At 37.9% G+C, this 72,089-nt stretch overlaps 1 protein-coding gene across 2 annotated transcripts; it reads right to left on the bottom strand.

Annotated features, from left to right (window-relative positions):
• Positions 1 to 35,041: 35,041 nt before the first annotated feature.
• On the bottom strand, positions 35,042 to 65,438 carry TASL (TLR adaptor interacting with endolysosomal SLC15A4). Of its 2 annotated transcripts, none has more exons than XM_036742981.1 (2): positions 65,269 to 65,438; positions 35,042 to 37,255 (listed from the first exon to the last, which is right to left on the bottom strand). In XM_036742981.1, exon 2 carries the CDS (start codon positions 37,238 to 37,240, stop codon positions 36,341 to 36,343), a length of 900 nt encoding a protein of 299 aa, XP_036598876.1. In that variant the 5' UTR covers positions 37,241 to 37,255; positions 65,269 to 65,438; the 3' UTR covers positions 35,042 to 36,340. The 2 variants fall into 2 exon arrangements, with proteins under 2 accessions (XP_036598876.1, XP_036598877.1); XM_036742982.1 differs by having other exon boundaries at positions 35,042 to 37,252.
• Positions 65,439 to 72,089: the final 6,651 nt, after the last annotated feature.

Here is a 72,089-nt window from a genome sequence, read left to right as displayed (position 1 = left end):
TGACAATAATCATGTATAATGTTCTCCTGGTTCTGCTCCCCTCACTCAGCATCAGATCATGTAGGTCTTTCCAGGTTATTATGAAGTCCATCTGTTCCCCATTTCTTATAGCACAATAGTATTCCATTACATTCATATACCAAACTTGCTTAGCCATTCCACAATTGATGGGCATCCCCTTGATTTCCAATTCTTTGCCACCACAAAAAGAGCCACTATAAATATTTTTGGAATACAGTCCTAGAAGTGGTATTGCTAGGTCAAAGGGTATGCACATTTTTATGACCCTTTGGGCATAGTTCCAAATTGCTCTCCAGAATGGCTGGATCAGTTCACAACTCTACCAACAATGTAACAGTGTTCCAATTTTACCACATCCTCTCCAGCATTTATGATTTTCCTGTTTTGTCATGTTGGCCAATCTGACAGGAGAGATGTGGTACCTTAGAGTTGTTTTGATTTACATTTCTGTAATAAACAGTGATTTAGAGCATTTTTTCATATGACTGTAGATATCTTTAATTTCTTCCTCTGAAAACTGCCTGTTCATATCCTTTGACCATTTGTCAATTGGGGAATGACTTGTATTCCTATAAATTTGACTCAGTTCCCTGTATATTTTAGAGATGAGGCCTTTGTCAGAGAGACTGGTTGTAAAAATTCTTTCCCAATTTTCTGCATCCCTCCTAATCTTAGCTGCATTGGCTTTGTTTGTACAAAAACTTTTCAATGTGACATAATCAAAATTATCCATCTTGCATTTCATAATTTTCTCTATCTCTTGTTTGGTCATAAATTCTTCCCTTCTCCATAAATCTGACAGGTAAACTATTCCTTACTCTCTATCAGTGTGTTTTTAATTGACAAATCCATAAGTTTTTTTTTTTCTCAGTTTTCATCCGCCTAACTTTTCTTTAACTTTTCTCAACAGGAAGACTATATCCAGAAATAAGTGATGTAAAAACTAAAGCCACAAATAAAACATTATCTAAAAGTCATTAAAATTTGAAACACATGAGGGGGGAAAACATAACTTTTACCTGAAGGATCAGGAAAAGCTTCAAAGATAAGGTAGCCACTGCGCCAAACCTTGAAAGAAGGTGAGGCTTTAGTCTGGCATCTATGAGGAGGAAGTATGGTTCAGGTGTGGGGAATGACTTGCAAGAATGCCGGGCTATGACAATGCCAGACTAGAGGCAACCAGGTGGTGCAGGGCATGCAGCACTGGCCCTGGAGTCAGGAGGACCTGTGTTCAAATTCAGTCTCAGACACTTACTAGCTGTGTGACTCTGGGCAAGTCACTTAACCCTAATTGCCACCAACCCCCCCTCCAAAAAAAAAAAAAAGAAAGTGCAGGACTAGGTTAAGGGGAAGTTAATAGTCCAGTTTGTCTGGAATTTATGGTGTAAAAAACAAAATAAGGTGAAATAGGACACTACAGGAAGATAGTAATCCTCTATCTCCATCATTAAAGTCAAGCTCTGGGGAGAATTCTTCAGGAAGAGTTTTCCTAATCTCCCCCCAGGTAAAACTGAGAAAAGTTTCAAACAACTTGTACTTTATCTCAACTTCTCCCTTGCATTTGTCAAAAGAATATAAACTCCTTGAGGGCAGGGACCGGTTCGTTTTTCTCTTTGTCATGGTATCCCAAGCCCCTAACACAGTGCCTAGAATATAAGTGATGCTTAATGAATGTTTGTCGATTGGTTGAGTTTCGGGATTCACAGTACACATCCTTGTATGTGTACTCATCTCTCCCTTTCTTAAGTATTGCTAAGTAGATCATATATGTCTAAGTGAGCAGCTGCAGGGAAGCGGATAGAGTCAGAACCAGGAAGACTTAGGTTCAAGTCCTGCCACTACCGCATAATGGCCTTGGCCTTGGCCTAGGCCAATCACGGACTTTCTCAAGGACTGGGCCTAAGTGACTTGCCCAGGGTCACACAGAACTCATGGCAACTCTTGGAGGCTATAAGCCACATGGATAGAGGGAATTTCCTCATTTAAGAGTTACCAGTATCAATTAAATCACAAGTCTAGTGCCTATCCATAAGCAGAACACAAACTTCTTGAGGGCATGGACTGGATCATATTTCATTTTGTACAATCATAATAATTGACATTTATGTAGCACTTTAAGGTTTGCAAAGCACTGTTTGTGTGTGTGTGTGTGTGTGTGTGTGTGTGTGTGTGTGTGTGTGTGTATACACATAATCTTGTTTGATTTTCACAACAACCTTGTAAAGTGAATAATAAAAATAATTATTGGACTTAGCATAGTGCTTTCTACTAGGTATATAACCATCTATCGATGGTTGAATAAATGCTTATCAGTCGACAGGGGACATGGCATGATCTTAAACAGAAGATCTCTCATCACAGGACTGTTAACCCATATAACCACATGATTTAAAAAAGTACTAAAAATTAAGGTCAGTGAGGTGGGAATCTCTTGAGGCCCTGAGTGAGGTGAAAGTTGAGGTGAAATTTCTTGAGGTCAATCCCCTCCCAAGGGAGCTGCCTTCAGGGCCTACTGCTTGTTGATTCAATGGAGTCAGCCTGGAGGTATCTATACTTCATTCAGGCCAAACATCAGGTAAAAAAGAAATTGAGAAAGTGAGAACTTTATTATATATTTAAAGGTAATAGCAAGTTGTACGTAATAGATTTGGAGTTTCATGTTCATGTGCAATCGTCTTTTGTATCATGTTATCAAAATGCTTGTTTTATTCCATAAATTAAAAATAAAATAATTTTTTAAAAGAATTGTTTTATTAAAATAAATAATTAGGAAATTTCTTATTCAAATTGTATATATGAAAATCCAGCAATTAGGACTCCATCCTTTATTTTTAGAATTTCATAACATTTTGTGCTGGACAATCAATACACGTTAACGTAACACTTCTCAAGTCCAAGGGTAACCAAAAGACAAGGAAAGGAGTGAGTGCCTTGATATTCATCTGCACAATATATACAAGAAGTAAAAGACAAGAACACAGGGTATGTTTAACACCCTGGGTATGTTAAATCAATCATAGGAAAGTTTCAATCCTTGGAAACCATTTTACGTCGAGGCAATTTATTCCAATGTGATGGCAAAGAGATGGTCAAAAGCCTGTTTTCTGGTGGCATGTTGAAAATTACAAAATAAATCTTCAGTAGTATTCACCTGAGCTCCTGGACAACAAACGAGTCAAATATACTTGCTATGGCTTATGACTAATAGTATATATTATATACCAAGCAACGTTAGTATTTTGTTCCTCTTAAGGTAATCCATAGCCAAACCAATTACAGCAAAACATAATGATGCATAAATTTAGCCTCTTGGGTCATAAATTTGTAGAGCTTATTTAAAAGTCATTAAACTAAAGAAATCGGATTTATCTGTACTGCGCTTTAGAGCAATAAATGACTTTTGTTTAATCATCTTATCCTTTAAAAAAAATCTAGTACCCAGTTACCTAAACTCCATACTTTTCCTAGGTCATTCATGACTGCAAAATCACATTAGGCCTATAAATGAACAAAGTGTTCTTTGAATTACAAATATGTGTGTATATATATATATATATATATGTATATATATATGTATATGTGTATATATATATATATGTGTATATATATACGTGTGTGTGTACACTATATATATATACACATACACACATGTGTATGTGTATATACACATATATACATACATATATATGTTTGATAGATATATCATTTTATAATCTCTAAAAGCACATTTGAGAAAGATGTTTGTGGATTGGGAAAACAGGATGCAGGGTCAGTATGACAGCCTATGAGCAAGATAATAGTTACTAATCGGAATCTCAAAAAATGGTCACTTAACAGAGACAGCTAGAGTATGGGAAACTGCATAAGCTGTTAGAATTCCATATCTAAAGATAAAAGGTAACTCAGAGGCCATATAACCCAAAAACTTAATTTTGTAGTTGGGGAAGTTGAGAGGCAGGGAGGGCTGTGAATTATGTAAGGTCATACACCTTAGAGGCAGGATTTGAACTTAGTGGAACTTGGTGCAAATCCTGGCAAATGTGGTGGTCAGATTGCTCCTAAGAAACTTGCTAGCTGTGTGACACTGGAAAAGTCACTTAACATCTCTTAACCTCAGTTTTCTCATCCATAAACTGGGGATGATAGTAGGTAGTAACAGGATTGTTGTAAGGATCCAATGAGGTAACATTCAAAGTGCTGTATAAATGGTAGCCATTGTTATCATCACCTAATCCCTCTTGGATCTCTAGTATCCTCATCTGTAAAATGGGGGAATTGAACTAGATATTTCCAAAAGTTTTAATCATCTCTAGATTCTATAATCCAGTCTACCAGACTATTAGGTCTTACCAGTCCAAAAGTGATAGATACTTAAGCTTCCTACAGCTTTTGGAGATCGAGATCTAGACACTTTAACCTCCACGTAGATTATGGACACCATTAGAGTTTGTCTTCCATGGTTTCTTCTACAAGCACCTCTTTTTCCAATACTTCTACCCTTTCATTCATTCCTTCTTCATCTCTTCAGAAATTAATTTACACTTTGATCCATTCCTTCTCTTTGCTGCATTTCAAGGGCCATCTGAATATAATCTGAAGCCATCTGAAAATAATAATAATCAGTGATAGGATGTTAGTGGTTGTTAATAATTTTCCATTACCCTCCCAGGGTTATTTGCATTTTGTAGGGTAAATGCATCTTGGAAATACAAAGCCCTGACCCAAAAGTCTGAAGAATTAACTGGAGGATTTCCAGACAATGACCTTCAAATTACACAAAGCAAGTAACTTCCCTAGCTTCCTTCAGGGCCCGGTTAATATCCCACGTTGTACAGAAAGGCCTTCCCAACCCCTCTTAATTCTAGTGCTTTCCCTCTCAATTATTTCTAATTTATCCTGAATATAAGATATATTCAGGAGGGGGAGAGGGAGAGGGAGGCTTTTTGCCTCCCCTGCTAGATAACAAACTCCTTGAGGGCAGGGACTGTTTTTTGCCTTTCTTCGTATCCCCTACATTTAGCACACGGCCTGACACAAAGTAAACACTTAATAAATGCTTACTGACAGACAATTCTACCTGGGCATAATTATTCTAAACCCAGTACCTATATGAGCAGAGGGGCAAAAGAAATGTCACCTGATCAAAAATATGCTTCGCCACCAGTCAGCTATAGTTCCTCAGACGTGATTATTGAGGAGTCATTCCTGGGTTAAGGCATTATCTTCCCTAGAAGTTCTCTTTGAAACTGAAAATACCACTTAAAGTAATAAATCATTCATTTAATGCTAACTGAGCATGAATTGTCTTCTCAGAAATTATCAGATCAGTCTTTAGTGGGGCTGGGGGCCATAAGATGAATCTTTTGTTGGAGACAGGTCAAAAAGATCTGGAGGATGGAGACCTTAATGATCTAGGGAGGACAGAACAGAAATGTGTTCCGTATTGGGGAAACTTCAAGAACTGGTTGGAGTGAGGGAGTATACTGAAAAAAGGGAAAAGAAAGAAAGAGAGGTGAACAAGATAATAACAAGAATAATCAAAATTTATTTAATACTTTAAGGAGTCCAAATGGAAATGCAAATTAAGACAACTCTGAGGTACCATGTCACACCTATCAGATTGGCTAACATGACAAAGCAGGAAAATGATAAATGTTGGAGAAGATGTGGGAAAATTGGAGCAGTAATGCATTATTGGTGGAGTTGTGAACTGATCCAACAATTCTGGAGAAAAATTTGGAATTGTGCCCAAAGGGCTATAAAAATGTGCATATCCTTTCATCCAGCAATACAATTTCTAGGTCTATATCCCAAAGAAATCATAAAAATGGAAAAAGGACCCACATATACAAAAATATTCATAACAGCTCTTTTTGTGGTGGCAAAGAATTGGGAATTGAGGGGATGCTCATCAATTGGGGAATGGCTGAACAAGTTGTGGTATATGAATGTAATGGAATGCTATTGTTCCATAAGACATAACGAGCAGGTGGACTTCAGAAAAACTTGGAGAGATTTACGTCAACCGATGCTGAGTGAAGTGAGCAGAACCAGGAGAACATTGTACACAGTAACAGCAACATTGTGTGATGACCAACTTTGATAGACTTTGCTCTTCTCAGTAATACAAGGCTCTAAGACAATTCCAAAAGAAAATGCTAACCAAATCCAGAGAAAGAACCATGCAGTCTGTGCAGATTGAAGCAGACTATTTTCTCTCTCTCCCTCTCTCTCTCCCCCCCTTTTGTTTCTTCTTTCTCATGGTTTTTCCTTTTGGTTCTAATTCTTCTTTACATGACTAATGTAGAAATATGTTCAATATGATTGTACATGTATAGCCTATATCAGATTACATGCCAAGTGAATCTTGAAAACTAAAAACAAATAAATAAAATTTTAAAATATATTGCAAATGCTTGACATTCATTATCTCAGTTCATCTGCAAAGAGCTGTCATATGGATAAATGAGATACCAAGATGTTAATATCCTCCTTTTATAAACGAGAAAACTGAGGTTCAGGAAGGAAAGGTATTTACCCAGGGTCATACAACTAAGTAAGTATTCCAACTCAGCCCTGGTCTGCCTCTGGCAGGAAATCCAAATCATCAGGATTGCTTTGGCATGAACTCTTTTAAAGAGGCTACCTTTTTTCCGTGGGTATCGGAAGAAGAGTTTTGGAAATCCATGTCATTAGAATGGAGCTACGTATGTTTTTTTGGATTCATAATAGGTACATAATAAATGTGTGTTAACTCCTCTTTGTTCATCAAACTTAATGAATGCTGACTAAACACATAGAACTCTATTAAGCACCATAGGATGGTCTATCACGATTGAACTCAGTATTTTTAAAGCAAGTACAATGAGGTCCCATACTAAGACTCTATCCTATTCTGATGCTCTACTATGGTATAGGGCTTTCTCAAAAGCAGAGAAAAAGCAGTTTTACAGGTCTTCTGACAACCCAGAGCCAACAAAGCTAAGTTTAGAGATGCTCAGCAAATTCCTTCATATGACAAAGGCAAGAAGAAGAATGAGAGGCTATGTGGTGCAGCAGAAAGCAATCTAGATTTGGAGTCAGGAGACCTAGGTTTTACCACATACTACCTTGTGACCTTGGGTAAATCACTAAACCTTTCTTGGCCTCAGCCTTCTCATCTATAAAACAACAAAGTTGGACTTGATGACTGCTTAGCCTACATTTCTGATGCTGTGAGAGTTGGTTGGCAGGTAGTGAATTATTTTGGCACCAGCACCTGATAGAAATTGCCTGCAAAGGCACATGATGGGCTGTGATCATAACCAGCAGAGAAACACCTATACTAGTGAGATCTCCCTGAAGAATTATTAAATGCACCAGGCACTGTGGCATCAGGGAAGGTCAGTGATCTCAATGCATAAATAGTCTATAATATATGGGATTTTTTTACTCACAGAATTGAGCCCAAGTGGCTTCTTGGTGGAGTTTTTAAATGAAGACAGTTGAAAGGTACAAGAATTAAAGAAAGATTAATAGTTTTCTTCCCAGCGAATTTAGTAAGTAGCACGTCTTCCATGTACTGAAAATTGGAGGTCTCTAGTTCTTTTTTTTGAGGGAGGAAGTCAGGGCAATTGGGGTTAAGTGACTTGCCCAAGGTCACACAGCTAGTAAGTGTGTCAAGTGTCTGAGGCCGCATTTGAACTCAGGTCCTCCTGACTCCAGGGCCAGTGCTCTACTCACTGCACCACCTAGCTGCCCCTCTAGTTCTTCTTAAGGCTGTATATCAAAGACTCCAGATTCTTCCAACATTTGAGTATTTTCTAATTGTCATGGTGCTTGGCACTGGATGAGGATGTTGACACTCACCTCTATGAAAAAAGAGTGAAAAGATCTCTTTTCACAAAGGTAAGCCATTCAGCATCTGGCAGAGATGAACAGTGAGTCCTGTCATACTCAATCCTGAATGTATAAGTCTGAGCACCATGTCAGCATTATGTGCCACTGAAATTCATTGTGGAAATAGCCGCTGCTCTTCTGGGATGGTTAAGCAGAAAAAATTCAGATGATTTTAAGTCTTAAATTTTTAAACACCGTGACGAAGGTCTACGTGTCACTTTGTTGGAGGGGAACATCATAAATTCAACACAAAGAAAAGCACAATTTTGTATGGGCACTGGAACAGCATATTGGGTTATGTACCTCCTTGATCCTAGGCAATATCCTAGGCTCAGATTTTACACACATCAAGTTCAACCTTAGGAGAATTCCCCCCTCCCACCAAATTATGTCTCTTGGGCTCATTTGGTACCCACTCAGAGTTTCCCTGGTAAATCTCAGAAGAGATCTCAAATATAGTTTATGTCTAGGTATCTATAGATACAAATAAAAAAGATCACTTTTCCATGTGAGGACTCAAGGGAACAATGCAAAATGGGTTCAGGACAGCTTCTGTTTTACCCCACCAACTGAATGCTGAAAGCAAAGGACTCACAGCAGCTCCTAAACAATAAATTTTTCCAATGAGTTTGACCTTCACCCCACGGACGTATTGAAACCTCCAAACTTAAGGTATTGTCCTAAGATTTTGGACTTCCCGTGGAAAGGAAATAATTGTGGGGTTGCTAAAGAGCCAGACCTCCAACGTTCCTGTGAGTCTCTTCATCATCACAAGGACCCACACAGGTCTCTTGGCTTATGGTACTAGACTAATGACTTGGGTCCTCCCCATCTCCCCAACTCCCCAGAATGAAAACAAATTTGATGTTACTAGGGAGGCAACCCTCTTTCTTTTTAGACAATTCAAATAACTCGCAGGAGTTGTTTAGTCATTCACCTGTGTATAACGCTTCATGACCCCATGGATCATAGCATGCCAGGCCCTTCTGTCCTCCACTATGTCCCAAAGTCTGTCCAAGTTCATGTTCATTGCTTTGATGGCACTATCTATCCATCCCATCCTCTCCTGTCCCTTTCTCCTTCCACCATCAGTCTTTCCCAGCATCAATGTCTTTTCCAATGAGTCCTATCTTCTCATTATGTGGTCAAATTATTTAAGCTTCAGCCTCGGTATTTATCCTTCCAATGCACAGTCATAGTTAATTTCTTTGAGCATTCACTGATTTGATCCCCTTTCTGTCCAAGCAACTCTCAAAAGTCTTCTCCAGCATCACAATTCAGTAGATTTGGTGTCATTATTTATGTATATATATATGTATATATGTGTATATATATATATACACGCGCACACACGTGTGTGTATACAGTATATACACATATATACGTACATATACACACATGTATATTATATGTCTACGTGTGTATGATTGCATACACATAACATTTTATATGTATACGTAACACACACTCACAGGAGTAACATAGGACAAAATCCAGGTCTTTTACTCCCTCTTCAATTCATGGTTAGCCCCATTGCTACTTTTCTGGCTGCGGGGCCACATGCATGATCCTCTCTTCCCTAAGAGGTTGTTATTACCCAGGAATTCTCACCATTCCCCACTTTCTCTCTGTTGAGATTAGGTTCTAGGACTATCCAGTAACTTGCATATATCTAAGAAATCCTATGTCATTTATCCAGGAGACTAGGTCCCTGAACTTTTGAGGCCCAGTACAAAGGGGCCACTCTGCCACACAACAGTCAAAGCCAACTTAAGATGTCCTCATCCTCAGAGGTGCCATTAAAAGGACGATGGAATCGAGGTCTTAAAGTTTCACCCCTATAACCTCATCTAGCTGAGCGGAGAACTCCCCCAATCAACATCCTATGGGGAAAAATATGCATATATGAAAATCAAACATAAAAATGAATTTCCAAATTGAAATGAGAAAGTCTGCTGTAAGAAGCAAGATTACTCTGTGACTCAGAAAAAAATAGGCTGTCTAGAAAACTGTTCTAACCTCCATAAGCCTTTCATGCACATGGGTATGTGTGTATTTGCATTTGTATATACATATTTATACTCATACATGTGGGTACACGAAATGGGGACAAAATGTTAATGACCTCCTTCAAACTGGCCCCCTGATCTCCTGAATGATTACCTCCTGAGAAAAATAAGTTTATTCCTAACCCTCTACAGGCTTGCCCACCTACCTTTATTCCCAGCTTTTGCCAGTCAAAGTAGCATTCAGGCCTCTTAGAACTGGGAGCATTTTTTCAATCCAGACTCTGCATATGAATTGTCATTCCACCTTTGTAACTTAGAGGATTTTTTTATGTAAACAGATATTGGGATGGATTTATTCATTAATAAGAAACAGACCTAGGAAAAATCTTGAGAAAGACAGTGAGTCATCAGGCATTGTGAAGGAATTGAAAATTAAAATAAAGGCCAGTACATAAGACCTGGTTCTATTTTTAGCTGTCCCAACCACATGACCTTAGCCAAGTCAACTCCCTTCATAGGACCTCAGTTTCCTCCTCCATAAATTGAGGGAATTGGCCTGACGATTTCTACCTTCCTTTTCGACTCCAGGATTCAACCCCAGACATTCTAGGTTGTTTATGAAAAGCCACCAAGTCCCTTTTTAAACATAGAAGTGCAGGGCCAGCCAACACAAACGGAATGCAGAGAACTCCTTATTTCCTCTGTTGCAGAAATGAAAATGTGACCTAATATGTCAAAACTTTCTGAGCATTTTTATGTCCTGCCTAGTAGACCAGTGGAAGTCATTAGAGAGAGTATTTTGATTAACATTAATTTCTACATCAGAAAAAATAAATGATTCTCCATTTCTCTGCCTCCCTTTGTTCTCACCTTCAGGTTGTTAAGGTCTTTGGAAAGAATAAAAGATGACACTCGAACAGCTCACAAATCAGGTTTAACTGTTCCCATGTCAGTTTGAGTTTAAAGTAGATTCCTTTCCTCTAACGACCCTCTCAGAGATGGTGCTATGGACCAGTTCTGGGTCATCTCTTAGAATGATTTATGCAGCATCTCTCTGAATTTTAAAATATTGGAAAATCCTACCTCCTACCTAGCTTTGTGCTGCCAGAGCAATTTTGAACAGTATATCCTCCGGCATTTCAGCAGCCCAAGAAAAGAAGGAAGTAAATATTATCCTTTTTCCTAACTTTTTGCCAATCCCCCTACCGGATTGTAAACTCCATGAAGGCACAGGCTGTAGGTAGTTCAGTACTTAGAGCAATGTTCTGAACAAAAGGCACTTAATAAATAAATGCTCATTGAATGACAGGTTTAAGGAAATTACCTTGCAACAGAATAGGAATCAGAGTAAAGAGACAGAAAATACTTGACTTACCTAGAGAAATATGGTGCAGTGGATAGAGCACTAGGCCTGGAGTCAGGAAGACCTGATTCCAAACAGCCATCAGTACATACCTGTTGATAAAAACGGCCAGACTTGGTCCAGTCTTCTTGTCAGTGGCCCTTCTCTCCATAGCCCCTCCTTCTAGCCAGATCCAACCTGACGGGACACAGGTCTCTGAACTTCTCAAATTTCCAGGATCACCTCCAATTCTAGATGTGTCCATCTTAAGGAAAAGAGAAAAAAAAAACAACTAATATCAAGAAAAAAACAAACACCAAAAAATGAACATAAAGGTGCCAAAGCAAACCCAGTCATAGACTTTTCTACAAAGGACAGGACAAGGGCTTATGCATCTTGAAATAGCTCTGCAGGATCAGAAGGGAGAAAGGAAGCAAGAGTAATGAGATAGGCCATTTCCTTTTATACATCTACCCAATGTGCTATAGTTGCATACTTTTTACAAAGGTACTTCTCCTTCCTATTTGTGTACTATACTCGAGACACATTCAATTAGTGTATGCCTTCCCTATACCAAACAAAATGAATTGCTTTGGCTGTGGATGGAGGACACATAAAAAGGACTGATCACCTGATCAAGAGATATTTACATCAACAACAACAACAAAAAAAGCAGACAAGAGAATACTGTCCATATAGATTCTCCAAGCCAGAAAGCTTGAGGTCTCTGGATGAGCAGTTTGTGCTGGGTACTAGTGAATCTTCTCAGTTCTTATTTGAAATTATTTATGCGTTTGTCGTTTGGTGGCCTTTAATCTTTCAACACTTCTTTCTAGGAGACATCTTCACTCAAAGTCATTTTCTGATGATGATTATTATAATATGTTTTAAATTAGCATAATTGTTGCAGTAATTGTGAAATCATGAGTACAGAGGCTAGCAGGACTATATAAGAAGAATAATACCAAAGGAAAGGAACAGAGATTCATATGAGCCAGTATCCTAAAATGAATTCACTCATGAAACCAATGACTTCAGAAGTCTTTTTTAAATTAAATTAAATTTGCAATTCCAAATTCTCTCCCTCCCAACTTCCACCCATTAAGAAGACAAGAAATATGATACCCATTATACATATGATGATTTCAGAAGTTTCTGTCCAAGTACATGTAGTATGAATAATAAATGCTGAACTAGATCTTAGTGCAAAGAATCAAATATGATCCCATAGGTATTAGTGAGATTTGGTAGGCTGGAGGTCATACTTAGAATATGTTTGTGGGAAGGTATGCATATAGGTATACAGACATTATTGAAAAGGAAGAGAATAGATGAAAGGGGCAGTAGAATAGAATTGTTCATTAAAAGGATATACACTGGTGGAATAAATCAAGCAGGCCATCTTTTGCCTCAATTCTTATCTAGCCTTTAGTCACCGAATGGGCATTGCCTCAGACAAACTGAGACCTGGGAAAGACCTTAGCTTAAAAAAGCCAGTGTCTCCCACTGCATCCAGGGCCATCCCCAGGCATCCTAAACTATGTTTTATCACTGGACTCTGATGACTCTGGAGGAGAGAGTGAGGCTGATGACTTTGCCCAGCCCTGCCTCACTTAAATCCAATTCACTTGCAAGTCAAGACATCACCCTTCTGATGCTTTCTGGCACTGATTTTGAAAAATGAGGACGTTAAAGTTCCAATAATGGAAACCTTGGGAGCAAGGAATAACTCTAAAAAATCTTGAGTTTTCTAGATAACTTCATTTGATTAAATGTGTTTTTAGCTGGGTAAAGCAGCCTGAAACTTTGTCTACATGACCCCAAATATTCAAATAGCAATGGAACAATGTAGATGTTTCCAAATACCTGATTCTTCCTAAATATCTGAACTTTGTGCAGAGCTACTAGGTTTAAAAATTCTTGGTCAGAAGGGTTTGTATCATTTAGCAATAGGCTGAGTGGTAGAGAGGCATGTCTGATTACTTTTAGTGGCAGGCTATTAGATCATGGAAAACAGGTTGTATCCTATTCTTCATCTTCTATTATTTGTTGTTCTGAATTAATCAGAAGATGAGATGGCAACCTATGTGGGCTTTTTTACTGTGTAATGAGGTCTTTATCCCCACAAAGCTTGAGGTCTGTGAATTAGCGGTTTGTGCTGGGTACTAGTAGATCTTCTCAGTTCATGCATTTGCCATTATGTGGCCTTTAATCTTTCACCACTTCTTTCCATAAGACACTTTCATTCAAAGTAATTTTATTATGATTATTATTATAATGTATTTTAAATTAGCATAATTATTGCAATAATTGTGCAATCATGAATATCAAGTGCCCTCCTCCCCTTCGTCTTCTCTGTGCTTTGAACTCCCTAGATGTCAAGGTGTCTATGGCATCTGTTGTGACGAAGTTCTGTTATTGCTTCAGTCTGATTTTATCTCTGTGTATGTTTGCATATAAGTAAATTCACGTGAACTAAAACCAAGTGTGATTACTCATTCAGCATTAAAGAGCCCTGTGGTTTCAGTCAGATTTAAATGGATATTTTTTTTTCTTTTTTTTTTTTAATGCAATTTATTTATTTAACATATTTGGTTTTCAGCATTGATTTTCACAACAGTTTGGATTACAAATTTTCTCCCCATTTCTACCCTCCCCCCCCACTCCAAGATGGCTTATATTCTGGTTGCCCTGTTCCCCAGTCAGCCCTCCCCTCTATCACCCCCCTCCCCTCTCATCCCCTTTTCCCTTCCTTTCTTGTAGGGCAAGATAAATTTCTACGCCCCATTGCCTGTGTATCTTATTTTTTAGTTGCATACAAAAAGTTTTTTTGTTTTTGAACATCTGATTTTAAAACTTTGAGTTCCAAATTCCCTTCCCTCTTCCCTTCCCACCCACCCTCCCTAAGAAGTTGAGCAATTCAACCTAGGCCACACATGTATTATTATGTATAACCCTTCCACAATATTCATGTTGTGAAAGGCTAACTACATTTTGCTCCTTCCCAACCCATCCCGCTTTATTGAATTTTCTTCCTTGACCCTGTCCCCTTTCCAAAGTGTTTGTTTTGATTACCTCCACCCCCATCTGCCCTCCCCTCCATCATCCTCCTGCCTTTTATTTTTTTTTTTTAATCTTCCTCCCTCTTCTTTCCTGTGGGGTAAGATACCCAACTGAGTATGTATGGTATTCCCCCTCAGGCCAAATCTGATGAGAGCAAGGTTCACTCATTCCCCCCTCACCTGCCCACTCCCCTCCTCTCCTAGAACTGCTTCCTCTTGCCACCTTTATGGGAGATAATCCACCCCATTCTATCTCTCCCTATCTCCCTCTCTCAGTAAGTTACTCTCTCATCCCTTAATTTCATTTTATTTCTTTTAGCTATCTTCCCTTCATCCTCAACTCACCCTGTGTCTGCTCTCTCTCTTTTACATATATATATATATATACACATACATACACATACATACATATACACATAGATACATGCATACATACACATTCACTTATATATATACATAAACATATATATATGCATATATATATGCATATTCCCTTCAACTACCCTAATACTGAGGTCTCATGAATCATACTCATCATCTTTCCATGTAGGAATGTAAACAAAACAGTTCAACTTTAGTAAGTCCCTTGCAATTTCCGTTTCTTGATTACCTTTTCATGCTTCTCTTGATTCTTGTGTTTGGAAGTCAAATTTTCTATTCAGTTCTGGTCTTTTCACTGAGAAAGCTTGAAAGTCCTCCATTTTATTGAAAGTCCATATTTTGCCTTGGAACATGATACTTAGTTTTGCTGGGTAGGTGATTCTAGGTTTTAATCCTAGCTCCATTGACCTCCGGAATATCGCATTCCAAGCCCTTCGATCTCTTAATGTAGAAGCTGCCAGATCTTGGGTTATTCTGATTGGGTTTCCACAATATTCAAATTGTTTCTTTCTGGCTGCTTGCAGTATTTTCTCCTTGATCTGGGAGCTCTGGAATTTGGCAACAATATTCCTAGGAGATTTCTTTTTGGGATCTATTTGCGGAGGCGATCGATGGATTCTTTCAATTTCTATTTTGCCCTGTGGCTCTAGAATATCAGGGCAGTTCTCCTTGATAATTTCCTGAAAGATGGTATCTAGGCTCTTTTTTTGATCATGGCTTTCAGGTAGTCCAATAATTTTTAAATTATCTCTCCTGGATCTATTTTCCAGGTCAGTGGTTTTTCCAAGGAGATATTTCACATTGTCTTCCATTTTTTCATTCCTCTGGTTCTGTTTTATAATATCCTGATTTCTCATAAAGTCACTAGCTTCCACTTGCTCCAATCTAATTTTTAAAGTAGTATTTTCTTCAGTGGTCTTTTGGACCTCCTTTTCCATTTGGCTAATTCTGCCTTTCAAGGAATTCTTCTCCTCATTGGCTTTTTGGAGCTCTTTTGCCATTTGAGTTAGTCTATTTTGTAAGGTGTTGTTTTCTTCAGTGTATTTTTCAGTATTTTTTTGGGTCTCCTTTAGCAAGTCATTGACTTGTTTTTCATGGTTTTCTCACATCCTTCTTATTTCTCTTCCCAATTTTTCCTCTACTTCTCTAACTTGCTTTTCCAAATCCTTTTTGAGTTCTTCTATGGTCTGGGGCCAGTTCATGTTTTTCTTGGAGGCTTTGGTTGTAGGCTCTATGACTTTGCTGTCTTCTTTAGGCTGTATGTTTTGGTCTTCTTTGTCACCAAAGAAAGAATCCAAAGTCTGAGACTGAATCTGGGCGCGTTTTCGCGTCCTGGCCATATTCCCAACCAACTAACTTGACCCTTGAGTTTTTCAGTGGGGTATGACTGCTTGTAGATTACAGAGTTCTATGTTCTACGTTTGGGGGGGAGGTGCCAGCTCTGTCAGAGCCGCACTCCTCCTTCCCCAAGGACCCCCAGTCCAGACTGGGCTCAGATCTTCGGCAGGCTGTGCACCCCTGCTGTGATCCGCCACTTAATTCCCCCCACCAGGTGGGCCTGGAGCCAGAAGTAACAACAGCTGTAGCTGCCCCACCTCCGCTGCCCCTGGGGCTGGAAGCCGAACCGCGAACTCCTTCCACTCCCGCAGCTTTTCCCACTAACCTTCTCCGCAGTCTTTGGTGTTTGTGGGTCGAGGGGTCTGGTAACTGCTCACGTATTCAGGGCGCTAGGGCCCCCTCCGCCCGGCTTCTGGACTGGATCGTCCACGCCGCTCAGGCTGGGCTCTGCTCCACTCCGTTCCCAGCTCCCAGCTCCCAGCTCCCAGCTCCGTGTGGAATAGAGCTCACCCAGAGACTATCCGGGCTGTCCTGGGCTGGAGCCCTGCTTCCCTCTGCTGTTCTGTGGGTTCTGCCGTTCTAGAATTGGTTCAGAGCCATTTTTATAGGTTTTTGGAGGGACTCGGGTACGGAGCTCACTCTAGTCCGTGCTTACCAGCCGCCATCTTGGCTCCGCCCCCCTAAATGGATATTTTAACAGACTCCTATCTATTCCTTAGTGCTCAAAATTTGACTGATTTATACACTTAAATATTTATAATTTAAAAACATGTCCTATCTTTCTTCTATAAACTTACAACTTCATTTCATTCCCAAAATTTCTTTAGCTTTTGTCATGGTTATTTTTTGCTTTTGCATCACCTTCACTTCTAAATATGTCCTTCTTTGTCGTGACCCAGCAAATTATCCTTACGACAAAGGATTTTTTAAAAAATCAGTTTACCAAACCAACAAACAGAACAACCAAATTTGACAAACTGAAGAGAGCTAAAGATATGCCTACCTGAGAGTACGAGATAAGTACCAAAGAACAAATTAGTTTGAACAGTGTGAAGAATGTAGGTTACCATACTCAAAGAGGCCTATTGGCACAGGCTATTACAAAGGCAGAAGGGGGTGATTTGAACACCCAGTTAGGATAATACAGCTCTAGGAATTTGCTTCAGTTTAAGCAGTTGTAATGGAAAGATAGGACATAGTGGCTGAGATAGGAGAAATTGAATAAATTATTAACAAATGCTATCGTTAAAAAAAAATAAAAACAACCACAAGGACCCGATGGACTTCTAAAAGAATTATATCAGGACTTTAGGCAAATCAAACACAGAGGCAATATAAATTGTTTCCAAAAGCAGAGAAAGATAGCTCTCTCTTGAGTTCTTTGTATGAGGAAAGTATTTTCCTGATCCAGAGAACCATAGATATATTATGTGTGGATACTGAAATAATGTATTAAATAAATGTTGACAAATACAAGAACATATAAAAGTTATAATCATCAAGTGAGATAACAATTGCCATCATTTATGAAGCACCTAATGGCTTGCAAAGTTTAAAGGTAATTTTCTCAGTTGATTCTCACAGTCTTATTCCCCTTTTAAAGATGAGGAAACTGAGGCTGAGAGAGGTTAAGTGATTTGCTCAGGTTACATAGCTAGTCAATGTCTAAGGAAGGATTTAAACTCATTCCTTCCTGACTCAAAGGCACTTTATCCACTCTATAGCTGATTTACCTCAAGAATGCAGGGCTGATTCAATATTAGGGAAATTATTAGCATAAGTCATAATATTGACAATAAAATAACAAAGAACATTTGATTATATCAAAAGATACAGGAAAAAAAATCTGTGATATAAAAGTACATTTGTGGGGGAAAAAAAAGCTAAAAAGAATGGGAATGTTAAGGATTTGTCCTTAACATAACAGAAAGCATTTATCTGAACAAAGATATAGTCTTATGAAATATGCAGTAAAGTCAATTGTGAATTACTTTTTACATAAATAAAGGAAGAATTAAATAATTGAAATGATATTTAATGTTCAAGGAAGTTGTTGTTCAGTTGTATCCAACTCTGTGTGAGCCTGTATGTGGTTTTCTTGGCAAAAATATTGAGTGGTTTGCCATTTCCTTTTCTAGTGGATTAGGCGAACAGAAGTTAAGTGGCTTTCCCAAAGTCACCCGGCTAGTGAGTGTCTGAAGCTGCATTTGAACTCAGGTCTTTCTGACTCAGCACTCTATCCACTAAGTCTCCCATATTCATGGATAGGTTGAGTTAACAAAGAAAAGGTGATGATACTTCCTGCAGCAACTAGGTGGCACTAGTGACCAAGGAATCCACTGAGAGCTATTGTGCATGCTCCTACAACTTATTCCCTCACCTTTATTATTCACTTGGCTCCTCTAGTAAACACTCCCCTTCAGAGACATGGCTTTCCATTTCAAGACTAGCATAGCCTTTCAGGAAAAAAGAGGGGAAAATGACTGTCACTTTGCTTGCTTACTCATTCCTGTAGCTGTCAGCTTGAATGTGTGAAGAGAATCTTGTCCCAAGGACTGACTCCTCTCTTTCTCCCTTAAATAAAATGTCAGCTCTCTTAATTCTGAGCTTCTTGAACTCCCAGTCAGAATCTCACTCCAGCAAGGTTAACTTAGATTTTGTAGAAGTAAACCCCAATATTTTAGGTCTTCTTTAGAAATTCCTCTCTTCTGGGCTTTTTCTCTCTATTCCCAGTCCCTTGGATGCATTCAGATAAGCACAAGTAACATACACAAGGGAGTAAGCTTTTTAATGCAGTTCTCAAAAGGACATCAAAAGCCAAAGAGGTACTATTAAAAGTAATGAGGAGACCATAGTGCTTACAGTACATCCAGAAGAGGAAAGGGAAGAAGTGACTGTGGCTAGCCATTCGTCTCCATCTTGCTCTGCTTTCTGAGGATAGATGAAGGCAGAAAGTATACTTGGGCAGGTAACAGAGGGGAGGGATCCTTTCTTGGAGGAAGCATGGGAAAATCTCTAGTGGCAGTCTCACCACAGCCACCAAATTGTCTCTGACCCAATCTGTGTCAGCAGACCTTGGACTGTGCCAAGTTGGGCATCACATATTTTGTGCTGTCTGACAGGACTCTTAAAAGTTAAGGGGATAAGAAGAAGCTCTTGGTGTGAACTCATTCCCCACCCCACCCCCCACACTGAGTTTTCAAAGTCCCACTTCTATGCAAAGCAATAAATATTCCCTAACAGTTTCAACCACATAGGATTTTTGTAATCATATGAGCATTTTTAATTGCATCTCTTGCTTTGTCCATTTCCAAGGAAAAATAGGAAAAGTTGCATTTTTCTGTTAATTGATTACAAAGATCTTAAGACCAATCTTCAGACCCAAAGTATTATCTAAAAGTGGAACCATTCAAAGTTATTTTGCATATAAGATGCCAAGCGCTGGTAGCACATTTTCAATTAAGCGAGACTTTTTACATTTAGTAAATCTGCAAGCAACTTCTTACAATGCAAATTACAAACCTTTTTGATGGTTCAGACTTGGTTTTGAAAAAAAGTTTGTTTTGAGGTTTCTTGCTGGCTTTAATAAAAGCATTCATACAAAATGAACATACTGGTATTTTCTCTCCATTGATCACAGTACTTATAATCCATAAGAATCCAACAGAGTACACCACATTTTCTGGATTTTGGCTTTTTTACTTTGTGTTTCTCTATCTCTGCTATCTAAATTTTTAGCCTCTTTTGTTTTGACTTGTATTCATCTGAACTAGTCCGGAGGATTTTATATTCAAATTATACGTTTATCTATCACTTAAAAAATTTTAAACAAATTTTAAGAGAATTTAAATATAATTGTTTTAAAATTTAAATGTTTACCTATAGCCATTCCCATTGTTTCAATGCTTTAAAAGCTGCAGTTTTTTTTAAAAACAGCTAATAATATTGTACTTACTAGATTAATGACATTGAATTCTTCTGCTTTAGTAGCTGTGAGGATGCCAGAAAGCAGCTGCATTGAGATTCAACCTGAGCTGACTAATTACCTTCTTTGCATTTGCAATAATAAATAATCACTTCATTCCTCCACTATCATTTGGAATAAATTTGCCATGCTAGTCTCACTTTTGTTTATTAAAATTTAAATTTTGTTTTCATTTATAAAATGAAACGCCATAATTATATGCTTCACGTAAAATGAAGCTGCCTTTGTAGAGGTAGCTAGATGATAAAGTGGATAGAGTGCTGGGCCTAGAGTCAGGAAGACTTCAGGCACTTACAAGTTGTGTGACCCTGGGCAAGCCACTTAACTTATGTTTGACTCAGTTTCCTTAATTGTAAAAAAAAAGGATAATAATAGCACCTACTTCACAGGGTTATTATGTGGATCAAATGAGATAATATATAAAAAGAACTTAACACAGTACTTGGCTACATAGTAGGTGCCATAGAAATGCTAGCTATTATCATTATTATTTGGAAAAGTAGATGCTTTGGAAGTTGTACTCAAAATTATCCAATAATTATGGCCATTGATTTTTTTTTTGCCCCTGCCACTTATCCCTGAGCCCCCTTCATCATCACCACTTAGTAATATTCTTTAAAGTATAAAGAATACTTTATTTGTAGTTTGCTAATGTATTTAATACCTATTTGTTAAATATGTAGTATAGTAGGTTAAGTACTTATATATATTTATATTCTTTATTTAGGTGTTTATTTTTGCCTATAATTATTAATGCTATAATAAAGTATTTTAAAGTCAAAACTATATTTTAAAAGGTTGTCTAAGTTCTTCACAACATTGGCACCTTTAACAAAAAGGCAACATATACATAAATATAAATTCAAATGTGTACACATATACAAATATGTATGCATATAAATTTAAATTCATAGTCCAAATTTTGAAAGGCAAAATATGCTGTTTTCTTTTCCATCACTCCAACTTCCCATACTCTCACCCAATTGGAATAATTTACTTTCATAGGCCTCTTCAACTTTTCCTGAAATCTCAGCAGAGCTCTTTTTCATTTGCTGTCCCCCATGCCTGGAATTCTTTCTGTCCTCACTTCCACTTCCTGGATTTCCTGGCTTCCTTCAAGACTCAGCCAAATCCCACCTCGTATCTACAGGAGCCTCTCCAGCTACTAGTGAATTTCCTTCTCAATGTGCCTTCTATCGACTCTCCATAAACCTTGTATGTACCTAGCTATTTATATGTTGTATCAGAAAAAAAATTAATTCAAATATGGCCTCAGACATTTACTAGCTGTGTGACCCCAGACAAATTGTTTAACCTCTGTCTGTCTCAGTTTCCTGAACTGTAAAGTCGGGGTAATAATAGCATTTATCTCACAAGGTTATTGTGAGGATCAAATGAGACGATATTTGTAAAATGCTCAGAACAGTGCCTGGTATATAGTAGATGTCTAATAAGTGCTTATTTCCTTCCTTCCCTCCTTTTTCACTTCTTTCCTTCCCCTTTAGAATGTAAGCTTCTGGAGAACAAAGACTGCCTTCCTGCCTTCCAGGGTTTAGCACAGTTACTGTAACATAATAAGCTTAATTAATGCTTGTTGACAAAGATTAACTGACAACCCAGTATCACACAGATAGTTGATTGGTTGTTGTCCTTCATTCTCAAAATGACATCACTAGGCTTGAGTCAAGATTCAATGTGTCTGACTGTGGCTGATCAGGCCAATACGAACTCAGAATGCTCTACCACAGGTCAGGCACAAATAGTCCATGTGAACATTTGGAGTGAACACTCTAACTTTGTGCATCCTGTGTTTCCTTTGAGCTGTTTCAATTCTGCTTTGCTCATAGAGCACAGCACCTTCTGTTATGTGGGCACACCATGTTGAGTGGTCCTGTGCCAATGTCTCCCATGTCACACAATCAATTCCAAAGTTCTTGAGAGCTTCCTTGTATTGCTTCTTCTGACCACCAAGTGAATGCTTGGCCCATGTGAGTTCTCCATAAAATAGTCTTTTTGGCAAGCGTACATTTTGCATTTGAACAATGTGGCCAGCCCATTGAAGTTGCTCTCTCTGAAGCAGATTTTGAATGCTTGGCAGTTTAGTTTGAGTAAGGACCTCAGTTTCTGGTACCTTCTCCTGCCAGGTGATCTTCAGAATCTTCCTAAGACAATTCAAATGGAAGCAATTCAGTTTCCTGGCATGGCACTGGTAGACTGTCCCAGTTTCACAGGCATACAACAATGAGGTCAGTATTATGGCTCTGTAGACTTTCAGTTTGGTAATCAGTCTAATACCTCTTCTCTTCCATACTTTCCTTTGGAGCCTCCCAAACACTGAGCTAGCTCTGCTGATGTGTGGGTCAACCTCATCAATGTGTACATCACTAGAAAGTACACTACCAAGGTAAGTGAACTATCCACAGCATTCAAGACTTCTCTATTTGCTGTAACTGATAGTTCCACCATCAGTTATCAGGAGGTTTTGAATGCTGTTAGGCTCCTTTCATGTGGCAAAGCACCTGGTACAGATTCTATTCCAGCTGAGATTTACACACCAATAGCAGACCGAAAGAGATAGAGAAGGCATCTATTATTCCATTGTTAGAAGGAATGTCTGAATGAGGACACTCCCTCTACTAAAGCACCTCCTCTGCCTCTTACAATCTTAGTGATTGCTTGGAGGACACTTTTTTGACCCTTGATTGTTGTTTGTGTTTCTTTCTAGAAGAGGACCAGGACCTCAGGAAGGTGTTGCCATGGCATGCAAGTGAATTGGATTGAAGTGAGAGAGAGCTGTGCAAAGTCACCAGTCTCACTCTCTCCTCCAGAGCCATCTGGGTCCAGTGGCCAGATACAGATCAGGACGAGTGGAGATGGCCCTGGATGCAGTGGAGGACCTTGGCCTTTTTAAACTAAGATCTTTATCGGGGTTCCATTTGAATGTGGCAATGCCCATTCAGTGATTAAGGCTTAGTAAGAAATGAGGCAGGAAATGGCTTCTTGCTATTTGCGTTCATTCTGAGCCAATCAGGACCCAAACAATGACCAAGCTGGGCTTGGCCTATTGTAGGCTAATCAATGAAAGCCAGAGTGATTTGGGTTGACTGGTCTTTAAGAAAGAAAAAAAAACGTTTCAGAGATTAAAATTCACATTCCCTTTGGTCAGAGCACCCACAGATAAGGGTGTGATAATTGCTTTAGAGCACACTTTTTTGACCCTATCCTTCACTGCAAAAAAGGCTTGGGTAAAATTCACACTTTTCCAATGAGGGCTTTGGACTTTAGAAGGAGTGCATGGGAAAGCTAGGATTTAAACTGAGGTCTTTGGATTCCAAATCCAGTGCTCTTTGCAATAAATAAGATTTCCTTTCAATCACTTCTAAATCTCATTGCTATCAGAGAAACATGATGAGTTTTAAGAAAGTTTTTGAGTGTTCAGAGATGGGCTAGCATTCACAGCAGGAAGTCTTGTTTTTCTCCATTACCTGAGCAGTAAAGACCTGGCCATGCTATCTTCAAATAGTTTATTAAACGTAGCTCTTTGGTTCTGTGTTATTGATGAGGGTTTGGGGTGAGAGGTGCTCGACACCCCAAAGTACCGAAACACCGGGTCCTGCCGAAAGAATTCAACTCAAGCTTTCTCAGCCAAGGGAAAAGATAAAGTTTATTGAGAGTTAGCCACATAGGCCTGCCCCCAAGACTTCCCACCCCTTGCATCGCCTGTAAGGAAAGCGGGCCAGACCAATCTGAGCTAGATTGGATCTGACCACCTTCATGGAGGCCAGATGGAGATTATATACACAAAGGTTGTGGGAGGGATTGAGGGGTGGTCTGGGGTGGCCAGAGGAGGGGTCTAGGGAAGGACTTAAGGAGGAGTCTAAGGAGGAGCCTGAAAGGACTGGGATCAGGTCAGACTCCCAGGTGGGGGAAATAGCTGAAGGCTATATGGAAATGACAACCCATAAAGGGCTGGGGTAGCCGAGCTAGGGTATAGATATTTTGATCAGGTTTAAGGATGGGAAACAGGATTAAGGGCAGGAGGTCGTTGGGAAGACAAGATTAAGGGTAGGAAACAGTTGGACAATAGAGGACTGGGCAAGGTAGGCATTTGGGGTTAATGGTTATAGCCTCAGGCCAAGGCCAGGTAGAGTGGGAAGATTCAAGGAGAGTTCAAGGGTTCAAGGGGTTCCCAGAGACTGTGCCCTCATCATTATGACTTGATTCCTGGAAAATGTGTTCTGTCTCCTCTGGATACTATTATCCCTGCTGTGTGTCTACATATGTTCTACAAACTTCAAGTACTAAAATTATCATGCGCCTCTTTGTTTGGGGGTTTTCTACTTTTCAATTGTATCTTCAAGTGCAAAAGAATAACTCATCACTGATGCAAGCTGTTGTTCAGACTATGGAATAAGCAACAACTAACGCTGAAAATATGAATCTTTCCTCCCTGTGAAATTTACTTTTTCATGTATATCTATTCATATCATTATATTGCCTCTAAATCTGTTGATTGCCGGTTATAAAGAACAAAAGTTTAATAAAGTCATATCCAATTAGAACACGGTGCATTTTTCAGAATACCTGAGCAAAGAGAATGACCATTCACTGGGAGAAGTTCCCAAAATAATATTTCCTATAAGACTTTGTGCCTGTGATATGGAGTAATTGTGTCATAAAAAGATCAGACTTTGTACCTTGTGTCACAGTGATTGTGATTGTGTCACAAAAAGATCATAGGAGGAGTATTCTGGGACAAAGAGAGAAGACAAAGAAGGTAGATTTAGAAAAGGGGAACATCCAAGACTACAATGGTGATACCCCAAAAGCCACATATCCAAGTGAACAATGAGACAAAGCTACCACAAGCTGGAGCAGCATTATGCCAGAAGACACAGTCTCCAAGTAAGGAGTCTATGCTGACGGGGTCTACCCACCTCATTATTCTGAATCTTGAGAGGAAGAGGAGCCTTTCCCTATTTTGGATTTTCGAGTCTCTGAGAAACTATCTTTCCCAGGCTACTGTCTTAGAAAATAGAGATGAGGTTGTATTCTTTCAAGAATGAAGTCACTTGGGAATATTTTTCTTTTGCCTTGTTTTGTAGTACTTTCTCATATAAATACTTTATTATATCAATATATAGTTTCTGTCTGTTTGTAAGGTACATGTAGAATTCAAATGATATTTAAAAGTTTCCTAGTAATTGGGGGATGGTTTCAAGGAAGATGGCATAAATCATCATCATAATAATAAAATTGAATCCACATGAATGCAGAGTTGATTGGAAAATAGGTTAAAATAATTTAAATATTTCTGTATTTCAATTTTCTTTCAATTTTAAAAATATCACTTGGCTATTTTTCAGAGTTCATATTTGCCTAAGTAACACCAGCTAGGAACTTGGGACATGAATTCCTTTCCCAAGGACAGTGTCAGAACTAAAAATAGACCTCTCTATTCATGACTGTTCCTATTTAGTCATCTGTCTGGTGCTCTATTTATCTCTATATTCATCTATAATATGTTCATTTTTCTCCATTATTCAGATTCTCAAGAGGTTATATTTCATAGAGAATGGAACGTGAAGATTCTCTGACTTGATCTTGAAAAAGTCATAGAACTTTCAAAGCTTCAGCTTCTCTTGTATTGAAAAGTAATTAATGAAGGAGGTTTGCTAATTGATGGGATTGTTCACAATGCTTTCATCCCATGTGACTCCATAAGATCTGACCTTAAATGTTCCCAAAGAAGGGGGTGGATTGATAGGGATAAGGAGGGAGAGAGAGAAGAGTGATACTTTGTAGAAATTAATTTAAATATGAAAAGGTGATTTTGAGGGATGCTTATTTGATAGGTCTTATGCAATCATTAAGTTTCTGCTCTAAACTAGTCATCTAATGATTTCAGATTCTCCATGAGAACTTACTCTATCGTTTTGCTTAGAAGCACAGAAAAGCCTGGAGCAGAACCCAGATAGTCACACACAGATAAGGGACTCTTGAAAATTCGGATAAGTCAATCAGAAACTGGGAAGAGTGAATTCTACTAACTGGAAATCCCCCTGCAATTAAATCCATTGAATTTGGTCTCAGTTCGATGAATGACATGCAGGATTGTTTGAGCACTTTCCAAATGAGAAAATAAATATTAGACCTCCTAAGCTAAAGGGAAGATTTATATTTCTTCTCTAAATCCACAACTTGATTACTCTTGAAGACAAAGTAACATAGTGAGTAGTATACTAGACTGAATTCAGGAAGACCATCTTCAAATCTTCCCTCTGCCACTTACCAGCTGTGTGACAATGGTAATAGTAATCATATGTTATTATTATATCACATTGTATCATGTTATATCATTTTATATTATACGTATGTATGTATGTATATATATAATTTTGTTATTATTACTAGCATTTATGTAGCACTTTAAGGTTTGCTAAGTGCTATGCATTTGTTATCTCCTTTGAGCCTCATAACATCCTTGTAACAACCCTGCTAGGTATTTTCCCCATTTTCCAGATGACGTTAACTGAGGCAGTTAAATTACTTGTCCAGCGTCATACAGATAATAAATGTCTGATGCTGGATTTGAACTCAGGTTCCTGATTCTAGGTCCAGAACTCTACCCAATGCGCCACTTAGATGCCTCAGAAGCTTTGAGGGGAAGTGAATGAGAATGATCACATGAGAGAGGGAGTGAAGGGACAATGGTCCTAGCCACCCATGTGTGTCATTTTGTTCTTCTTTTCCTCAACGGCCCCTAGCCTGCCATATCTTGTTATACTTTTTGCATCATTCCATCGTTTATTTAACCAAGAGAAAGGAGTTAGATTTTTCTGAGCCTTGGATTCTCCATTTGCAATATCTCTGTATTTTAGATCAAATGTAGCTTTTTAAACATAATATTTCCAACTCTAAATTTGGTTTCTTGAATATGACAATGGCCATACGAGGAGATGAAATACCAGTATATGTGTTCGGAATATTATACCTTTTTCTGTCCTCATTAAATGTGTGCAACCAATGGCAATTGTATTTTCCCATTTTAAACTCTATAGGGCTTTTTTCCCCAAAATCATTCCATTTAAAACTTCATTTATGATAAGAAAACAAGACTTCATTGGAAACATCTTTTTATGATTTAACTCCCATTGGAAGACCATGAAGCTATCCCTGACACCTACACAACCACCTCGGTACAAGTTCCTTCCTCTGGTCTCATACTTCTTGGTGTGTGCCACTAATAAAAATGAGAGCTAGTATCTATACAGTACTTTGTGGTGTGCAAAATGTCGCACATGTTATCTCATTTGATCTGTACTATAGCCCTGGGAAGTAGGGGCTATTATTATCACCTGTTTACAGGTGAAGAAACTGAGGCTGAGAGAGGTTAAGTGAATTGCCCAGGGTCACAAAGCTAGTGAGTGTCTGAGGTAAGATATGAACTCAGATCTTCTTGACTCCAAGGCCAACACACAATCTGCTGTGTCCCCTAGTTGCATTTACAGCCAGCTTGATATAGTACCTAGAGTAGTAGACCTAAAGAAGCAAGACACAGATTCCAAACTTATCTCTGAAACTGACTAGCTTTGTAACTTTGAACAAATCACTTAATATTTGTGAGATTTGGGTTCCCCATGTGTAAATGGGAATTCAGCATTCAGCACTTGGCTGGTGAAAGACTCAAGTGAGAAAACGCATGTATTTTTCACCTTGAAGAACTAAACACTTTTCAATTATTAGTCTCATGTTTGGCATCATATAGCTGTTATTTGTACATTGTAAATTTCTTAGGGGCATGGAGAAGACTATGTCTTATATACTTTTAACAGGCCACATGCCTCGAGGCCAGAGGTTCCCCACCCATGCTTTAGAGCCTGCACACCTAGAATACATAAAGCCTTGCACATTATAGACACTCAATAAGTATTTCTTGAACAGATCAATATGAGATTTAAATTAATTGGGAATTCTGATTTAATGATGGGAGCCTAAATTTCATCTTCCAGACTTTCACAGAAAGATAAATAGTTTATATGTTTTTTTAAGTGTGTATGCATAAGTACCATCCTATGCATAATATGTGCACAATGCTCATCTCAACTGCAGTGAGAGTAATAGTTAATTCTAATAAAATCCTAACCAATAACAAAAATAAATTCTCCTGTACACATCAACAGTTTAAAAATTCTTAATATAATCCCCTATTTAGGAAAATTGTCTTACTATCCAGTCAACAAACATTTATTAGACACTTACTATGTGTCAGGAAGACCTGAGTTCAAATCCAGCCTCAGACACTTCTTAGCTGGGTGACCCTGGACAAGTCATTTAACCTTCGTTTGCCTCAATCCACTGGAAAAAGAAATGGCAAACTACTCCACCATCTTTGCCAAGAAAACCCCAAGGACAGTACTGGCATGCTATGGTCCATGGGGTTATGAAAGAGTAGAACATGACTGAACAACTGCACTACAACGATGTACCAGATGCCGGGCTAACTGTTGTGATTCCAAAGACAGCTTTTTGGGGAGCTTGCGTTCTAATGGGGTACAATATGCAAGTAGCTATATAGATACAAAATACATACAGGTATAAATGGAAGGTAACCTCTTGGGGAAAGGCCTCATGCAGAAATCCCAATTTGAGCAAAGGCTTGAAGGAAACCAGGAGTCAGAGATGATGGAAGAGAGCACTCCAGGGATAGGGAACAATCAGCCAGCGCAAAAGCATGAGATGGGAGATGAGCAGTAGTTTATCAGGAACAGCAAGTAGGCCGGTGTATCCAGATCATAGAGTGTGTGGAGAGAAGCAAAGTATAATTTTACTGGAAAAGTAAGAAAGGGACAGATAAGATTTTAATGGGTTTTAAATGCCAAAAGACTTCATATTCCATCCTAAAGTCCATAAGGAATCACTGAAATTTCTTGAGTAGGGAGGGTGATGAGTGCAGGCGTACTTAGGAAAAAATCACTTTGACAGGTGAATGGAAGATAGATTAGAGTGCGGAAAATTGAGGCAGGGTGACTAATTAGAAGGTATGGCAGAAAAAAGTCTTTAACAAAGCATAATATTCATTTGTCTTTTAAAAAACATACAAGTATAGAATAGGGGGATTTTTAAAATATCATTGTGGTTGAGTCATGTCTGGCTTCGTGACCCCAGTTTGGGGTTTTCTTGGCAAAGATGCTGGGGTGGTTTGCCGTTTCCTTCTCCAGCTCATTTTACAGATGAGGAAAGTGAGGTAAACAGGGTTAAGTGGCTTCCCAGGGTCACACAGCTAGTAAGTGTTTGAGGCCAAACTCAGGAAGATGAGTCTTCCTGACTCCAGGCCTAGAACTCTAACCACTGCGCCACCTAGCCACCCTTAATATCATAATAAGTATCAATTGAAAAACCAACAAAAAATATCACATGCATTAGTGACACACTAGAATCTTTCCCAGTAAATACAGGAATAAAGCAGATCCTGTTCCTACACATATATACCAAAGAGGTCAGTGATAAAAAGAAAGTCTATATGTACCAACATATTTATAGCAGCCCTATTTGTGGCAGCAAACTACTGGAAACAAAGTAGGTATCTACACCATCAATTAGGGAATGGCTAAAGAAATTGCAGTACGTGGCTATAACAAAATAAAATTATGCAAAATGAAGAAATCGATCAGTACCAGAAGCACAGAATGATGTAGATGCAACAATGCAGAGGGAAGTAAACAGGGCCAAGAACATAACACACATGATGGCTACAACAATGTAAGTGTAGCTGTGTGGCCTTGGGCAAATCACTTAACCCCAATGGCCCTGCTTTCCCCCCTGCAAAAAATAAAAAAAAAAACAATGTAAATGAAAAGAACAGCCATCAAAAAATTAATGTTGCATGATTACAAAGAAAATAATTGGCTCCGAAGAAGTGACGTGAGAAGACACCTTCCTTCCTTCATTTGCAGAAGTGGGAAGTACATCATGTGGGCTTTTCTTTTCTCTTCTTCCTTCCGTCCTTTTGAAATATTTCTTAAATGGGATGGCTCTCTGGAAGGAGGAAGAGAGAGGGATTCATGGGAAATTTTAAATAAAAATATAATTTTTTAAAAGAAGGCTTTTAGATCTCAAGTAGTAACTCTGTAAGAGGAAAGGAACCTGAAATAGATATGATGTCAAGGTACAAATTATAAGCTTTAACAATAAATTGGATATGAATGGTTTGTGAGTCTCCAGTTGACTTTTAATATTTTCTTCAAAAGTCCTTCATTTTGCTGTTGTTTGTCTGAGATCATGATTGCTGCCCTTGCTTTTTTTAATTCACCTTAGTCATAGTAGATTTTGCTCTACCAATTTATTTTAACCTTCTATTATTCTTTATGTTTCCTGTAAACAACATATTGCTGGATTCTGCTTTATAATCCATTCTGCCATTTTGTGGGTATTTATCATGTTCACAATCACAGTTATGATCATTGTGTATTACCCTACACCCTATTCTCTTGTATTTTTTCCTTTCTTTATTACACTCCCACCTCAGCCTTTCCCCCTTTCCCTATTCCTTCCTTTTTCGAAGCTGAATAAATTGTGTCTACAGTGTACTTTGACCTTTGACTGAATCCAAACTTCACAGAACAAATCCTCTTAATGTTCTGTAAGACTTGGACTCAGTCAAAAGACTGGACTCAGTCAAAAGGCCGCGCCCAAGGGCCTAGAGGCTGCATGTGGCCTGCAGGCCTCAGGTTCCCCACTCCTGAATTCTACAACAAACTTTTTAGGTATATGTGAGTATATTCTACCCTCCTTTTACCAGTTAAATAAAAATGAGGTTCAGGTGACACCTGTTCCCACTCTTTCCTTGTTTCCTACTTCAAGTTTGTGACCTTGTACTAAGAAAGTTGACTTCTATGGTGTCTCCTTAGATTTCTTATCACTACTGCATCTGGGCTTATATGAAATCTTTTTCAGAATAGTTGTTGGGAAAGATGCACTGGACTGTTTGCTGGAGCGTTACTCTTTGATATTAAATCCACACAACAAACTGCTGACCCTGCCCAGAGTGTGAAAGAACTTTCCAATTTCCAAAATTTTACTTGGACCACCAGAGGCTAGGTGGACTTTTGCAAAGATGTATCTTAATTAATTTATTTTCTTAAAAAAAAACATTTTGTTAATGCTTCTTTGTTTATGTTACTATCAATTTCCAGTGCCCTTTCTTCTCAAAATCTTCCTTTATAGGAAAGAGAAACTGTTAAAGCAAACTAAGAACAATATGCGAGAGTGGGTAGCTTTCCACATCTGTGGTCCACCACCAAAGTGATGCTTAAGAAAGGTGGGGCATACGTTTCATTATTAGTCCTCTGGAATCCAAATATGCACTTCTATTTATACCAGGCCTGCACAACATACGGCCCCTGGGCTGCTTGCGGCCCATCAAAGGATTTCAGGCAGCCAATGAAAAATATAGAAAATGTAAAAGAAAGATGTAATGAGTGCTTTGTCTGTGCCCCTTGCCCATCATATAACTTGGTGGGTAGGTTGCTGCTTTCTACTCTCTCCTGTTTGTCACATGACCTGAGGCAACCAGCCATCTTTTAGTCTGAGAGGAGGGAGAGTTGTATCTTTTCACTGTTTTTGGTCATTACTGGCATTGAACAGGAACAAAGTGATTGCAACCACATGCCAACGCTGCTGATGCCCTCTATGCAATGAGTGGCAACAATGCAAGGGCTTCTTCCCCTCCCTCACTGTGTGGCGTGCTCCAGGTTACTTGAGTGCCTGGCACTCTCTCCAAGATCAGACACTCAGTTTGGTATTTCTTTGTATATGATCAGTTGCTGTTGAGATTTTTTGGTTCTAACATTAAAGTTTTGGAGATGACTTTGTAAAATGGGTGATAAAACAGAAGGTTGAATCAGAACATAGAGTATTGTTTTATCCAGAATGGACAAATAGATACTTGTTTACTTACATGAGAGATAAAATATTGTGCCTTGTCTGCTGAGAAGTAATGGCCATTCTGAAGGAATACAATCTTTGTCGCCATTTCAATTCAAAACATCCTGACTTAAGCAAATTCGACACCAATGAAAAATAGATTAAAGCATCCAAATTGTTGAAAAATCTCAATGGGCAGCAATGGTTTTTCAAAAAAGTAAACTCAAAAAATGAGGCAGCTCCTAAGGTGAGTTTTCAAATTTCTAAAGAAGTCAATTCCAAACATGATTCTAGAGTAGGATAAACTGACTGCTGACAAGAAGTGTAATACATCCCATTAACTAAATGCAAACAGTAAGGAAACCTGAAAAATGTCTTAAAAGTTGTACTGCTTAGCAAAATTTTTTAAATATTAATTTGATTTCATGATAAATAAAAATCTTAAGCAATATGTGTAATTAATTGAAATTAACTGAAATTAACTTTTTTAAAAAATATGATTTATTTGCAAAATAGTTTAATCATTAATTATACCTTTATTTGGAAAGCGAGTTGCTTAAAAATGTATCTGTGGCCTGAAGAAGTTTAGCCTTTTAAAATTTTGGCCCCTACCTACTGCCAAGTTGTGCGGGTCTGATTTATGCAGCAGGTGTTTGCATGAAAAGTTATGTGGCACAACTCTAAATTAATTATTTAAAACCAAATCCTATTTCAAATGGAACTGGCTAGACAGAGAGCTCTTGTGAGAGATCACAACTTTGATATTGGTATAGGGACTACAAACTATACTAATCCCATCCATAGGGGCAGAATATTACAGTGGAAACAGCTCTAGATTCAGAGTGAGATTTGCTTTTGCAGCTCGGGTCTGTCATTTATTAGTTGCATAATCTTGAGTAAGTCTCCAGGTCTCAATGTCTTTACCTACAAAATGAGGACCTTAAACAAGATGACCTTTGAAGTCACTTCTGATTCTAGATCTATTATCTTAGATGCCTCTAGAATACCTATGCTATTCTTCACAAGAATGGAACATCAGTGGCTCACTGCTAATTACACCCTTCTCACCTCCACTTCTTAAATCTCCAGCCTCAAGTACTACCTCTTACTTAAGGCCTTTCCTGATCCCCCTAACTGCTGGTGCTAGTAATAAAAAAATTACTTTCTAAATTCACTCCACATACTTTCCATATATACTTAGGTATGTGCATGTTGTTTTCCGTAATTGAGTTTAAACTCCTTGAGGGCAGGAGCTATTTTTATTTTGTTCGTTGTGTCCCCAGGGTCTAGCACATAAGAGATGAGTGATAAATGCTTGCTGTTTATTTGTTTGATTTTTGACTAATCACAATTACTAAATAAACTCAAAATATATACCTTTCCTGAGGGTAGGTCTTTAACATCTTCTTTGCACACTTAGGATATTTGACATTGTTGGTGCATAATTATTCAGATAGCTGTCATCGATAGGGAGCGAGCCTAGCCTCAGAGTCGCCAGGGGGTGGGATGGAGGGGCAGCTAGGTGGTGGAAAGACAGACTCTCACATAGATAATATCTATCTATGCACACACATATATGTATGTATATATGCATGTGTGTGTAAATATTTATATCATATACATATATATAACATTTGTTGTTGAGTTGTTTCAGTCATTTCTGACTCTTTGTGACCCCACTGAGGGGTCAAAGATACTTGGTTCATAATAAATCTTTATTCATTGACTGAATGATTGATTGGGGCTAGATTAGAAGTAGCACTTAGATATATGTGTATGTACATATACTATATATATTTAAAAATATTATATATTTTATATGTTATATAATCATTTACTTTAGGGTCAATCTGTTATTTCCCTGATGTGAGTATTCCTTCCACTGATTTAGATCCCAGCTTCTCCACACCTTACTATAGGGGTCTTGATTAATTTAGTGGCTGAAAAAATTCATCATCATGTGGCCTGATCATGATCTCTTCCAACCTTACCTAAGCTGTCACTGGGCCACAGCCATATATTACTGTTGCCACCCTGCTGCAGTCACAAACACTGTTTTGTTCCAGGAAGATTAAGAAGCTGGGGGGAGGGAATAATTACCTGCTCCAAGGTTGGGACTTTGAGTATAAAAAAAAAAAAAGGATGACATGGCAGGGGGGGCGGGTTGGGGACAAGCAAAATGGCAGTGTCCCTGAAACCTTTAAGTATGTAGTGTATCTTGTAAATTTTATTATAGCCGTATGACTCTCACTTTGGTGACCCCTTGGAGTGGCTAGAATACTAGGGGAGTTATCACCAAATACCCTTGGTCCATTAGGAGATTCCTCATTTGCTATGGATTTTAATGTCTTTTCCCTTTTGGTTCTGTAGTCCTTTATTTACAATGTTTACCCCCACTCTTCTAAGTCATCCCTGAGGCAGTGGCAGAGGCATCAGGGACTGTCCAAGCAATTTTCTCCTTCCTTGATGTCCTCAGTCACCTACATACAACTCAGCGTTAGCCATAGAATTCTTACAGATGTGAGAGTTACAGCTTTCTTCTTAAGTTACTTGCCCCAGAAGTCCCTGAGATGAACATGACTTCCTAATGATAGTTCAGAATTTGAGCCAGGTTGCCTTGGATCAACCAGGGAGCCAGGAATATCATATAGATGCCCGAGTATCTTTTATAGGTTTCTCTTCACTTTCTTGAAGTAGCCTTGATATGTACTCCCCTGAACTTAAGACAAGACTATTTGACATTACTGTTGCAGGGTCACCAGACCCAACTCTGTGGCTCCCACTAGGGAAGTGCAATTTTAAGTGAATTTTGTTCAACATTACAATTTGTTTTATGTAGCTGTCAGGTGACTTGACAATCATGCTTTAGATTTTTTTCAAATAGCTTTATAAATATTTCTCGCTAGGAGGTCTGATCCCTCAACATCCTTAACTACACTGACTGTTTTCTGGTACACTATAAAATAAACCACAGCTCTTGCAAAGCTCTCCTCAAAAGGAGAGTTGTGTGTGTAAAACAAATGCTTCTCACATGATTTTCGAGCATACGGTGTCACTAAAAGTTCTGAAACTGTTATTAAAATACACAAAGTCAATATTGTTGCACATGGAAAAGTTACAGATACTCCATATTTAATATCTCAGACATAGATTTCAATTCAAAGCATCGTTGTCATTATACAAAATTGTATGTTTGTTTAAAAAAATTAGCAATTACATATTACAGGGTAAGGCTGACACCAGCTGGGATATCACTTCATTTTAGAACTTTACAAAGAAGAGTAGTTTGGCAGATCTATTCTTGGCTCGTGTGTGTGTGCGTGTGCACACGCACATGCACTGGAGGCTTTCAGGGGTACAAAAATGAGAAATAGAATCAGTTATTGGTACATGGAAAGAATATAGGATCTGAAGTCAAAGGGTCAGGGTTTGAATCCAAATGCTGCCACTGTGTGTGAGTGACCTTAGCCAAGTCTCTGAACCTCTCCAGGCCTCAGTTACCTCATCTCTGAAATTAGAGAAATAGCTTAGATGACTTCTGGGTACTATTTTAGCCCCAAATCTGCCTATCCAAGTCAAGTTGACATTTCAGATTGTCACAGTTTCTTTCACTTTTTGATTATCTTTTTTTTTAGAGACTTGTAGATGTGGGAACATGACACTCACATACTTGTGCCTAAGTAATTATCCATATAGAGAAAAAAAACACAGAAATTTCCTTTCATCTAAAAAATATGTTCTAGATGACTGGTCCTTTAAGCGATTTCCTGATAAAGTAAAGAAAAAACACACAAGCACAAATATAAATATACCTATTCTAATAATTTGGAAAATTTGAACCTGCCCAGGAGTGCTTTTTTTTTTCTTTTCTTTTCTTTCTTTTTCCTTTTCTTTTTTTCTCCGGGTTTTTCTTTGCCATAAATACAGTGTTAACCTACTCCCTTACTAGCAGTTTTCTATACTTTTCTATGCTCCTCAATGCCCTCTCTTACCCCGCTTCCCACCAGAAAATATTCTTAGGCAACATAAAATAATCCACAGATGATCCTTTAACTTGGAAATGGAGAACGCTTATTTTTTTCGTTTGTTTTCTTTGGACCATTATTTTCTTTCTCTTGAAATAGTAGAAAGTTTGACCTTTACTTTCTCTTTTATTGTTTTTATATTGTTTGTGTGTTGCACTTGTTCCTCACAATAGCTCATTATACCTTCCTGGTGTTCTTTCTTCATTTCACTGTCATCCTTTTTGTCCTTCATTCCACATTTTTGAGACACATTATATGGAACCACTCCATGATTTGAACCTTACACTCCTACTGCCTGTTTTCTTCCTTCAGAAAAAAAAATTAAATAGAATACAGCTTTGAGTTTGACTGTAAGAGGAATCAAGATATCTTTTTCATGAACTCACATTGCTGTATTGGGAAATATGCAGACTAGGAGTGCTGATTTCAGTGGAGACTAGTCGTAAGAGGCAGTTAATAACCATATCCTTGGCCTTCACGGCCTCCAAGTTTTTCTCCCGAGATATCTGTAGGCTGATTTGATCCACACTTGTCATGAGCTCTGAGCCCAGAATCTGAATAGGAGAATTGTCATGAAATACAGTGTCCATGAAATACTGTTTATACAACTCCATTACCTTCTGCTCCAAATATTCATTCAGCATGGCATTGGAAAGAGGCTTCTGAAGCGGCATAATACTTTTGTCCTTGATGCTGGTTATTCTCCAGTAAGATGAGTGTCTTTGAAGGGGTTTACAAGGCAAATCACTCAATTGAGTTGAAATAGATTCCTCCATAGGCAAAGGAATTTCTGAAGATTTCAATAGTGGGCCAAATTCAAAGCTGCTCTCCAAGGTAGAATCTGTGGCAGCTAAGTTGATGGCCATGACTTGGCCCCCAGCAATGTGTAAATCATTATAATTCTTGCAAATACTTTTACAGGAAGGAGGAACCAAATAGGTTTCTCTGCCCACATTGGGGTCTCCACAGTCTTCAACCCCAGCAGAAGTTTGCCATTCAAGGAGAGGACTGTGACTTGATTCCAGCACTGTCACTTTTTGTTTCCTGCTAGGTTGGTTCTCTCTTGAACTGATTGAAGAAATAAAACTTCCAGGAGGCTTGCATCTCCAACGAAGACTTGTGTCTTGTGCTTCATCTGCAGATGAACAGGGGATACTAATGTTAGAGTTCATCTCCATTGCCTTTTCCTCAGCAACCTGTTCATCGCTAGGAGGACAAGTGAGGTGGTTGTCAGACCAGTAGGCAATTCCAAGGAGATATGCTTCTGAAAGCATTCCTGGAAAGAGCTGCTAAAAAAAAAATAAAACAAAAAAATGGTGGGCATAAAAAACTCTATCGTTAGTATATCAGAAAAGCAATAATAATAAAAAAGTGACTGTCCTTTAAATAAATTTAAATCATTGTAGCTAAATCGGTAGAGAGCTAGTCTCAGAATAAGGACTACCTAGGTTCAGATCCTAGCTCTGACACAAACTTCCTGTTTCTCTGGACAAAACATCTCAGTGGTTTAGGTAACAATTCTCTGAGGCTACAGACTGTAGAAAATGTGCCAGTCTCAAATTGTAGAGGAAATTCTTTACTGGACATTCCCTACATCAATGAAATCAGAGGTCCAGTCCCTATCCTAAGCCATGACATATTTGCTTGAACTTTTTGAAACATTTCTCAAAAGTATATTTTTGTCTACAATACCTAACTTAAGAAAATACTAGTGTAGAATCATTTTTTCTAGTAGAATAGAAGCTTTTGTGTGCAGCTTTTGTCATTTTTGTCACTTTACTCCCTAGTATTTAGCACAGTGCCTTGAACACAATAGATTTAGCGAATGTTTGTTGAATTGAATCTCCATAAGTGAAAAAAAAAGGTTAATTGATTTGTTTCTGATTTTTTGGTTAGTCTTTAAAAAAAAAAATCCAGTCAAGAAGAAAACATTAACAAAGACTCCAAGGTTAGATAATGTTGAGAGATGTGTCCAGAGGGGAGGGAGTAAGCAAGTTTGGCTGCAGTAATTTCCCACAAAGAAATGGTGGAAGATAAGGCTGGAAAACTAGGCTGGGAGGCAATGCTGAGGAATTTGGGCTTTTTTGTTGTTTTAGAACATAAGCATATTTTCTTCTCAAAGAATAGAGGAGGGGTAGGAGGGAGGCAAAAATTTGGAACTCAAAATTTTAAAAATGAATGTTAAAAATTTTATATATGATTGGGAAATATTTAATGAAATAAATAAAATTATATTTTTTAAAAAGAACATATGCATCAGGAAAGAAATCCAAGTTATTTATAACCATTTGAAAAAATGCTGCAAATCACTAATATTTTTCTAAAAAATGCAAATTAAAGCAATTCTGAGATTCCACCTCCCACCCATCAGATTGGAAGGGTTGACAAGAAAGGAAAATGTTAGCAAGCAGAAAAACAGGCACATTGCTGTGAATTGGTTTGGTCATTTGGGAAACATTTTAGAATTATTCTCAAAAGCTACTAAAAAGTATATACCCTTTGACCCATCTATATTACGCTTAGTCTATCACCTCAAAGAGATCAAAGAAAGAGGAAAATATTTTCTGTATACAAAAGTTGGCAGTTCTTTTTGTAACAGCAAAGAACTGGATACTAATGGAGTGTCCAACAACAAATCATGGCATATGATATGAGTGTAATGCAATATTATTGGACTGTAAAAAATGAAGAGATGAAGCAGAGTGAAATGAGCTGAACTAGAAAACATTTTATACTATAATAACCCCAATGTAAAAATGAACAATTTTTGTAAGATTTAAGAACTCTAATTAGCACCATGATCAAACATAACTTTAGAGGACTGATGACGAAGAATGCTACCCAACCCTTGACAGAGAGGTAATAGATTAATATGTAGAATGAGATATACATTTTGGATGTCACCAGCATGGAAATTTGTCCTACTTGACTATGCTTATTTGTTAGGAGTCTTATTGCTTTTCTCAGTTGGTGGATGGAAGGGGAGTCAGGGAGAAAAAAATAGATACCTGATAACTTTTTAAAATAAATTTTAAAAATTAAATTAAAAAGAAAAAATATTCCTTAAAAATGTAAATTAAAATGAAATACATACAAGACATTTTGGAACCACCTAATAGGAAGGAGTATGCATTACCTCATGCATGAGGTATTTTAGGACCTTTTTGGCACTTGCAGTAGAAATTAAAAGGCAGACATTACTAAGGAAAAAGATCTCTAGCATTTTGATTGTACTCACTCTTTTCTCCTAAAATTAACATTTATATACTTATGTTTTTGAATCCCTCCAATAGACTGTAAGCTCAATGAGGGTAAGGGCAGTTTTCATCTTTGTCTTCGTAACCTCTGCATCCTAGCACTTGCTGGCCACACAATAAGAACATTTAAAATGTTCGTTGGAATGAAATGGGTTAGACATAGGGCAAGTGAGAGAAAAGAATCAAATATGACTCATTTTCAGAGAGGCGACCATGTAATGTGTAAAGAAAAGAACACCAAATTTTGGGTCTAAAGAACCCACATTTTAATCCTTTCTCTGCTATTTACTACCTATGTGACTGTGTGATAATAGCTCACATTTACTTAGTGCTTTAAATTTATAAAACATTTTTTCAACAATAATCCAAGAATAGGTGATGCAAGTATTATTAACCCTAATATTACAGATGTGGCAACTGAGGTTCAGGGAATCTGGCCTAGAGTCACACATGGATAGAGGGTATCAAAGCCCATATTCAAATCCAGGTCTTCTGACCGACAGCACACAGTCTCGCCAAGTCCTTTAATCTCTCAGGATCTAGTACACACTTCGGTAGGATGAAAGAATTAGGCCAGATGGCCTCTATGACATCCGTTCTATCTCTAAATTAGGGATTCTTGTCCTAGTGTCCATGAACTTAATTTTAAAAATATTTTGAGATGGGGAGAAAATTTGGAACTCAAAATCTTCTGGAAATGAATGTGGAAAACCAAAAATAATTAATTAAAATTTTAAAATATTTTGATAACCATATTTCAATACAAATGGTTTCCTCTATAATCTTATGTATTTTTTATGCATTTAAACAGATTTATCTGAGAAGTCCATAAGCTTGACCATATTGCACAGACGAAAAAGGATGCAGAACCCCTGGTCTAAATCTTTTGAAATTATTCATTTTTACTAGAAGAATGATGCTACCAGTAAAAGAAAAAGAAAAGTTAGGATGGGCAGCTGAGTCAGTGAAGAGGTGATACTGGGTGCTTCAGGAGATGACCAACATCCAAATACAAATGCACAATATCCAGTAAACAGTAGGAATTCCAAACTAGAGTTTAAGAGAGATCAAGACTTGGAGATCCGGATTTTGAAAATTTGAGAATCAGCTGGAATGAAGAGATTATTAAATAATCAAGATGAGAGGGGGAAGGTGAAGGGAGGGAAGAAGGAGAGAGAAAGAAGAGAGAGAGAGAGGGGGGGGGGGGGGGGAGAGAGAGAGAGAGAATTAAAAAGAGAAGCATAAAGGGTTGAGAACACATCTTTAGGAAATGACCACATTTTATGTGCGGAAGGACAAAAGATGCAGAAAAGAAGAAAAAGAAGGAATGGTATGAGGATCTAGTTAATATGGCTTCTGAGGAATCAAAGAAGGAAACGTTTTTAAGGAAGGAGTGGTCAACAGTATTCAACATTGTACAGAAATCAAAGTGATTGAATGTAGAAACAATACCGGGGATATTCTATGTCCCGGAGCAGAGCGGAGTGGGGCAAAAGCCATTGGCCGGGGGTTAAGAACAAATAAGAAAATGGAAACAAGTGTAAACTACATGTTCCTCAACTACGGCAATGAAAAGCAGAGAAGACAATCACCAAAGGGAAAATCCGGGTGAAGACGAAGGTTTCATTCTGTTTTGTTTGTTAAAGGACAAATCCGCGCGTATTTGAAGGCTGAGAAGATGGAACTGGTAAAGGCAGGGAGACTTAAGACGGAAATGAAAGGGATTAAGCAGAGTTGATGACAAGGATGGAGTAGTAGAAAGAGAGCCGGCCTCAGCTCCAAGAAGCCCCGCGCTCAGCCTTAGACACACCCCGGCCTGGGTGACCTTGGACAAGTCCCTTAAGTTTTTAGCGCTGCTGAATTCATTAGTTAAGTATGTACTCTAATACAGAATGTTGTTGCCATAATAACTGTAATTACTTTCTAATATACTTTCCTCTACCTGAAACATTCTGAGTTTAACTTCTCAATGCCCTAGGGAACTCTGTAAATATTCTAAGTTGCAGAAGTTGTCGGCCTGTATTAGTGGAGGGAATTCTGTACGCCGATGAAATCTCCATACGCTAGTGAAATGGGTTCCTTACCAAAACAAAACTGAAAGGCTAAAAGGCTGAAGATGAAACTGAAAGTCGCAGAGAAAATAGAGAAGTTAGCTTTGGATGAGCAATTTCTCTTCCTCCAGGATAAGGAGAAGGGAGAGGAAACAGATATAGAAATAAAGATATCATTCCTGGGAGAGCAGGGGCAAGGAATCTTGATCTTCTCAGTAAAATAGAAGAGGAGGTAGTTTTCCTGCCAGTTTGGGGAATAGTTGGGACATGTAAGGAACAGAGAAGATGTGGAATGAATAACTGAATGTTCTTGTGAATGAACACGGATAATTCCAAAAGTTTGTGATCCATATATGTCTGACCTCCAACTCAGAGCAGCTGCATGGCCTAGTAAATAACAGGATGAACTTGGAGTAAGAAAGTCTTGAGTTTGAATGGTGCCTCATATACTTACTAGCTATAAGACTCTAGGCAAAGGATTTATCCTCTCTGAGCCTCCGGTTCCAGAACCGTAAAAAGAAACATAAGAAAAGCACAGGGTTGTTATAAAGATCAAATGAAAGTACCCACATGACTTTCTTGACAAACCCTGAAACATTGTATCTACTACAACTATTATTGTCACTTTCACATAAACTATCATAAGGAGAACGCAGTGTTTTCTGATTCTATCCAATCAATTGTTCTTTAAGTAAAATAATCATCAAATTTTGAATTTTGTAGGTAGTGCATTCTAATGCAATAACAATTGTTATAGCAAGGACATGTGTTGTGTTAGAGTGCATACTTAATTAATGAATTCAGAAGCAGCTGGGTGGTGCAATTATGGAGTGTGGGACCTGGAATCAGGAAGACTTGAGTTCAAATCTGGTCTCAGACACTTAGTAGCTGTGTGACCCTGGACAAGTCACTTCAACCTCTTTTGTCTCAGTTTCCCCATCTGTAGAATTGACATAAAAGTAGCACCTACCTCCAAGACTGTTGCGATGATCAAAGGAGATAATATTCATAAAGTGCCTAGCACACAGTAAGTGCTGTATAAATGACAGTTATTATTAAGAATATGAAGCAGAGAGACTGGGAGTTAGGGGACCTAGATTCTCTTCACCATTCTTCCATAAATTCATTTTGTGACCTTGAGCAAGATATTAACCTCTCTGAGCTTCAAGTTTTCCACATCATAAAAATCAAACTGTTATACTAGGTGATTCCCAAGATCCCTTCCAGCTTCAACATTCTATAGCTCTTTCCCAAGGAAAGAAACATTCCAGTGAAAAGAAACTGAGAATAGAGATAAAATTCTCATAACCACCAGCAGGTGGCAGCAATAAGTACAATTATGGTAGCCTAGAAATTGAAGAAAGCACACTGAATCTGATTTAGTATGCATTATCAAGGAGAAAATACTATGCTATGCAGTGTTATCTTTCTTAACTTAAAGTATTTTAAAATGTATCATTTTGGTTCATTCTTGGAGCTTTTTTGATAGTTTTTTTTATATTTTTACTCAAGTTTGAAAATTTAAATATTTTAAAGAGTTAAGACACTCGTGTTTTCATCATCATGATATTCTATTTCCCTGCAATGGCATTTTTAAAATTTCAGAAAAATAAAAGCTAATTAAATAAAGTTCGGTTCATCTGTAAAATCATAGTCTAATTCAATAAACTATTTTATTTGAGCTGAATTCTTATTACTTAATTTTCAAAAAAATTCTAATCTTGAGGATATTTCAGAAATTCACTTGAGTTCAACTTACAGATAAAGTGCTCTGAATATTTACCTTGGGTGTATTTGTATCAGATAAGAGAAAACCAAAATTAAATAGAATTGCAAGTTTGTAATTTAAGGGGGAAAACTACTAAAGAATAGCACCTTGTTACATTAGTTGAATGCTTACTGAATTAAATCAGTAAAGTAAATAAATACCTCCCTTCTGTATATGTTTTGTCTTTAGCAAATTGCCCTAAATTTTAACTGCCGTTCTTCTATAGCGGTGAAGAATGGAAATTCTTAGCAGGATATAGTCAAAATAGCAAAGGTGGAAGAATCAATTAATAAATATTTATTAAGTTTTCACTTGCTAAGTGCTGGGGATACAAAAAAAAAGCCAATTAAATAAATGAGCTGAAAGATCTGAGGGTTGTTAATGTATCACAGCCATGAAAACATACACCATCCCAAATATACAAACTTAAAAGAAATATAATGTTGGGATACTCTGCCTCCCTGTTCCTATTTAAAACTGCTTTTCATATCAATCTGGGGAGATGGTGCAGGAAGAATCAATATTTTTACTGGGATATTTTACTGAGAAACATAAATATTTATGTTCCTTTTTTAAAACTTTAAATGTTTTTCATTTATACATTACAGTTATTGGGGGTGGGAAGGAACTTCCCCCACTGACTCTCCATTATAATGGGGAAAAATTAAGCAAAAATATCTGATAATGACCACATCTGACAATGCATGCAACATTCCATCTTCATAGAGAGTCTTCCCTGACTCTCTATGGTAGATATCTGTTTCCTGCCACTGAAGAGTTCAGCTTATTTTGCTGATCTTTTCATTCATGTTGTCACTGTTATTATCTATATTATTTTTGGTACTTCTTATTTTACTCCATATCAATTCACACAAATCTTCCACTGTCTCTCTAAAAGCTCCCCTCTGTGATCACTTTCTCTAAACTAGAAGTTTACTTTCCCATAAATACACAAAACATTCATGGGAGTCTAGGGGAAAGGAAGAATGGGCACAAATTGAAAGTGTAATGAGACCCAGGCATGCTTATAGGCAAGACATGTGGCCAAGGCAACTCATAACTTTAAACCTACAATCCCACATTGTTCTCTTTTTTTTTTGTCTGAAAATTGCCCTAGATCTAGAAGCTCCCTGTGGGTGTGGTTTCAATGATCTATAAATTACTCAACTGGGCTTACTCAGTGTAGGGCAAAGTGTTTCCTATAGATAAGTCAATCCTCTACTTGCTGGCTCAAGCAGGTAGTGCAACTGCTTAGCTCATTCCTCCCTGGCCTTGGCTCTTGCTAAGATGGCCCAAATTACTCAGCCTGAGCCAGGGAAGTCATTTGGCCAAGGCAGCTTCGGTTGGTCTGGGCTAGGCAATTTTCTTGGCCATTAAACTCATCTTGGGACATGGGTCTTTGCAGATGAATTGGTCCACTGGCTCCTTGGGCTTGATCTTCAAAGAGCACCTGTAGTCTTTCACCACCTTCAGTTCTAGGCTTGGCTGGGTAGTACTGTGCTCTTGTCAGCTAAAGTATTACAGTGGTATTTTCAACTAGAGCCCTACTCTGGCTTTTAGCTAAGGCAACAACTCTTATTTTAGCATTAACAGAAGAATCTCCTCTTTGACTCACTCAGAGTCTTGGTTCTGAAGTTTGTCACCTATAGATATATCCCTTAGATCTATCATCTCTGTGGACACTTCTTCCTGGTTCAAAGCCAGTTTCTTCTGTAAGTTCATCTACCTTAGTACTATGGTGATCAATTCCAATTCAGTTCCAATTGTAACTGATGTTACAATCACCAAAATTCCTTTGGGGCCTAGGCCAGATAGTTGGCTACGAACAAAGGTAGGAATACAACTTATGAGCATTATTTCTTCATATGTAATTGAGCTATTCCAGCAACAGACCCCTTCCAACAGGTGGAATGTTCATTTTAGATCTGAAGACTTTTTCCTTTACACTGCAATGTCTCTATTTTTTTGTCACTTAAAACCTCTAGCTTCTGTTGAAATCTCACCAGAACCTTTGTCTCTGACTTGGGAATATATTCTCAGTAGTGGGATCACTAGGTGAAAGATCTAGGCCATTTATTCAATTTTCTTGCATAACTGAAAATAGGTAACCAAAATGGTCAAATCACAGTTCCACCTGTGTTACTGTGCCTGTCTTCCTACAGCCTTTCCAGTATTGATTGTTCCCACTTTTGGGACCTCTGTCAGTTTGCAGAGTGTGAGTAAGGTGAAATTGATAGTTGCTTAATTTGCCTTTCTCTTGCTATAAGTGATTTGAAACCTGTTTGCCAGTGGCCATTTATAGCTCAAGCTTGTGAAAACTTTATATCCTTGTATTGAGGAATGACTTTGGTGTTAACTATTATCAATTCCTTACATATCTTGGATATCAAATTTTTATCTAATATAAGATGAAAACATTTTCCTACTTTATGGTTTTTCTCCTTATTCTATCTTCGCTGATTTTATCTATACAAAATATCTTTAATTTTATGTTGTCAAAATTGTCTATTTTGTCCTTTAGGATTTCCTGTATCATTTGATTAGGTAAGTATTCTCTTCTCATCCATATTTGGGAAAAGTATCTCTTGTAGTTCTCCTCTATGGATAGAGACTTTATTTCATTGGTATAGGGAACTCCTGAAGGAGGAAATTCCCTTTGCCAAGTCTGGTTGGCACTTTTCTGTAATTTATTGTCATAGAATTACCTAGAGCACTGAGAGGTTAAGAGACTCACTAAGGGCATCATAAGCAGTCAAAGGTGCAACGTGATCACAGGTCTTCCTATTTCCAAGAGTAGTCCTCTATCCACCAGGCTATGCTGGCTTCTCTTTAGATTTCCATTTTTTTGTGAAGTGACCATTTACATTCAGGTTGTGTATCCATTTTGAGATGATTATGGTATGTGGTGTAGGATGTTAGTCTAAATCTATCTAACACCGCTCAGCCCAGGAAAACAGGTGCAATCTTCCTCTGCCTCTTCTCAAAGACAGCCCTCTTACAAGCATTCAGTGATGGAACCAGCTCTAGTCCTAAGAACGCCTGGCCTCTAACAAGAGTTAGGTTTTCTTTTCTCACACTCTTTGGCTTGTTATGTCCCCTCTTCCAGAGTCCTATGGAAAACTTGCTTATGACTTAGGTTTTGACTCTTGTGTTGCATCTCCCTAAAGTAGGAAGTAGAAAGGTACTCTATACCATATCAATTCTTCTATATCATAAAGGTAAAATTATCAACAAGACAAGTTAGGAACTTCTCCTTTGGTCTGTTTCTATTAAGGCACCAGATACTTGAATCCCTCATCAAAACTAAATACTTCCTCTGTCATCTTTATAGTCTGTATTAGAAGTTGATAATCCTTCCCTCCACTGTGTTTAATGATCTATATATACTTATCATCACTTCTTTTTTCCCTTGTTTTTATCCACCAAAATGATGTTTACCTCTTGGATACATGGCTTTTTCATATTGTGCTCTCTCTCTCTCTCTCTCTCTCTCTCTCTCTCTCTCTCTCTTGTTCTCTCTCTCTGTCTTCATTGCCCCAATCAGTTATTGTTTTTGAACAAGCTTGTGCCCTTCCATTGCCATTCTCCAGTTATGAGTGTATCTTGTCAAGGGTCAATGACATCTATGAGGTCATTTTACTTACTTGTGCTAACATTTACTAGCTACTGATATGCTTTATAAAAATAACTAAGGCCATGAGTAAGATTACAACCCATTTTCCCTATAACTATGTCCTGAGATTACAGGGTATTTTCACCTGCCATGGCAACTTCATGTGTCATAACTGCTGGCACATAGCCTAGCAGAGGAAGATATGGTATAGCACCAAGGGTGCTGGCACAGCACTGGCAGTTTGACAGCAAAATGGATATAGTGGTGGACCTGACATCAGTGACTCATTCAGTCATTTTATAAGCATCTATTATGTGTGAAGCACTGTGCTAAATACTGGGGATACAAAGAAAAGCCAAAGACATTCTTGCTTTCAAGAAACTCACATCCAACCTCTGATACTTACTAACTGTATGACCCTGAACAAGTCACTTAATACCTGTATGCCTCCATTTCCACATAAGTAAAATGGAGATAATTATGTCACCTTCCTCCTGGGATTGATAATCAAATAAGTTAACAGATGTAAAGTATTTTGTGAACCTTAAAATACTTCATAAATTCTAGGTATTTGTTATTACTATTATTACTGGATGTAGAGTCAGAGAATTTGGGCTCATATCCTTTTTATGCTGCTTATACCCTGTATAACTTTAGGAATGTCACATCACCCCTATAGACCTCAATTTCTTTGCCTGCGATTGAGGGAGTTGGACTGGATCATCTCTAAAATGACTTTCATCTCTAAGTCCTATTTCCCTATCATCATCTCTATGGTATTCAATTTACCAGTTATACATGGTCACTTTCTTCTCTACCTCTTCGTGTCAGTTTAAAGTCTTCTAGATGAGATCAGCAAGTCTCCAGTAAAATGCATTCTTTCTGGGTCTCATGAGAGGCACTCTGTCCGTGGCCAAGAGCCCATAATTCTTGTATCTTAAACCAGGGCCCATAAAGTCTGCTATAATTGATTTAAAAGTTTGGCTAGATAACAGAGACCATATGAGTGAAAAAAGAAAGGGAATCTTGCTTTATGATTAATGCTGTTAGGACTTTGATCTTAAAGGAATCAGTTATAATATTGCAAGGATATCATGTAATTGGAGGCATGCATCTATCTTTTACATGCCACAATTTTTATTGGAAGCCAACGGAGCCTGCGAGTTATAGCTCAATGATTCCAAATTCTAGTGAAATTTAAGAGTGTTTCATATTAAAGGAATCTAGAAAGGTAAGAAGTGATCATCAAGAGCCATTATGGCTTCATCAAGAACAGGTCATACTAGCATAATTTTATTTCAGTTGGTCAATTAATAAACATTTATTAAGCACTTACTGTGTGCCAGATGCTAGGCTAAATGCTGGAGATAGAAAGAAAGGCAAAAGAAACCCAAGAAACTCACAGTCTAATGGGGAACACAACACGCAAATAAATATGTAAAAACACGATACATTCTGGATAAAATGGAAGTAGTCCACAAAGAGATGTCGATAGCATTAGGAAAAGCTTCCTCTTGAAGGCAGGGTTTTAGATGGGACTTGAAGATAGTGAAGCCAGGATTACTAAACTGTTGGATCTGAAGAATGCCATAGATATAGTTTACCTCGATTTTAGTAATTTTTTTTTAAATCTCTTGTGCTATTCTTATATAAAAAGATGGAGAAATGTTGACTAGAGGATAGTATAATTAAATAGATTCAAATAGTCAGACCCAAAGGATGGTCATTTATACTTTAATATAAACTTGGAAGGAGGTGGAATGACCCAAGGATTTGTGTTTGGCCCTGTATTGTTTAGCATTTTTATCAATGACTTGGATAAAGGCAAAGATTGTATACTTATCAGATTTATAGGTAATACAAACTATGGAAGGATAACAGAGTCAGAATTCAAAAACATCTTGACAGTCTGGAACATTGGGCCAAATCTAATAAGATGGAGTTTAATAGAAATAAACAAAATCTTTTCCTTGGTTTCAAAAAATTAGACAGAGTATAAGATAGGGGAAGCAAAGACAGCACTTCATCTGATAAAGACATGGGTTGAAGGGAAAGGTTAATGGACTAAAAACTCAATTTGAGTCAACAGGGCCAGCTGAGATGTCCAAAGCAGTCTTAGGCTGCATTGATCTCAGGTTGACAATGGCATTAAAGGACGTAAAGGAGCCCAGATCTTCTGCAAATACACTACCAAAGTCTGAAAACTGTACGAGAAGGAATGATTTTTTTTTGAAAGAGAGAGAAATGGTTCTCAGCCACTCCTTATGGTTTAATACTACACAAGAAGACTTTCAGAAGCCTGCAGAACTGGGGGATGGAAAAGCCATAGTACCCAGGCAATTCAGCTGTAGCCATTGCAGAAAACATAGCCAATACAACATCCAGACAATGCAAATCTTAGATACCCTGTGACAAAGCACAGCAGGGGGCACAGATAGACTGGTACCCGGGAGACATAGTGCCCTAGAATTTCAGGGAAAATATCTAGGGTCTTTTTGCAGACCTGCTTCCAGAACAATCAAGAACATCCAATTGAGGCCTGTCAGGGCCAAAGCAAGGGGATGGAACCACCTCCTGTCTAAGGAAGAGACAGAGACAGGGCTGAAACCAAGGCCTGAGTGAAACACCTAAAGACTGAACTAGAAGCCAAAGATCTCTGTAAAGGGTCAGAATTTATCTTAGCTACCTTCTCCTGAACAGCAGAGGCAGCTGGTTGGTTGGTTGTTGTCCTCTGTTCTCAAAGAGGACCAACACGACACCACTAGGTTAGAATCAAGTTACAATCTGTCCAACTATGACTGATCAAACCAATATGAGCTTGAATGCTTTTCCACAGATCAGGCACAAATAGTCCATGTGAACATTTTGGGTGGATTCTCTAAATTTATGAATCTCACATCTCTTTTTAACTATTTAAAGTCTGCTTTGTTCATAGAGCACAACACCATGCCATGCTGGGCGGTCCTGTGCCAGTATCTCCCATGTCACACAATCGATTACAAAGTTCTTAAGAGAGACCTTAAGAGTATCCTTGTATCACTTCTTCTGACCATCATGTGAACACTTGCCCTACATGAGTTGTCCATAAAATAGTCTCTTAGGAGACTGTACATTTGGCATTCGAACAACATGGCCAGCCCATTGGAGTCGCAGTCTCTACAGCAGAGCCAGCAGCATTCTAGCAAAAGAAGGGATTGACCAAACAGGATTTAGCTCCTTATCCAGAAGTACAGGAGGGAAAAGAGTCCAACACAAGCACAAAATCCCAAATGAGAAACTGGCTTTAGAGATATGGGTAAACAGAAGAAAACGTCACACGCTAAAAATTGAGAGAAACCCAAGAGGTTACACCCAGAACGAAAGTAACTCCATATCGAGTTCAAGTAAAGCCTCAGAGAAAATAGTGGCTTGGCAACTAGAACTATAAGACTACCTTGGAAGAAATGAAGAAAGAGTTAAATAACGAAATAAGAAAGATGGAAGAAAAGGTTAGAGAGAGAATAAATAACTTAGGACACACGGAAAATCTTATGAAAATGGGAGATACTCTGAAAATATACAAGGGAGATATCGGAACTCAATAACTTCAAAATAAAAAGAAATATTAGAACAAAGCAAAAAATTAATAACCTAAGAAAATATAAAATATCTACAATCATAGGTTGCATTAAGAGAATAACTCTTAGGACTAAAGAAGTGATTTATTCAATCGTACTCTGACATGGTGAGGCCACATCTATAATGTTGTGGTCAGGCTTGACTGTCACATTTTAGAAAGGCTGCTGATGAACTGGATACACTTTTCTCAGATTTCATGAAATGTATTCTGTCCCTGGCCAACAGCCCCAAATTTTGTGTCTCAAATCATGCCCCATAAAAATAACTTGTGATACACTTAAAAGTTTGATTAAACAACAAAGATGATAGGAGTGATAAAATAAGAAGGAAGTGAAACAGGATGGAGTTGATGCAATATGAAGATAAATGAAAAAACCTGAGATGTTTAACCAGCATAAAAAAGATGGCAGCTGTCTTCCAGTATATGAAATGTATTCTGTGGAAGAGTCAAGTCAATAAATATTTATTAAGTTCCCACTCCGGGACAGGAAATATTCTTCTTAATCCCAGAAGAGTAGGTCTAGAAGCAAGAGGTGAAAGGCTTAAAAAAAAATGTAAATCTCCACTTCACATAATTGTTTAATTACATTTTTAAGGGTACCATTGATGGGTGGGACAGAGCTGTGCTGTGCTGAGGATCTTATGAGGGCAGTAGTTTAGACCCTCACCAAACATACTATGGTTGATCATTTGGAGCCCATATACCTAGCCAAGAAGAACCACTGTGGTAGGAGCAGCCATGGCCAGCCATGAGCAGCTGCAGATGTGTTGGTGCACAGCTGGGGCTGTTGGGGCAGTTTTGAACAGCAGTTTAAAATGTTGTTTTCTCTTCCCACATCACAGTCAACCAAAACAAGATGATGTGGAATGACTAAAGAAATGAACACTGCTCTGATCAATAGCAGCCAATCAGAAACTGAACTATTCCTGATCTCCAACACTGTGGTTGAGTCCAAGTGCCATCCCTTTCTAAGCTTGTTTCTTAATTCTACTATAAATTATGTTACAGGACTAGTTTTCTTTCTCATTACTTTCTGTGGTCAATCTATGCATATATAATATCACATGAGACAGACAATCAGTCGATGAACATTTATTAAGCACTTACTTTGTGCCAGGCACTGCACTAAGTGGGAAGTAGGAGAATGAAGACAGCGCTTCTCAACCTCTAACCTATTATTAGAGACTACCTTTCTCCAACTGAGGGAATAACCATTAGTCATTCATATGTTTCATAACAAAAACGCCCAAGGGCAGAATTGATATGAACTCTGTGCTTTTAACCTTGCCCCATCAGACTACAAGGTTAACCTGTTTTTTGCCCAGTACCTGAGATGTCTGAATCACTAAGAGCAGGAGGGTCCCAGGGCTCCATAGTGACATGTAATGTTACCTAAAACAACACTTCCTAACCATTACAGCTATCCAAAAGAAAATGGGATGCCTTGTCAGGTAAGGGGGTAACCCCTCACTAGAAAATTTTAAGTAAAAACTAGATGATAGCTTGTCAGGTAGGTTGTAATGAAGATTTTCATTCATATGTAGGTTGAACTAAATGGTCACTGAGGGCCTTTTAATGTTGAAATTTGGTAGTTCTATGATAATTATGTTTTGTTCAGGCATTTCAGTTGTGTCTGACACTTTGTGATCTCTTGGGGGTTTTCTTGACAAAGATACTGGAGTGGCTTGTCCTTTCCTTCTCCAGATCATTTTAGAGATGAGGAAATTGTAGCAAATAGGGTTAAATGTGCCCAGGGTCACAGAGCTAGGAAGTGTCTGAAGCCAGATTTGAAGTTTTCCTGAATAGAGGTCTGGCACTCTATCTTCTGTGCCACCTAACTGCCAATTATTATTATTTTTAACAGAGAACTAATTCTCAGTTTCTATCACAAAGACTAGGCAGTCAAAAAGAAAGGCAATAAGAAAGAAGGCCAATAAAGCAATTAATTGCTCATAGATGTAGAAAAGTCAGAGAGAGACCAGGATGTGATAGGATGCTTGGAAGAAATGGGTCAGTCAACTAGCATTTCTTTTTTGTTTATTTATGTATTTTGTATTTAATATTTCCCCAGGCACATATAAAAACAATTTCTAACATTGGTCTTTAAAACTTGGGGTTCAAATAGTCTCCCTTCTTCCCTCCCCATCCATCCTCATTGAGAAAGCAAGCATTTCAATACAGGTTATACATGTGTCGTCATGGAAAATATATCCATAGTAGCCATACTGTGAAAGAAAACACAGGAAAAAAACTCAAGAAAAATAAATTGGAAAAAATTATTCTTCACTCTGCATTCAGACACCATCAGTTATTTCTCTGCAGGTGTATAGCATTTTTCATCATAAGCCCTTCAGAGCTGTCTTGGATCACTATATTGCTGAGAATAGCTAAGTCATTCACAGTTGATCATCCTACAATAATGCTATTACTTTATGCACAACATATTTCACCTTGCATCAACCCATGCAAGAGTCTCGAGGTTTTTCTGAGAGCATCCTGCTCATTATTTCTTATAATACAACAGTATTCCATCATAATTATATACCACAATTTGTTCAGTCATTCCCCAATTGATGGGCATCCCCTCAATTTCTAATTCTTTACCCCCAGAAAAGAGCTGCTATAAATATTTTTGTACATATAGGTCCTTTTCCTTTTTGTTTTTGATCTCTTTTGGGATACAGACCTAGTAGTGGTATTTCTAGGTCAAAGGGTATGCAAGACTTTATAGCCCTTTGGGCATAGTTCCAAATTGCTCTACAGAATGGTCGAATCAGGTCACAACTCCACCAACAGTGCATTAATGTCTCATTTTTGCCACATCCCCTCCAATATTTGTCATTTACCTTTTCTGTCCTATTAGTCAATCTAATAGGTGTGAGGTGGTACCTCAGAATTGTTCTAACTTGCATTTCTCCAATCAATAGTGAGTTAGAATATTTTTCATATATCTATAGACAGCTTTGATTACTTAATCTGAAAACTGATTATATCTTTTGATCACTTATAAATTAGGGAATGGCTCTTATTTTTATAAATTTGACACAGTTCCCTATATGTTAGAGAAATGAGGCCTTTATCAGAGAAACTTGCTTCAAATTTTTTTTCACAGTTACTATTGCTAACTGAATTTTCCCTCCATCCTATTTCCCTGACCCCATTTATTCTATTTTCTCTCTCCTTTCACCCTGTTACTCCTCAAAAGTGGTTTGCTTCTGACTACCCCTTCCCTCAGTCTGCCCTCCCCTCTATCACCCCCTCTCTTCTCTTATTACCTTCCCCTTCTAATTTCCTGTAGGGTAAGATAGATTTCTATGCCCAATTGCCTGTGTAGGTTATTCCCTCTTTGAGTCAATTCTGATGAAAGTTAGGTTCACTCACCTCCCCTCACGTCCCCCTTCTTCCCCTCCAGTGTAAAAGCTTTATCTTGCCATTTTTATGTGAGATAATTTACCCCATTCTACCTCTCCCTTTCTCTTTCTCCCAGTACATTCCTCTCTCTCTCTCACCCCTTGATTTTATTTTTTTAGATATCACCCCTTCATATTCAACTCACACCTGTGCCCTCTGTCTATATATAATCCTTCTAACTACCCTAATAATGAGAAAGGTCTTATGAGTTACAATTATCTTCTTCCCATGTAGAAATGTAAACAGTTTAACCTTATTAAGTCCCTTTTGATTTCCCTGTTTACTTTTTATGCTTCTCTTGAGTCTTGTTTTTCAAAGTCAAATTTTCTATTCAGCTCTGGTCTTTTCATCAAGAATGCTTTAAAGTCCTCTATTTCATTGAATTCCCATTTTTCCTCCTGAAGGAATTATACTCAGTTTTGCTAGGTAGGTGATTCTCAGTTGTAATCCTAGATCCTTTGTCCTCTGGAATATCATACTGTAAGCCCTCTGATCCTTTAATGTAGAAGCTGCTAAATCTTGTGTTATCCTGAATATGGCTCCACAGTACTTGAATTGTTTCTTTCTGGTTGCTTGCAATATTTTCTCCTTGATCTGGGACCTCTGGAATTTGGCTATAATATTCTTGGCAGCTTTCATTTTGGGATCTTGTTCAGGAGGTGATCGATGGATTCTTTCAATTTCTGTTTTGCCTTTTGGTTCTAGAATAGCAGGGTAGTTTTCCCTGATAATTTCTTGAAAGATAATGTCTAGCCTCTTTTTTTGATCATGGCTTTCAGGTAGTCCAATCATTTTTAAATTATCTCTTCTGGATCTATTTTCCGGGTCAGTTGTTTTTCCAATGAAATATTTCATGGTGTCTTCTACTTTTTCATTCTTTTTTAAGGTGTTATTTTCTTCAGTATTTTTTGGGGGGTCTCCTTTAGTAAGTTGTTGACTTGTTTTTCATGATTTTCTTACATCACTCTCATTTCTCTTCCCAATTTTTCCTCTACTTCTCTTACCTGGTTTTCCAAATCCTTTTTCAGCTCTTCCATGGCCTGAGATCAATTCATATTTTTCTTGGAGGCTTTTGATGTAGGCTCTTTGACTTTGCCGACTTCTGTATTTTTTCATTCTTTTGGTTTTGTTTAATTGCCTCTTGGTTTCTCATAAAGTCATTAGCTTCCATTTGCTCCATTCTAAGTTTTAAGCAATTATTTTCTTCAGTGACCATTTGGACCTCCTTTTCCAATTGGCCAATTCTACTTTTTAAGGCACTATTTTCTTCAGTATATTTTTGTGCCTACTTCACCAAGTTGTTGACTCTTATGATTTTCTTGCATCACTCTCGTTTACCTTCCCAATTTTTCCTCTACTTATCTTACTTGATTTTCCAAATCCTTTTTGAGCTCTTCCATGGTCTGAGACCAATTAATATTTTTCTTAGAGGCTTTGGATGTGGGAGCTTTGACTTTGTTGTCTTCTGAGTGTATGTTTTGATCTTCCTTGTCACCATAATAACTTTCTACAGTCAGAGTTTTTTTCCATTGTTTACTCATTTTCCCAGCCTGTGCTCTGGTCTGTGAGTGAGCACAAGTACTTTTTTTCTGCCCTGGAACTGTGAGGAGGATTCCCCCTCCACTGTACCTACAAGCTCTGCTATGCTAGTGCTCCTCTTCACCCTAGAACTGCCACCCAGGACTGGAACCCAGATCGGAGTTTGGGCAAAGCAACAGAGTCCTGCTGCAGTGACAGCAAAGAGACCCCTGTAATCTCCTTCTTCCTAGTTGTTGGACCCCCTTAACTTCTGTGGGCTGAGAGCTCCAGAAGCTGCCGTGGCTGCCACTACTGTATCACTGCTGATGATTCAGTTACTCCCAAGGCCTGCTCCTGGCCTTTTAGGGCCTTGTCTGTGCTGGTGAAGCCTGTGCTGAACTGCACTCCTCTCTCAGCCTGGTATAACAGACCTATTCCACAACCTTCTAAGTTGTCTTGGGCTGGAAATTTGTTTTACTCCATCTTTTCATGGGTTCTGTTGTTCTAGAATTTGTTTAGAGTCATTTTTAAAAGGTACTTGGAGGTTTTTGGAGAAGAGCTCAGGTGAGTCCCTGCCTTTACTCCACCATCTTGGCTCCACCCCTCCAACTAGAATTTCTTAAGTGCCTGCTATGTGCCAAATATTGTGCCAAGAGATGGAAGGGCAAAAGATAGTCCCTGCTTTCAATGAGCTCACCATCTAATGGGTGCAGCAACAGGCAAACAACTATGCATAAAGGAGATACAAATACAGCATAAATTGAGGATTTTCTCAGGAAGATTAAGGAAGATTGTGAAAGGCTTCTTGTACAAAATAAGACTTTAGCTAAACGAGGAGGCAGAGAAGAGGTGTGAATGTTTCAAGCACGGGAAAGACAAGGTTCAAAGCCTGACAGGATTCCTCGAGGCCTGCAGTTATTCATAGAGAAAGCTGCGGAGGTGAAGTTGAAACAATTTTTTTTTTTTTTTGCCACAGTACCTCTCAGTCCATTTTGTGTTTGATGAAATAGAGCCCTGGGGAAATTTACCTCAGAAAGGAGGTGTGATAAGTCTTAAAATCTAAAATGTGTTTCTGTCTACAAGTTAGTTAATAGGTTAACTGAGACCCAGGGGAGCCTAAACAATTCAGTTAAGAGATACTCAGAAAAAAAGTTGTAAAAGGAGTTCAGGGGGCAGACCTAATCTCAGCCTAGATTTCTACATTATCTTGGGCAGGCAGCCTGAGGAGAAGAGAGCTTTGGAGCAGTTTGGCTGAGAGAGCTGACTGGGGAATGTGCAGATTGTTTCATAGACATTGGCTGAGAATTCTGATTGGATATAACTTTTACCTTCTTACAAGAAAAAGATTCCCTAATTACAAAACTTTTAACAGTAGATCTTAGGACCACAGATTTTGAGTTAGAAGGAATCTCAGAGGCCATTTAATACAATCCTCTCATTTTGTATTAAAAAACTAAGAAGTTTAATTGCCTTGCCCTAAGTCACACATGTGACAACCACTCACAAAGGTAGTAAATATTAGAGGCAGGATTTGGAAGTGGCTCTGAAGAGAGTAGCTTGGCTGAGGAGTCTATACATGAACAGAAACACTAAAGAAGAGCCATCTGAAAGCAATATAGCTTCTCCTCTACAGCAGAAACACTTAGTAACCATAATACTTCCCAGTGGATACTTGTAGTGGCTAAAAGAGCCAGTCAACCAGCCAATCAACAATCATTTTTTTTTAAAGTTCCTAACATGTGGGAGATATTGTACTGGGCAAAGACAAAAATGAAACCATCCCTGCCCTCAAGGAGCTTATATCCTACTTTCTATCTGCAACATCCATAGGAGACATCAGACAGGTCCATGAACAGGTTACCCTGAAAACGTATGGAGATGAAAATCAGGTAGAATGAGAGCGATGTTTGGTGGAGAAACAGCAGTGAGCAGTTGTCACTATGGATCAGCACAAACACCTGGAGGGAGGGAGAATGGCAGACAGTAGTAGTGAAATTAAATTAGTAGAAAACACCAGGAGCTTTGCAGTGCTGGAAGTACAAGTAAGATAAACAAACATTTATTAGGCACTTAGGATGTGCCAGGCACTGTGCTACATCCTGGAGATACAAAAGCATGGGTTCTAGTCACATGTTCCCTTTGTGTGCCTCCCTTTGTGTGCGGAATCACATGAGTTCTCCATGTAAATCCCTCATAATTCCTACAAAGGTATATTCTTTCCAGTGAGTGTATGTGTATTTTTTAAGTCATATGCTGAATTTATTTTACAATTAATGTACGTAATATATAGTTTGCAATTTCATGTACAATCTTTTTGGTATTCTTTATATTTGAAAATTTTTATTTTATTTGAAACCTAAATCTTAAATAAAAAAATTTAAAAAGAAAATGGTTCTCTTTAGACTTCTCTCTTTTGAGTTGATTGCATTAAGAATAGAGTCAAGTACCGTATTTCCCCATGTGTAAGATGCACCCTTTTCCGAAAAATTTGGGGTCTAAAAACTGCGTGTGTCTTATACAGTGATTGTAGGGTTTTTTTACTTGCATTTCCTGCTTTTTCACGCTTGTTTTTGAGCTCATTGTTGTAGATATTTTTACTTGCATTTCCTGCTTTTTTGAGCCTGTTGTCTTTGCATTCATTGTTTCGCATTTGTTACTGGTATATTAGATTACGTTTTGCCACATTCTGCCCTGAAATGGCTCAGAAAAGATTTTCACAGAGTGCTGAATTCAAGTGAAAAGTGATCCAGTTTGCAAAAGCGAATGGAAATCATGCTGCTGAACCTAAGTTTGGTCCTCTTCCATCTGAGAAAACAATCCGAGACTGACTACTGGAGGAAGAAACCCTACTGAAAATGCCATGGCAGAAGAAGGCCATGACAGGCAAGTCAGCAAAATGGCCTGATTTAGAAAGGAAATTGAAGATATGGATTGAAGAGTAAAGGGCAATTGGAACTCTTGTGTCCATCAAGATGGTTCAGCATGAGGCAAGAAGAATTGCTGATGAAAAAGAAGTTACTGATTTCAAAGGAGGACACAATTGGTGCTTCAGGTTCATGAAACGGAATGGACTAAGCACGTGTACACACATGACTTTCCCAAAAGATGCCTGAAAGCTATGAGCAGATGAATAAAACTTGAGTTCAATCACTTTATGTAATACATTTTTTTCAAATTTTGGACCCCAAAATTAAGTGTGTCTTATACATGGGGAAATATGGTAACTGCCAAGAAAAGACATCCAAACAATGCCCTAAATTGCCCCTAGTTGGCTTGGGCAAAGAAAAAGGTAAATGATTTGTTATGGTTTCACAGCAGTAATTCTGAGTTAATGATTCACTTGCTTTCTTTTTAAAAAATGAATCTAATTTTATTTTATTTTCAATTCTGCATTCTCTCCCTTTCCTCTTTCACTCCCCAGCCTTGAGAAGGCTAGAAAAACAAAACCTACCACAAATATGTATAGTCGTACAATAAATATCTGCATTAGCCATGTCAGAGAGAGAGAGAAAGAGAGAGAGAGAGAGAGAGAGAGAGAGAGAGAGAAGAAAATATGCTTCAAAAAGAGTCACTTGAAAAGTTATAAGGTAACAGAATATTATATTATTACTTTATCTACATTGCCATTTACCTAAAATGCCTTTGTTATGAGCTGACTGTTCACTATTTGGATGACTGATCAAAGTGAAAATATGTTGATGGGAGTTCATGAGCTATTGTTTAGGATGGATTTTGTCTCACAAAATACTCAGACCCTAGTGGAGCTTGCTGGGGAGCCTAGAGGCAGAGAGGCCCTTTGGACTACCCAAAGGTACATTATTATAACTGATGGAACAATAGATAGAGCCATGGCTTGAGAGTTAGACCTCCTGTGGGAAAGAGTTCAGATGATTTATTTATACTGAAGAGCTACAACCACCTTCACCCAGCTGGCACTGATGATCTCCTAAGGAGTTAAGAGACCCCTACAGTTTGAATAATAAGGCTATCTTTCCCAGCATAGTACTCTTAATTGACCAAAGGAAAAAAGTCAAGTACATAATTCTTTAATATTTTTAATTAACTCCTGAACCTTTGGAAAGATGCAACTTTGTAAGAGTCCAGGCCAATGAGATTAAATAAATTAGCCATCCTTTCTCAATAATGATGCTGGCCATGTAAGCTAGAACGTCATTATTCACTTTAAACAGCTCTTAACACTAGCTAGGCAAGCACCATGTTAGGTGATGGAGATACAGATGTGAAATAAGAACTATAGGTCTTAGAGTTGAAAATGATCTTAGAGATCATCTAGTCAGACCTGTACCTGAATCCCCTCTAAAATATTTCTGCCAAGTGATCATGTGATCTCTAAAAGATCTCCAGTGATGGGGAACCAACTTCCAAGGCAGTTCTCTGCCACTTTTTGGACAGCCATAATTGTTAGGAAGTTTTTTCTTAAATTGAACTGAAATATATCTTTGTGCCACTTCCACCCCCCCTGTGCTTAGGGACAAACAACAAACATTTGATGCCTCCTTCATGTGAGGAGCTTCTAAATACTTGAAGGCAGCTACTGTATCATGGGCAGCTAGGTGGCACAGTGGATAGAGTGCCAGGTCTGGAGTCAGGAAGACCTGAGTTCAAATCCAGCCTCACATACCGTGACCCCAGGCAAATCACTTAACCATATTTACCTCTGTTTTCTCATCTGTAAAATGAGCTGGAGAATGAAATGGCAAACTACTCCAGTATCTTTGCCAAGGAAACACCCAATAGGGTCATGAAAAGTAGGACACTACTGAATTGAACAAAACAATTGTTTCATCGCTCTTAAGGTTTCTCTTTTGGCTAAACATCCTCAATTTCTTCAGCTTCTCACCTCTGGGTACATTCCCACTTGTTGATGTCATTCTTAAAACATGGCACCCAGAGCCTAACTCAATGTTCTAAATATTTATTAATTGATCGATTGATTCTAAAGGTGATCTGACCAGGAAAGGCGGGACTACCACCTCCTTCATTCTGAACCCTATGCACCTCTTAATGAAGCTCAAGATAGGTTTAGCTATTTCAGCTCTCATATCACACTGCTGCTCTATATTTGGTTTTCAATCCACTGAACCCTGCCCCCCATTCAACTATATGCACATGGACTCATGTACTTCAGTGAAAAAAAATCAACTTCACAAGTATAAGCTGTTACATTTATCTCTATGAAATGTCTTATTCTATTCTGGCTATCATTTTAAATGACTGGAATCTGTGAATCTTGTCATCCAATGCGTGAGCTAGTCCTCCTAGATTTGCATAATTTGCCAATGTAATAGACAGAACATTACTCATCAAAATTATTGATTTAAAAAATGTTGAACAAAATAGAGGCAAGAACATATCCTGAGGTATTCTGCTCAAGAACTCCCTCCAACTTGACGTCAACACATTAATGAATGGGTGTACCCTATACCGTATAGGGCAGCTAGGTAGCACAGTGGATAGAGTGCCAGGCAGGAAGGCTCACATTCCTGAGTTCAAAACTGGCCTCAGATACCTACGAGCTGTGTGACCCTGGGCCAGTCACTTAACTCTGTCTCAGTTTCCTCATTTATAAAATGAGCTGAAGAAGGAAATGGCAAACCAATTTGCCAGGAAAACCCTGAATGGGGTCACAAAGAGTCAGACACAACTGAAAAAGGACTGAACAAAAGATCATATACCCTTGACCAGAGGTTGAGCTGAAAAAGACTTCAGTGGTTATCTAATCCAACTTTCTCATTTTACAGATGAGGAAACAGAAGCCCAGGAAGGTAAAGTTAATTGCCCCAGGTTCCATAAATAATAGATAACAGAAGGAAAATTTGAACCTAGATCTTCTCATTCTAGAGCCAATGGCCTTTCCACCCATACCATACTATGTCACCTTGGTCTTTCAACTAGTACTGAAACGGTCTAACTTCCAAAACAGAAATCTCTCCATCCTTTCTATAAGAATAATATAAAACACTGCCTCTGCCATTAAGGAGTTTACAATCTAATAGGAAGGCAGATAAAATATGCACAAAAGAACCTTGATACAAGGAAGTACATAAATGTAAAAGAGAGATTTATTAAAATGCTGGGAAAAGATTGAGGAGAGCATGATTACTTCTGGAGGGGGAATGAGGAAGAGGAAAGAGAAAAGGATTCATAGAGTAAATCACACCTGAGATGGGTTTTGAGGAAGGGAAGGATTTCAAAGAAGTTGAAACGATTAGAATATTAATTCATTTTGAGCATGGGGACAGCATGAACAAAGGCACATGGAAAAGAGAATAGTGTAACTAATGGTCTACTTTGGCAGGAGCACAGAGTACCTGAAGAAGAAGAGAATAAGACATTGCAAGAAAGGTTGATTAGAAGCCAACTCCAGAGGGTCAACTGGCAGAGTCAAAACCCATAGAGCTATTAATGAATCAGAGAAGAATCTTGAACGAAGCCCAAGAAAAAGAGCATGATAGAGGATGAAGATTTAGTAGTGTCAAAGACCTAGCTATGTGGAAAAGGATGAGAACTGAGGAATAACAATTACATTTGACAATGAAGAGGTAATTTAGAATCTTGGAGAGCTGCTTCAGTAAAGTATAGGAAAATTAGCCAAATAGCAAGGATAGGAGGAGTGAGTGGAAGAGGAAGAAATGGAGGCAAACAAATGCAAACTACTGTTTCTAGAACTCTGACAGTAAAAGGGAAGGGAAATAAGATGATAGCATGTTTCTGAGCTAAGGGGATGGAGGAAACAAAAAGAGTCTAAAAATAAATGATGACTAATGTATCCATTGCATGGTAGAAATAAAAAGGGGCAAAATCAACCTCAGCAAGGAGAAGAGTACTTTTCCCACCCTCTAAAATGGGAAGGGAAGAGAAAAGTATGGGTGTAGAGCAGCAGTAGAAGAAGATCAAGGGGGCATATTATATTAAATGACCCACATCTCAGTAAAATAGGAGGCAGGGTCACTTGCTGAGAGTGAGGAAGTGAGGGAGTAGAACTAGGGGCTTAATTAGGGGAAGTAGAAGCTTGGGAATACAAGTAGATTTGATAAAAGATGAATAAAAGGAGTATGAGCCCAAAACATAAGGGCTTCCATATACAAGTCATATGCATTCTCATTTTAAAGGTAGAAAAATTTGGAGCCTAAAAATGAGAACTTATTAGAATAGATGTAAAATGCCTCTAATTTATGGCAGGAGGGGATACTCTACTGAGATTATGTATTGGTGATATTTTGATGATAACCTGGCAAAATATCTAAAAGGTCTTTTGAATGCTTTTCTTCATATTTCTATCTTCTCCATTTCATTTCAATTTTAAGTCATTATGGTTAAGAATTTATTCTAAGAGTAATATACTGCCTTATTGATTTTTTGGTACTTAAAAGTCATTTTACAAATCCATTAAGGCAACCTGGAAATAACGGAGCATCAGTGAGGTTGAAAATATACTTTGAAAGCATATAAAAAGTATATATAAAGAGCTACAACCACATATTTTTCTCCTTTGCAAGTACATGAGAATCTGCACAGCTTGTTTTGTTTTTTAAATCAGTGTTCTAAGAATTTCCTTAAAATATGGTTCAGTGTTTTATTCAAATTCCAATAAGGAATAGAAACCTTCTTTTTGCTAATGCGGCAGCCTAATTTTCGTATTTTCATACTAAAAAATATTTAGATAGAAATATTTAGATAAAAGATAAGAATAACAATTTATATTATATTTTATAGATTATATCTTTATTTCACTTCTCATGTCATTTCCTGATGAATTTTCTATTAAGTGCCTGTATTTCAATTTCTGATACTAAATAGTTAGACCACAATTATCTGCACAAGTGCCTGGTGCAGAGTAGGCACTTAAATGTTTATTGAGTGACTGATTCTTCAGGACAAATCAACACAATAAAAAGAAAGTTTTGCTCAGTTAATTGCTTAATTTCTAACAAACTAACATGGTAATTTAGATTATTGCATCACAATTTGACTTGTTCATTTTCAGCATCAACTCTACCAAGTAATGGAACAATCTGGTCAGTTTTGACCAGGTCACTGTGTTCTAAGGGTAAAAGCTAATATAATTTTAATCCAGGCACTGAGCCCTTATTAAAATGGTGGAATATCAATGAATTTCAAGATACACCTAGAGGTCTTAATTTTCTTTTTTTTTAAATAAGTACACTAAAATCTGTATAACTAACCTCCTTTTTTAAAAAACTCAGTGTAGACAGAAGAGAGGGACAGTAAAAAGTTTGTGCAGAAAACTTTTTGGCTCTTCTTCTGACTTTCATCCTGAGATGGACCATGCTTGATATTTTTTGTTTTAGTTCCTCAAAAAAATAAAAAAAAAAGTATGGTCGTGAATTCATTTCTCTGTCCTGATCAAATATGATGTTAAGGAAAAATTTTAAAGGTAATTATCTGATGTTTCAATTAACCATGACATCTGCTTTTTCAAGGAAGTACATATCCAGAATCTATACCTAATTGTAAACACCTATGGAAATTGAAATTTGAATGCACAAATAAAATGATTTCAAATGTTTGACCTTCACCATATATGTGGCTAAAAGTGATATGACGACTTTTATTCAATTATATATATTTTTTACTTTGAAGAAATAAAATTGGTTCAGTAAATTTATACATGAACATTCAGAGTTCTCATAAGTACATTTTAACATTAATTTCAAACACCTTTTACTCTGGCTGAGAATTCTTAGATTTGAAGGCATTAGACTGATTTTTATGGAATAGCTTTTCTGCAAATAAAAAAATCATTAATTCTAAGAAGAGTAAGACTACACACAAATACACATGCAAAGAGGAAAATGAAAGTTTAAGTCCTTTAGCCAAACCACACATACATCTACCTGTACATAAACACACCTATTTTTAAGTTAAGTTTTCTAAGTTTAAGTTAAGCACATGTTTTTCTTCCTCCAGCCTCAAAATACTCAGATAACTATGACTATGTACATATGTGTTAATAAATAAACAAGCATTATCACAGCAGATTACCTTCACTTAAATGCGTTCTGTTCAACACAAAATTACAATGTAGTATCTTGTACTTTAGCCTGTACCATAAACTCAATATTATGGACATTCTCTTAAAAATCACAGTAGTTTAGAATTTGTCATATATGTGATGTGACTGATCATAGAATCATAGAATGGTAGAGCTGGAAAGGACTTTAGAGATAGTCTAATCCAGTCCCTTCACTGAACAGATGCAGTTAACTAGGGTCACAGAAGTGGGAGAGGTCAGATCTCCTGACTTTCAGTTCAATGCTCTTTCTACTTCCTCTTCACTAAGATATTCGGCCTTAAACCAAAATCAAAGTCTATGTACAATCACTGCAAACCTCTTGCTTGAATTTGCAGACCTTTAAAAGTCATATGTAGACATACAGGACCATAGGAAATTACTTCGTAGTCAGTGCTTAATAAGTTGCCTGTGGTGCTAAACCATTCCATTTAGGATGATTATCTGGTAAATTTGGATAGCTAAGCCAGATAACACAAATACAAAGGAAAATAAGACTGAGTAAGCCTAATGATTACTTAAGTCCTTTCCCAACTTCTCCTTTCTCCAAAACCCATCATATAGATAGCTGGCTGAGGGCTTTGGAAAGATTTTTTAAAGCATGTTTGATCTAATTTGCCTTCATTGCTCTAATGGAATGGATAAATATTTGATCTACCACCACCCTTTAGTTTATATTTGCCCAAGAAAGTCTAAGAAACATCTGAAAAGTAATCACGTCATAGTTTTATAGCCATTAAAGACCTTAGCAGCTATCTAGTTCAACCCGCTCGTTTTACAGATGAGAAACACAGGCCCAAGGAGCCCAAATGATTTGCAAAGATCACATAGGAAATATCAGATATGGGACTTGAATCCTTTGACTCTAAACTCTTTCCCCAGTACCACATTGCCTCTCATTATCAAAGGCCTGCATCTAAGTTATACTAAGCAAGTGTTTAAAAAAAAAGTGGATGAGAAAAAAGATAATAATTGTCACAATAACATTGGGTTGCTTCCTTTTTTCTTACCTTTTCCAGGCTAATGGTTCCTGAGGCACTGCAGAAACACAACAGTTGACCATGGAGAGAACAAGTTCAGTTATTCTTTTTGTCCCTAAATGTTTGCAAGCCTTCCTTGAGTCAATTTTTTTGCTAATAAAACCAAAAATAAAATTCAAGTTATACAGTATATTGCTCCTCTTTTTGTAACTGCCCACATGGAAATAGTTCTTGGTGTCTAATTTTGATTTGTGTTCTAGCGGCAGTGGGAAGTCCCAAGGTCAGGCTAGTGGGTGGTTGAGAAGGTAGTAACTGACAGAACTTGAGTCTAGCCACACAAAAGTATTTCTTCCTCTTTTCGGTGAAATGAAACTCATCTACGAAACTTATCTTTGCTAAAATAGTTTATTGAAAAACATTATGTGAGTATCCATGAGCACCATTTCATCTAAAAAGCATGAAGATAAATTATCAAGAAGACAAACATTTAAAAAATAGCATCATATCCAAGTCAGATAAGCTTAAATTCATCAATTCAAGACCCATTTGGCCTTCTCCCTGCTGCCAAATGGTAATGGGCTTGGTCCCTTAGAATCATGATGGGAATACCCTCTAAGACCATGAAGGACCAGGGAGTCACCTATTACAATCTTTTTGGTAAGATGAAAGATTACTAGGCCCTAATATGTGACCTGCCACTGCTTTCCAAGGTCCTCCAGTCTTTCCAATACACCCCTCTTCTGTGCCCTCCACACTTGCGTGTACTGCAATCAGATTTTTCAATGAAACTTCAGGACTTCTGGGCCTCCTCAACCTCCTTGTAGCTGAAACCTCCACAGATGATATCTTCTTACATTTAAGTGAGCTGTCTTGCTTTTTCTATTTATTTCATCAATGCATAGCATAGAATAAGATCTGAACCTGGAGTCAAGCACACTTGAATTCATATATGATCTCAGACACTTACTGGAAAATCACTTAACTACTGCCTTCCCCAGTTTCTTCATCTGCAAAAGGGACCTACTTGCCAGAGTTGTGGTAAGGACAAAATGAGATAGTATTTGTAAAATGCCTTGCAACTTTAAAGCATTTTATAAATGCTATTTATTATTATTAAATGCTTTTTCATTCATTCAATAGCCTTATATCCAAAACGACAAATTTTGATGAAACGTTAATTAATTTTCACAGAAAGTGTGCCTACACAGAGAAACAGGGCCAATAAGCGAAATGATTTGTTTCCTCATAGTCCAAAGTAGGGAAAAGAAAGTTTATAGATAAGCCTGTCTAGAAAAAGGCCAGTCAGCAAGAACTAAATTCAGATGTGACCATTATTTTGACAAGGTTTGGACTGACTGCCTTTTAGAGGGAATTATATTACTTCCCAGCTCTGGAAGAGAGGAATATATTATATTATATTATATTATATTATATTATATTATATTATATTATATTATATTATGTTACGTTACGTTACGTTACGTTACGTTATGTTATATTATATTATAGGAATAGAACTTAGGAATAGGAATATAGGAATAGAGTTTTTCTGTTTCCTCTGCAATTTTTTAATTCCTCTAGAGAACAACTTGAGGAGAGAGGGTTGCAGAAAGTGTCGACAGCAGCAGCAACAGCAGCAGTAGATGGCAGATGTTTTCTGGGAGACTGACTCTAAGCATTCCAGCAATTATTGTTTTTTTTTTCTTTTCCCTGGCTTCCAGCTCAGTTTATTAAGGGAATCCAGTAGAGAGTAACTGAATTATGGCTACTCAGAGAAACAGACGGAATAATGGGTTTACTCTATTCTCTGTTTTTCCCTTGTCTTATTGCTACATTTAGTGGGCACCATAGTTCATTACTAAATGTTCTCTGCTGCTTTTAAATTATATTTACTAGTTATTTAAGTTTTAACTTAAATATAAGATAATTTTAATTGTATCCTGAATTGAAGTTTTTGTTATATAGAGTATAACGAGGAAGGGGTTTAGGGGAAGGTAGGAGAGAGACCTGTGGATAATTAGTTGGCAAACTCGACTGGCTAAAAGAACATCCTTTCTGCTTAGCAATCCATAGATTGCCTGGATGCTCAATGCATTTTATGAATTTTATTTATTTTTTCTATTTTTAAGCTTTTTAAACTTTTCAGATAAAGGAAACCATAGGGAACTGGGACCTTTGACCTAGATCAGAGGTGTCAAACATACATTTGATGGCCACACGTAGCCAAACTAAGTCAATATTCAGTCTGTAGGGATCTTTATGTATAGTGTAACGGCCCATTTTTGAGTTTTATGCCAAGGCTTTAGATTAAAACTCTTATGAGTCAATCATGTTGGCTCTAAGAAGACAGGTTGAATTTCTCTAAATTCCTCCCTTTGACCCAAGTGAGACATATGGAAGAGGGTGAAGACCTCAAAAGAAAGACAGGCTCTGAGCCAGCCCCACTGGGCAAAGATAGGCATGATCAATTCTACCCACTTTCCTTTGAATTTAAGGAAAATGAAAAGTGTTCCTCATCCAACCTTCCCTCCACTGTGACCTATGCTGGGTAACAGAGACAAACACCGAATATCATTCAAAACCATTAGGACTGTTAACTCAGACTTTAGGAAAGCAGAATAAGCACCCTATGCAAGGGTTACCTACTTTCGCATTCTTTCTTTTTAGTTGGTCAACTTTGAAATTCTAAAAAGTTCCTCCAAATGGGTTGTAGATTGCATTTATCTTTCCTGCAGACAAATTACGAGAATTTATCACTAATACAATTCATTCCAGGTATGTTGACGTTTCATTTAGTTATGAATGGTCCTTATTTGGACAAAATGGATAGGCCCATTCCAGATAACTTCCACTTGTGGGCCATTACCTCTGCACATAATATTTCTTCACTATTGAGGCTGGAGGTGATCATGTTGCTGTATATTGACCTATGGTTTTGGTTAGGGAAACACAACATTTCAAAATGCTTCTCAAGCCACCTCCACTGGCCCCCTACCCCCACCAGCAAAGAATAACTTATTCTCCTCATACTTTAATAAGAAAAATTGGCCCACTGTTTTCTCCCCAATTCTATATCTCAACTTCCCTCAATATCATCACTTGTTCTCTCCTCCTTTGAGGCAAAGATAACCCTTCTCTCTATCAGTGCCATTACCTTTACTTATTCCCTTGATCTCATTCCTATTCATCTCCTTCAGGACAATGTTTAAGGAAGAAATTAACAAGATATATTGGTATGGATTCCTTAGACTGGAGGCCATTTCTGTCCATTGAAAGTTTTGTTTTCATCTATTTAAGGCTTCCAGTAGCTGTCAATTTTGGCCAAACTAGGAAATAAAATGTTATCTAATCTCAGTTGAGCTTTCACAACTAGCCACCAATCCCTTTACTCCTTCCTGATTGACTTCTTATTGTACTGCCCTGATTACCTATTTCAAAATGCTTCTCAAGCCACCTCCACTGGCCCCCTACCCCCACCAGCAAAAAATAACTTGTTCTCCTCATACTTTAATAAGAAAAATTGGCCCACTGTTTTCTCCCCAATTCTATACCTCAACTTCCCTCAATATCATCACTTGTTCTCTCCTCCTTTGAGGCAAAGATAACCCTTCTCTCTATCAGTGCCATTACCTTTACTTATTCCCTTGATCTCATTCCTATTCATCTCCTTCAGGACATTGTTTCTTCAATTAATCCCTCCCTCTTTCTAACCATCAGTCTATACCTACATATCCAGATTTCCTCCATGCTTTAAAAACCTTTTCTTGACCCTACCATCTTTCTATTGTCCTGTTATTCTCCTCTCTTTCACAGAAAATTTTCTATGGGGTGGGGGGTGAGGGTCAAAGCTGTTACACTCATTACCTCAGCTTTCTCACCTGAGAGTCAAACCCTTGCAAATATGGCTGCTGACATCATCAACCAAATAAAAGTACTTTCTGCAGAGTTGCTTGTAGTTTCTTTGTTGATAAATCTAATAGTTCTCTTATAACCTTATTACTCTGCAATATTTTGCACTGTTAGCTACTCCCATTTCTTATCTATTCTCTTTTCCCAGGATTTTCAAAACACTCTTGGCACTCCTGTAGTTACCTGTCTAAGTTCTTTCTTAGTCTCTATAGCTGGATCATCATTCCTGATCTGTCCTCTAACCATAGGTATGTCTCATAGGTAGGGACTCTGTCCTGTGACCTCTTTTCTTCTCTATCTAAACTTAATTTCTTAGTAATCTTATCAGCTCCCATGGATTTGATTATTATCTCTTTGCACATGACTACCAAATTTACATATTCAGCCTTTATTTGCCTCCTAAGCTCTGGTCCCTTGTCATCAACTGCCTGCTGGACACTTTGATGTCTTATAGGTATCTCAAACTCAACATATCCAAACTGGGCTCATTAGCTTCCTACTGAAACCCCTCTACTTGACTTCCCTATTTCTGTCTGTAATTCCTTCAGTCACCTAGATTCATAACCTTGGAGTCATCCTTTATCTTTTTTTCTCATTTAATCCTTTTATACAATCAGTATATTATATCTCCACAATATCTCTCTCAACCAGCTTAATCAATCAACCAACAAATATTCATTTGTTAAATACTACTATGTGCTAGACACTGCATTAGGTAATAGAGATACAAAGACAAAAATGATACAGACTTTGCCCTTGAACTCAAAAAGCATCCTTTAACAGAAGAATGTATATACACACATACATACACACATCACATGAGTATGTAGAGACACATATGCACGCATATGTATACTTATGCTTTTATGTACACCTATATGTGCACATATACATATATATGCACACGCATGTGTGTGTGTATGTGTTTATATGTTTGTATATTTCATGATAATTTTTAGTGGAAGGAATTAACAGCCAGAGGGGATCAAGAAAGACTACAAGTTCTTAAATTGAGGGTTCCTAACCTGGATTCCATTTATTGTTTTCAGGATTTTGATAACTACTTCAATATACTTAATTTGCTTTGTAATCTGATGCATTTCATTTTATGCGTTTAAGAACATTATGCTGAGAAAGAATCCATAAGTTTCACCAGACTGCCAAAGGGGCCCATCAATCACACAAAAAAGTTAAGAACTCCCAATGTAAATGTGATGCTTGAGCTGAGTCCAGACAGAAAGTCGGGATTCTATTAGGTAGTAAGTAGAAGTTATATTCTAGGTACGGGGGACAACAGTGCACTGGGAGATGAAGTATCATGTATGAGAAAGAATGAGAATGCCAGTTTGGTTGGATCATAGAGTACATGAAAGAGGACAAGTGTAATAAGACTGAAAGGGTAGGTAGAAGCCAGGTTGTAAAGGACTTTAAAAATGCCAAACATACGAGCTTGTATTTGATGATGAAGACAAAAGGGAACCCATTGGATTTTATTGAGTATGGGAGTGATATGTTTAGACTTCTGCCTCAGGAAAATCACTTTGGCAGCTGTATGAAGAATGGATTGGAGCAGAATGAGACTTGAAGCCATCACAATAATCTAGGCAAGAAGTGACAAGACTTTGAACTAGGGTAATGACGGTGTGAGTATAAAGAAAGCACAGAAAGAAAGAGTAGAAGGAAAAAAAGAATAGGAAAGAGAGTTGTTACACAGGTACAAACAACACTTGTTGTCTGATTAGATAAATGGAATGAGTGAGAGTGAGGAGTGGAATATGATGTTGTACTTGTGAACCTGGGTAAGAAGGATAGAGGTGATCTTCTCTATTTATATGCCCACCAACCTAGGTAAGACCTCACAATTTCTCTCATTTACACTAGGACAATAGTCTCCTAATTGGTTGTCCCTCTATTGGTCCTATTTTCTCAATTTTCACAAAGATGCCTAGGGTCCAGGTCTGACTCAAAAAACTTCAGGGGCTTCCTGTCACTCATATGACAAAATATAAACTCTTCTGCTTGGCATTCAAAGTCTTTCACAATCTTGGCTCCATGCTATCTTTCTATGCCGGTGCTGTATTTATCCTCTTCACATATTCTACAGTCAAACTGACCAGATTATTTTCTGTATAAGACATTCCATTAACTACTTAAATGCCCTTGAACAAGCTGTCCACCATGCCTGGAATTTCTTGCTTCCTCAGCTCCACTTTTGATTTGCATTCCTAGTTTGGAGCTCAGTTACTGACATGTAGCAAAAAGGTTTGTGAAATTGAATTGAATTTAGAACTTCCAGGTCACAGAACCAACAAGATGGCAAGCTAGATACTTTTACCAGTCTCCAATAATTCTAAAAAAAATAAAATAAAATGAGAATTATGGGCCTGATGTAGAACCATTGCAGATGAATCTCAAGAATAAAACATAGGTAACACTGACAGGGTCAAAATCTATGAATTAGCACCAAAGAATGCTAATCCATAGAGCAGTCACTGATCACCTCTGTCTCACCACACTTCTGACAGGGTTGGACAGACTGACCCAAAGGCCTGTGCCTGACAATCACACTGAGACCCCCTCCTACTGCAGGTTTTACTAACACACTTCACCCCACTTTCTATTCCCCAACCTGAAACAAGCAGCACACATGGATTCCACCCAGCCATGGGAAAAGAAGTGGGTAAGAAATAGAGTGCTTTTTACAGCCCTTAGACTAGGGACATAAAAGGCTACAGATACCCTGTCCAGAACAATATCCACCAACACTGCAAAAAAGCTGTAGACACTGTTTAAGGCCAGACAAAGAAAGTATAAAATTTAAGGAAAGAACTGGGGCAGGGGGCCAGAATAAGTGACTGCACTGAGCTTGAAGAAAAGGGAGCTGAAACCTACCTACCACCTTTTAGAGGTTATTTAGGGCAAGAACCCAGGTTGGTCCCCCA

Source organism: Trichosurus vulpecula, chromosome 2, assembly GCF_011100635.1.
Source record: "Trichosurus vulpecula isolate mTriVul1 chromosome 2, mTriVul1.pri, whole genome shotgun sequence".
Classification (NCBI taxonomy): Eukaryota; Metazoa; Chordata; class Mammalia; order Diprotodontia; family Phalangeridae; genus Trichosurus; species Trichosurus vulpecula.
Note: the sequence above shows the minus strand (reverse complement) of the source record. Positions and strands in the feature narration are given on the sequence as shown.

What these genes read in the sequence shown, in the direction of transcription:
- TASL (XM_036742981.1), bottom strand. Translation starts at nt 37,240, where the DNA reads ATGCTTTCAGAAGCATATCTCCTTGGAATTGCCTACTGGTCTGACAAC.